Source organism: Manihot esculenta, chromosome 15, assembly GCF_001659605.2.
Source record: "Manihot esculenta cultivar AM560-2 chromosome 15, M.esculenta_v8, whole genome shotgun sequence".
Lineage (NCBI taxonomy): Eukaryota > Viridiplantae > Streptophyta > Magnoliopsida > Malpighiales > Euphorbiaceae > Manihot > Manihot esculenta.
The window spans coordinates 2591224-2660144 of NC_035175.2; the positions used below are offsets into that span (position 1 = coordinate 2591224).

Genomic DNA, 68921 nt, shown 5'->3' on the forward strand with positions numbered 1-68921 from the left:
CTCAGAGGTCGTGGGGGGAACTTCCCTAGCTATTGTGGAGCAGACCCAAGCTACTGAACAAGTGGGGCAGGGTGCCGTCCATTCTACTGAGGGGGTGTTAGGGGGGAAATTTAAGTCCCCTGTTGAAGACAAGGAGACCTCTGGAACAGGGATGGAGATCATCCTCCTAGAGGATCAAAGCCCAGAGGTTTCTGGTGAAGGTGCCCCTGCCCCTGTGGGGACTGAGCCTGAGGGATCTGAGGGTGTCCTCTCAAAGACCGGGGGCAAGCGTCCGACCCCTTCTGGAACGCCTGTCCTATCTCCTGCTCGGAAGAAATCCAAGACTGCTGCGGGTCCTTCCCCACCTCTTTCTACCATTGGGAAGGGGAAGGGTGTTTCTTTTGTTCCTTCGTCGTCCCCCACTGACAGCATTCTGGACCTGTCAAGCATTTCCTCTGAGTCTCCGGCCTCTGCTGTTGCCGCACTTCTCCGAGAGCGGATGTTCGGCGGGATAACAGAGGCTTCAGATCCTCGTCTTCTGGCCCTGACTAGTCACTTGGCCAGTTCTACCAAGGAGCAGGTGTCCTTCCAATCTCGCTCTCGTGAGGAGCTCGGATCTACGATTGGAGAAATGCTTCTGATGGTAAGTTATTTTTTCTTTTCACTTCTCTTTGAGTTTGCTTCGTTTCTTTTCTTGACAATTGTTCTTCCGTACTAGATGTTAGGCCTGGTTATGGAGGTGGATGCCCGTGACCTCTCTCTCCGGGAGTCCGTGGACCGCCGGATCGAAGAAGCGCGCCGCGATGAAAACCTGACTGCCACCAGCGACGCGAGGGGCCACCTGGCAGCTGCCCGGGAGCAGATCCAGTCTCTCCAGGTGGAGTTACATTCTGCGCTGGAGGCCTCTAAAAAAGCTGAGGACAGAGCGGTTGAGGCGGCAGGGCATAGCAAATCCCTGGAATCAGAGCTGTCTCGTACTCGCAGGGTTCTCCAGGAGGCTGATGAGAGGGCAGCTGAAGTGGAAGCTCGTTGTGTAGAGGTTGTAAAACAGCTGTCCTCTATGACAACGGCCCTTCAGGAGAGGGATGAGGCTGTTGGCCAAAAAGCCGAGGTCCAGCGCCAACATGAGGCCTTAAAGGCTGATTTTGAGGGGCTTCAAGCTCACCTGAATGAGGTGAAGGCTCAGAGGGAAAGTGCCCTAGCCCGGGTGGAGGTCCTTGAGCAGGAATTAGGCACAAGTTCTGAACGTATCAAAGATCTGTCTTCATCGGCTGAAGAGTTCAACCTTCGCCAACAACAGCTGAAAAATGAAGTAAGGGCTTTGGAACGTAAATGTTTAGCCCTGCTTGAGGTGGTAAAGTATGTCGAAGGGAAGGCTCAGCTGAAGCGTGAACAGTATATAGTGGAGTATCAGGAGTCTGATGAGCTGAAGGTTAAAATTGATCAGGCCTGTGAAGCTCATCTTCAGGACTACAAAGACTCTTCTGAGTTTGAGGAATTTGTAGCCGAGGCTTGTGAAGAACATCTTGATGAGTATAAAGCTTCTAGTGAAATGAAACAGGCTATCATTGATAAGGCCTACCGCATGTATGTAACTGGCTACAATCGCGGTTTAAGAGAAGCTAGACAGGCTCCTGATATTCCTTTGGCCAAGCTTCGTAGGCGCGAAGTGGACTCAGATGGCGAGTCAGTGCTATACGGGGAGGATGATTTCCCTTTGCCCCGAGGAGATTCTCGGAGGAACATAGACCGGCCAGCTGAGTCTTCATCAGGGGAATCCGAGATAGGGTCGGAGGAGGATGATCCTGATTCTGAGAAAGACGGCCTCCACCTTGGGTCAGAAGTTGCCCCTACTATTAATGTTGAGAGCTCTGGCCCAAGGGACACCGAGCTTCCTTCGGAGGTGGTTGTAAATAGAGATAATGCAGGCGAGGGTGTTCTTACTGATGTAAGTCCTTTAAGGACTATTTATCCGCCTGCCTCGCCGGAGAGATAAATTATAATAGCTATTAATGAAATATTAGTTTCCTTCTTGTTTTTCATATTTCTTGACATTTATCTCTACTTTTCGTATTCGTGATGTAAACTACATATTTTCATTCATAAGCTCTGAATTAATCTTAAGTTGTGAGCTTAGCTCTCAGCTGATAGTCTGAGAGATCAAATCTCATACCGTTTTAATGGCAACTATCATGTCAGTTTTTGGTTTTTAGTCCTTCGTTCTTGGTTGTGACTTCGTATATTTGTTCCGGATAAACTGATTTAGGCTTTGATTATAGCCTTTTTATCCTCCTAAGGATTTTACGAGTCTTTCTATGGAGGGAGCTCGGCCTTTCTCTTTGGCCTTCGTATCTTGATCCTTTAAGGATATGAGTCTATCCGAGCTGAGAGCTCGGTCTTGGGCCTTTGTGAATACTGGTCTGAGCTGAGAGCTCAACCTTGAGTTTTGTAAGAATATAAGTCTATCCGAGCTGGGAGCTCGACCCCCTTTTTTTTTTTGTTTTTTGTTTTTTTTTTTACAGCTCTGGGCTCTTCTCTTTCCGAGGTCGGAATTGGATTTTATAAGTTGTTCCTGTGGAGAAATTTTTCCTTTCGGGAGGCTCTTAAGTCCTTCACCGACCTAGGAGATCTTACGGGATTCTGGTTTTCTTTGAATTTCCGGGACGACCTCGGGGCCTCGCCGGTTGTTTTTGACTTCAGGAGATCTTACGGGATCCTGTTTTTCTTTGAATTTCCGGGACGACCTCGGGGCCTCGCCGGTTGTTTTTGACTTCAGGAGATCTTACGGGATCCTGTTTTTCTTTGAATTTCCGGGACGACCTCGGGGCCTCGCCGGTTGTTTTTGACTTCAGGAGATCTTACGGGATCCTGTTTTTCTTTGAATTTTCGGGACGACCTCGGGGCCTCGCCGGTTGTTTTTGACTTCAGGAGATCTTACGGGATCCTGTTTTTCTTTGAATTTCCGGGACGACCTCGGGGCCTCGCCGGTTGTTTTTGACTTCAGGAGATCTTACGGGATCCTGTTTTTCTTTGAATTTCCGGGACGACCTCGGGGCCTCGCCGGTTGTTTTTGACTTCAGGAGATCTTACGGGATCCTGTTTTTCTTTGAATTTCCGGGACGACCTCGGGGCCTCGCCGGTTGTTTTTGACTTCAGGAGATCTTACGGGATCCTGTTTTTCTTTGAATTTCCGGGACGACCTCGGGGCCTCGCCGGTTGTTTTTGACTTCAGGAGATCTTACGGGATCCTGTTTTTCTTTGAATTTCCGGGACGACCTCGGGGCCTCGCCGGTTGTTTGTACAAAATTCAGGCTCATTGGCCTTACTGTCGCTTCGTCCTCTCAGCTGGTTTTGTGCCTAGCTGAGGCCTTGTTTCATGTAGAACGTTATTCATAAAGATAATCACATTGTATAAACAATTTTTATTTTCTCATGTCTGTCAAAATACAACGTTTTTCTTTACGAATATTTCAAGGAAAATACCTTTTTAGGTGCTGGATGTTCCAAGCGTGGGGCTCGGGGTTTCCTTGCATATCTTCGATTCGGTATACCCCGGGTTTAACCTCTTTTGTCACCTTGAATGGACCTTCCCAGGTCGGTGCTAGCTTGCCTGCGGCTGCTCTTTTTCCTGTAGCTTCCAGGTTTCTTAAAGTCAGGTCTCCCACCTTCAAGCTTCTTTCTCTGACCTTTTGATTGTAATATCTTGTCGCTAGTTGTTGATAAGCAGCAGTTCGGACTTGGGCTTCTTCCCTAACTTCTTCAAGAGCATCTAGGTTGCTTCTTAATTTGTCCCCATTAGCGTTCTCACTAACAAATTGAACTCGATGAGTGGGGATCTGCAACTCAACTGGGACTACAGCTTCTGTGCCATAAGCAAGTGCAAACGGGGTTTCTTGAGTGGGCACTCTGGGAGTAGTTCGGAGTGCCCATAGAGTGCTATTGAGTTCTTCTGCCCAATTCTCCTTTGCGCCATCCAGCCGTTTCTTTAATCCTTGAAGGATAGCTCTATTAGTGACTTCCGTTTGGCCATTAGTCTGGGGATGAGTCACGGAGGAGAACTTATGCCATATGCCCATGTTCGTCGTAAAGGCTCTGAAAGTGCTGCAGTCAAATTGTCTGCCGTTGTCTGAGATAAGTACTATTGGTATGCCAAATCTGCAGATGATATGTCCCCATACGAAATCTATCATCTTGCGAGCTGTGATTGTGGCTATTGTTTCTGCCTCTAGCCATTTCGAGAAATATTCCACAGCCACCACTACGAATTTCCTTTGCCCCGTAGTCTTGGGGAAAGGTCCCAGGATGTCAATTCCCCATTGTGAGAAAGGCCATGGACTGGATATGCTTGCTTGAGGAGTGGCAGGGGTCCTGATGGCATTAGCAAATCTCTGACATACGTCACACCTCCGGACAAACTCCTCTGCTTCTTTTTTAACAGTGGGCCAGTAGTATCCTTGCCTGAATATTTTGTTAGCTAATGTCCCTGCTCCCTCGTGAGCCCCACATAGGCCTCTATGTATTTCCTCCATTACCTTTGCAGCTTCTTCCGGACTCACACACCGGAGCCATGGGCTGGACTTCCCTTTTCTGTATAAAGTTCCCCTTATTACTTGGTAATTGGCAGCTCGAGCTGCTATCTTTTTGGCTTCAACTGTATCTTCGGGGAGTTCACCCTTTTCCAAGTATCTCAGGTATGGAGTCATCCAAGTTGGGCCCTGCTCCACCTGCAGTACTGTGTTTGTCTTCTTGAAAGCAGGTGTGCTGACATGCTGTATGTATACTTCATCAGGGAGCTGCTCTAACTCTTCTTTGGTCAGTCGACTAAGCAGGTCTGCCTCCTCATTTTCATCTCGAGGTATCCTCTGAAATCTCGTAATAACTCCTCGGCTCGTGAGGTCGGCTTCCACCGTTTTTACTTTATCAAGATAACTCTGCATGATGGGATCTCTGGCCTGATATACTCCCGTCACCTGGTTGATTACCAGCTGAGAGTCACTATTTACTTCGAGGTCGGTTACCCCTATTTCCAAAGCTACCAACATTCCGTTCACCAAGGCTTCATATTCGGCCACATTATTAGAAGCTTTGAATTCTAGCCGTAAGGCATAACAGACTTTAAAGCCCTCTGGCCCCTTAAGTATTATCCCAGCGCCACTGCCCTCAGAGCCTGATGCTCCGTCTACATATAGCTTCCAGCTGGACTCTTGGGAAAGCTCTCCCTCTCCTTCTTTTCTTGGTATCTCCGAGGATGATCCTTCCTTCTCCTCGTTGAATGAGCATTCTGCTATGAAGTCAGCCAGCGCTTGAGATTTTATAGCTGTCCGAGGTCGGTACTCCAGACAGTAAGGGCTGATTTCCACGAACCATGCTAACATCCGTCCTGAATTTTCCGGCCTACGTATGATCTTCTTTAAAGGTTGGTCCGTCATCACAACTCCTTGGTGGCCTTCCAGATAAACTTTGAATTTTCGGACTGCTAACAACAAGGCATACGCCAATTTTTCAATGTTTGAGTATCTGACCTCAGTGTCTCTGAGTACCTTGCTGACGTAGAAAACAGGTTTCTGCTCCCCTTCTTCCACTCTTACTAGTACTGCGCTGACTGCTTGCTCTGAGGCTGCCAAGTATATCAGGAGTTCTTCCCCTTTTATGGGGCTGCTGAGCACGTGAGGCGAGCTGAGGTATTCCTTAAGCTCTGTGAAGGCTTTTTGGCAGTCTTCTGTCCATTCAAAATTCGGGACCTTCCTCAATTTTTTGAAGAATGGCAAACACTTTTCTGCCGACCTTGACATAAATCGGTGAAGCGCCACCACTCTCCCGATTAATCTCTGGACGTCCCTTACACAGGTCGGCTCTGGCATATTTAATATGGCTTCCACCTTCTCCGGATTGGGCTCAATGCCTTTTCCACTCACCATGTATCCCAAGAACTTTCCTCCCCGGATGAAGAAAGCACACTTTGCTGGATTCAACTTCATCCTGTATTGATCTAATACCCCAAATATCTCCTTTAAATCCGTTATGTGTTGTTGAAAAGTTGAACTTTTAACCACCATGTCATCCACATACACTTCTACATTCCTACCGATCTGGTTCTTAAAGATTTTATTCATTAATCGTTGGTAAGTTGCCCCGGCGTTTCTTAATCCGAAGGGCATAGCTCTGTAGTAGTAAGTCCCGTCTTCAGTTATAAATGAGGTCTTCTCCTCATCCGTCTTTTCCATTGGGATTTGGTGGTAACCAGACATAGCATCCAAAGAAGACATATAATCAAAGCCGGCCGTCGAGTCGACCATCTTATTAATATCGGGGAGGGGGTAACAATCTTTAGGGCAGGCCTTATTCAGGTCGGTAAAATCTATACACATCCTGTATTTGCCATTGGCTTTTTTGACTAACACAGGATTGGCCAACCACTGTGGGTACATAACTTCCCTAATAAAACCTGCCTCTTCTAGCTTCTGCACTTCCTCCCGGGTGGCTTGCTGCTTTTCTCTTCCCACTACTCTCTTCTTCTGCTTTACAGGCTTGGCCTCGGGGAGGACATTCAATCGGTGTGTCATCACTTTGGGGTCAATTCCCGGCATGTCTGAGGGCTTCCATGCGAAGGTCGGCGAGTGACTTCGGATCAGGGCCATGGCTTCACCTTTTTGTTCTTTGGTGAGGCCGGCATTGAGACTGAAGACCTTACTCGCTTCTTCTTCTGATAGAGAGAAGGTCTCCAGCTCTCCTACGGGTTCTGTCCGGGCTTCCTTTGTCTCATCCCTGACCTCCAAAACTTCCAAATCAAGCGCTTCTCCGGTTGAGTTCGGTTCCGTCACTGTGGCCAAGTATACTGCCCTTGCTTCTTCCTGGCTGCCCCGGACCATTCCCACTCCTCCTTCCGTTGGGAACTTGAGTGCCAGATACCTGATGCTAGTGACAGCTTCGAAGTTGAACAACGCCAGCCTCCCCAAAATCGCATTGTAGCTTAGTGGGAGTTTGACCACCAAAAACACCTCATGATGGGTGCGAGCTCTGGGTGCTTCTCCCAAGGTAAGGGCCAACTTCACCTTCCCTTCCACAAGTACCGGTGCTCCTCCTATCCCTTTGATGGGTGACTGGTCCCGAACCAGCTGTTCCTCTGGGATTCCCATCTGCTGGAAAACCCGATATGGCAATAAATTGACCTTACTCCCATCATCCACCAAAACCTTCTTCACCCGAAAATTATGAATGACTGCTTCAATGACAAGCGCGTCATCATGGGGCATCTGAATGCCCTGTGCATCCTCCGAAGAGAAAGCGATGGTCATGGGAGAGTGTTCAACGATCTGCATAACCTCGCCATTGCTGGTCTCCCCTTCCCGGTTTCTCTTCTTTCCTCGACGGTTCATCCGTCCTCCAATTCCTCCAACAATCATATTAATAGTCCCACTGGACCCATCATTCACTGGTCCAGCTCCAGTTCTCCTGGGCATCTGGGCTGCCGGACCGGGTTGAGGCCTCTGCCCCTCCGGTTTCTTCACAAAATTTTTGAGATGCCCCCTTTTTATCAATCTTTCAATCTCCGCGATTAACTGAAAACAGTTATTTGTATCGTGGCCATGCGTCCGGTGGTATTGACAATACTTATCAGGATTCCTCTGATCTGCTTCCGACTTCAAAGGTGTGGGCCACTGGAGAAACTCCTTATCCTGGACAGCCATGAGCACCTCGGCTCTGGACGCATTTAATGGAGTCGGTTTCTCCGGGACCCAAGGAGGGAGCACTCTTGGTTCGAGAACCCGAGGAGGAGGAGGCCTTTGATCCCTTCTTTCCTAGGCCTGCTTGTACGGCTCAGGCCTCTTTCCACGCTTCTTCTCGTGTTTCTCCGACCTCCCTTCCTCCGGGGCTTTCTCTTTTCCTTCCACCCCTTTGGCAAATCTACTCGTTACTAAGGCGTCATCCTGCCTTATATACTTTTCCGCCCTCATCATCAACTCGGCCAGTGAGGTCGGAGGTTTCCTGCTCAGAGAGCCAAAGAACTCGGCAGAGGTTGTTCCCTTTTGCATGGCCTCTACCGCCCTTCCTTCGTTAAGCTCAGGAATCTGCAGGGCCTCCGTATTGAAACGGGCGACATACTCTCTGAGGGATTCACCAACTTTTTGTCTCACTGTTTCCAGATAGCTCGTCTTCCTATCTGCTGGCACCCCGGCTACAAACCGGCTAATGAAGCGGGTGGCCAGATCTCCGAAACTTTGAATGCTTCCGGCCTCCAGGCTGTTGAACCATGCCCTCGCTGGTCCCGAGAGCGTTGTTGGGAACACCTTGCACATCAGAGCATCTGACAGAGTTTGCAACTCCATGAAGGTCTTATAGTTCATGACATGCTCTCTCGGGTTACCAGCCCCATTATAGGCCGCCATCGGCGGCATCATAAACTTTTTGGGAACGGTCTCCTGCTGCATTAACTTTGAGAAGGGAGAAGAAGTAGGCAAGGAGGTTTGACTCTGATCTTTCTTACCTAGCTCGGCTAGGAGCTGCTCCTTCAACCTTTTCAGCTTTTGGTTCATTTTCTCGTCTTCCGGGCTGGATCTTTTGCCCAAACTACATTCTTCCTCCTCTGTTTCAGTTCCCGTTTCCTTGGTTGTTTCAGCAGAATAGTCATTCACCTCTTCATTTTCTATCCACTCTCTTGCCCTTCTCCCATGGATTCGGGCCTCCGGTTCTTCCCCTTCTCCGGCATTGTGGTTGTTAGTTTGGAGGCGGGCAGAGGTAGGTTGGGGTTCATCGGTTCTGGGTTCCTCCACTACTGGGAGTGCGTTTACTGGGGTGCTAAGTCCCCTTTGTTGCATTATCTGCCCCAACCAGTGAGCAGTGGTTTGTAGCTGGAGAGCCATGGTTTGAATGTCTTGGTTAGACAGGGTCATGGTGGGAGTATTCCCTGCCAGGCTTGGCGAGGGATTAAGAGAGATAGGTGTTTGGTTATTCAACGTTGTAGGGCTAGAAAAGGAGAACTGCTGCCCATCTTGGGCAGAGCTCAGGTCATTTGGAATATTAAGGTTACTGTCTTGGTGGTTTGCTATCGTGGATCTCAGTGGGTTGTGAAAGTGAAAACTCCGGTGATGAAAAGATCTCCTTCGTCCAATGCATCTATATGAATTTCATGTATTTTATTCCTAGAATTGAAGTTGAGCATATATCTCTCTGACATTTCCCCCATGACAATCTCCTTCTGTTGGTAGCTTTCATGCACTACGTAGATGCTTCTTATATTACTAACTTTAAAATTTGGGTACAATTGTTAATGTCTTTGATGCTTACATTAACATTGTACGTTTGACTTGCAGCTACTTTTATGTTCCTGCCAGTGCCACTCAATTATTTAGTCAGCTCAAATGTTGTAGGCAAAAGAAATCCATTGGCTGACTGCAGTCTTCAAGTCTTGCTTATACTTAATTATTACCATAAATGCATGGTTGGTGACGACCCTATAACAGACACAAGTGATGACAGTGCTGCGTCAGATTCTCTTCCCAAAGCAAATACATATTTCTCTGACCTTCCTTACTCCAAAGCATTAGAAAATGCAAGGAATATTGAACGTGAGATCCTCTCCCCTCTTCTATCTTTCTAAATTCTTTTGTTAAGAGTTTTTGCCGGCATGTTAAGCTTTGTTTCTATTGAAGTACCTTCTTTGCAGTCGATTGTGTAGATATTGAGGGGAAAACACACAATGGGTGGCTTGTGAGATTACCATTTGCATCTCTATTTGATACTCTTGGCATGTATGTATCATCAGCATCAGCATCTCCTTCTTTCTCCTTTTTTTCTTTTTTAATTTTGAATTGAAGTATCATCTTTGTATAGTTTTACATTTAGTTATAGCATGATAGTATATATGCTTCTCTATATCTTCATGGATCCTGGATGGTAATACACACACACACAAACGTGGCGGAATTAGAAGAAATAAGTTGATTTCTACTATCTGCTTAGCTTTTTTTTCCCATTTGTGTGTGTGAGAGAGAGAGAGAGAGAAGTGGAAGAAATAAATTAATTAACATTTATTTAGCTGCTTCTACTACTATATTTGCATTTTTCTTGGATTCCTAGCTACTAAACTTGTTTCTTGTTCTTATTTTTGTTGGTTGCCTCACAAATATGTTTTGAACTTTCTGTTCCGTCTCTTATAATGTTGCATGGAAAATTTTCCTATGCAGGTGCTTGTGTGATGAAACTAGAGTCCTATTACTTCACACATTGATGCATGGAAATTCTGACTGTTTGGAGTATGTTTTAGTGCGAACAGATATGGATATATTGGTATGAAAAACCAACAGAATATTTCCCTGATTTTCCTCTTTTTTTTTCTTAAAATTTCAAATTTAGATTAGTGTGGAAAAGGATGCCTCTTCGGGAGGAGGCTGTTAAGTGAAGCTTAGATATTTGTGGTTCTGTTATGTAACTGAGATCAGCAAAATTCTTTGATTTGTTGATCATGTGGAATATCTTAGTTACTTTTGCGATTGCTTTAGTGAAGTGTAGCCTGATAATGGCTTATTTACCTACAGCTGATGCCCATTCCAGAGACAATATACAGTACTTCAAAGAGAACGTTGAATCATATATACATCTCGTTGATTATACTAATTATACTGAGTCAAGATTCTTCTTTTAATGCAAGCATTCACAAGATGGTAAGGATAAATTCTGTTGCTCAATGTTTGACTTATTGTCAAGGATTGTATTATATTTCTTTATTTTCTGCCAATTCCTCCAGATACTGCCTTGTGTTCCATGGTATCAAGAGCACCTTCTTCATTAGACATCTCTTGGTTCCCTAATGGTCATAATTCTTATAAGGATTATGAAATATAACCTGTCTAAGCTGAGGGTATGACAATTTATATCTTGATATGGTGGATGTCGATCATGTTCTCATATAAGAAGTACATAAGTTTCAGAGGTTGAATTCTTGTTAGGTAAATTTACATAGCTCTTTGAAACTCTAAATTTTATGACAGGATCTCTATCTACATTCAACTTGTCTAGCAACTTTGGCAAACGTGGCTCCTCATGTCCACTGTTTGAGTGCTTATGCATCACAGAGACTAGTTAGCCTTTTCTAGATGCTGTCTCGCAAGCATGTTACTTCTGTTTGGCTTCTTTTTCTGCACTTTTACCAATCATGATGACTTCTTCACTCTGTTGTTGCTTTTCATTTTCTGGCACTATCCTTTCACTGTTTCTTCAAAGTGATGTTGCATTTTCAGGTACAACAAGCTTGCAGAAAGGATAGATGACAAGATAGGAAAGAGTGGTTTAGTTGATGGCAGCGTTGCTGAAGATCTTGTAGTCATTTTGATCATTTATGTGATTTGGTATTATCAAAGTAGTTTTAATATGCTACTTGGATCTCCCCTTATGTTCTTTCCTATTAAACTTGCTGGATTATTTTTTCTCGTAGTCTGCTGAGTTGCACATTTACATTGACTCCCTGAGAATCGTCCTTGAAATATTAAATGCAATTTTGGCTTACGCACTGCCATGCAATCTGAGGTATCGTTTCATGGGTAGACTCCGCATTTTGTATTTGTTTTCCTTGTAAGCTCAAAATCATGTTAAATATTCCAACATTTCTTATTTTATGTTTTGTGGCAGGTTGTTTATGCTATAATGCACAGGCAGGAGGTTTTTCAGCCATTCAAGAACCACCCACGCTTCAATGAATTGACTGAAAATATTTGCATGGTATGTTCTCTTGCCCGCTCTCTATCTCTTTTTTTTCCAAATAAATTTTTTTCATCTCCTTTTAATGTAATTATTCAGGCAAAACTGAAGTAGATATTGTTATAGCTGTTTTCTTAGCTTTTCCAATACCTCAATAATGCTATTTTATTGTGTTTTTAATTATCTTTGAAACTTGTGACTTTACAGGTTTTAGATTTTTTCAATAGTCGCATAGATGGACACGCTGAAGATGGGGAATGGTCAGTAGAGAAAGTCCTCCAGCTTGTAATTATTAATTGTCGACTATGGCGAGGTGAAGGAATGAAGTTGAAAGCAAAATCATTTTGGAAATTAGCAGTTTTGCCTGACTTGAGAATCTGGATGTATTATATTTAGGGATTACATTTGTCATTTTTATGAAATTCAGATGATTTTATTTGGACGGATGTTAACTCAATTACATTTCTCATATGAAGAAGAGACTCATCCAGAGGAGTTCTTCACTCCATACATTTGGCGGTTGGCTTTGACCTACTGGTAATTTTTCCTGCATCTCCTTCCTTCCTTCTCTTTCACCCCAAACCCAAAACAGGAAAATAAATAAATAAATAAAGGAGAAAACAAAATTCAGATATTTTGTGTGCTTATGACTCAAACTTTATTTGATTGTAATCTGCCATTTTCCCTATATGCTTGTTGGCAATAGTTGTTGCAATTACTATTTTGCTTAGTACGTATGGTTCCTATTACATCACTAATGCCGATGTTTTGCTGTGTGCTTGTTCTTCAGTGGATTCAGCTTTTATCCCGGTACCATAAATTTGTTTCCTGCTGACTTATCAGTGGAAGTAAGTGTCTAGATCTGCTTTATATTCTTTAGAAGGAAGAAATCTTGAAGTTCTAGTTCACTTTTTGTTGCATTGCCACAACTTGTATACTTACTGCACTTAGTTTCAGTCATTGAGCCACTATAAAAAAGATGTGAATCCTTGTGGAAGCAGCAAATGTGAGTCCTTATTTTTGTCCCATTACTGAATTGTTGTTGCAGCAAATGTCCAAATTTGTGCAGGATTTTTGGATTGCATTAATAAAAAATGGGCTGGATGTGGTTCCCAATTCTGTTGATTCTTTCTTCCAATCATTTGAAAACCAGCTTTAATCCATTGAAAGAATAAACTAAAATTTGTGAAATCAACACCTGCTCGCAGAGACAAATCATGAGATCTTGACAGGTGCTCGGTGAAATTGTACAAGATAGCAGGTGGAGCAGCTGGAACCCCTAGTTATTGAATTAGGTGTCAAACAGAAAAGGGACTTGTCCTGGGTAAGTTCAAGAATGATAATAGTGTAATTTTCTAAACTTGACATCAGAGTGAAGGGTACATGAGGCGTTATTATATTTGTGGTCAAGTAATTTTCATTTTCTTTTTGGTGAAGTAATTCCTCGCTGCTATGTGTAGACCATGTTGCCATCTCAGGCACTTGTGCTCAATTCGCCTCAGCTGCTTCACTATAGAAATTTAGAATACCGAAAAATATAAGAGTATAAACTCATAGCAGCACTGTGCAATGAACTAAAATTTCTCAAGCGACTAATGGAAGATGGGTTGCTAAAAGAATAGAGCTGCCTCCCCAGCATGGGCCACCGGAAACAACTAGGATGGTTTTGTGTATATCTGTTTACTTATGAAATCCGTTTCTTGGCAGCTGTAAGCCAAGTAGTCATTGTGGGCCTAATCATATTATCGTTAATTTTTTTAACACCAAGGGAATGGTGTAATTGTGAACCTATAATCCGAACCAGGAATTACCTCCAGAAGCTAAGCAGACCTCAATTATTTTGATTTGTGTGTGTTAATTGTTCCTGTCGTCACTCGTCTGTGATGTTATTTCTTTACAGTGAGCTATTTTGCTGCAGAACTAAATGACTTTGGGCGGTGGGGTTGTCCGGGGGAGTTTGACAAGCATCAAAATGGAAAGTTGGATCAACATGCGTTGCTTGACGTGTATTGTTGCAGTGAAATGCATCCGGCCAAAGATACGTTTCATACTCCATTGTTCTGTATAAGTGGAAAAGGGTATTTGTCTCATTCTTTCCTGTTTATATGCTTGGAAAATTGTAGAGGACTCAAAAATGTATTAATAAGAATGCAATTCCAGTTTACAGATTCTACATTTCTTTTGCTCAGTCTGGCACGGTTCTTCTTTACCTTGGTAGATTAAGCCTTCAACCCTGATGCAAAGCGGATGCATTTCGAGGTTTGTTATCCTTGTACTTTTATCCTTAATGATTGCTGAATGTTGAGAAATGTCTGCTTTGGGTACTTCCGTATTTTGCCGACAGACAGGCCAAAATATTTCGTTGTAAACTTTTATGGACTTGAGTTAGAGTCGTAGTTGAAAAAAAAAATGGATGTCGTAACTGATTTATTGAAAAACCAGTTATCTACACTCGAGAATATAATTATGTTTCAAGTATACTTCACCTTCTCAGTTGTATCATACATTAACTTTCCTGGACTGGTGTGGAAATTTAGGATGCATATCGTTTCAATTAAAAGTTAACATAACAATAAGTGAATTTTTAAAATCAATTTTGAATACTGTGTTTTTTGTAATTAGTGTTGTTAAATTCAAAAATTGGGTATGCCATATCTTTTAAAACTTAAAAAGAATTTAGCCTCTTTTCTTGAATTTGTCTTGTGTGGATGCAAATGAATAGGCTAGTAGGTTCTGAATATTTGAATAGATTAAATAGAAAATTTATTTTTGTATTGAAAATTTTAAACTTAGGTTTCTATTGAAGTTATGTAATCTGATTCAAAAAAAAAAAAAAACAAATTTCAGTGTATGGAGATTGGCTACAGCGAACATACGGTAAATTGAAGATTAATATTCATTTGTATATCATTTTTCAGAATTCTGATGTTATAGAACAATTTAAACTATTTTTACAAAAATTTGGAGATTATTTGCATAAAATAATTTCTATTTAAAAAATATTTTTAAAAAATTTATTTTATGTTACTTAATTTTAACTTGAAAAATAAAATTTATCAAAAAATTTATATATAAAATTTGTAATAAAAATTTCAAAAACTTAAAAATAAAAACAATATATTTTAAAAATATTTTTTTAAAAATATTTTTTATTAACTAAAATTTTTTAATATTTTAATTATTAAAAAATATAAAAAAAATTATTTTAATATATAATACTGACTGTACTGTAATATTTAAAAATTTCTTGTTATGTCGACTTTTTATTTTACAAATATTACTAAAAAGAATAATACATCAAAAGTTATTTTATTATACTATTAATTAATTTAATTAATGTAGTTAAAAATATAAATAATAAAATAAAAATTATTTTATTATATCTTTAATCAATTAATATAATTAAAAATATAAATGCTCAATCAATTTCAATTTAAAGCCACATAAAATTTTTTTAATAAATAAATTAAATATAAAAAATTATATTTTTAAAAAAAATAAAAAAATTATATTAAAATATTAAAAATTAATTTTTAATAAATTATTAAATAATAAAAAAATAAAATATTATTCATAATATCATCTTTAATTATAAAAACCACCTTAAAAATATTTTTATAATTTCTAAACTTTAATTTTAAAATAAAAAATATAATTACAATATAAAAATATATATAATCAAATAATGGAATTTAAATCACATTAAACAAAATTTTTAATTATTTTGAAGAATTTTAAATGTATTATACGAATTTAACTTTTAATATAAATTAAATTAATTTAAAATAAATTTTATAAAATATTAAAATATTAAAATTAATCTAAATATAATTTAACTATATATACGTTACGCTATCTGAAAATTTATTGCGCATCAACACACGCTACACTTACAAAATGAAAGCCAAATTAAAAAAGAACAGAAAAAGGAAAGGAAACAGACAAAATAACGTCTCCTAGTTGATTGATTTTGCTATCTATACATGCTAGATGAAGAATTATACAAGAGCCCCACCCTTGACATATTCTGTGAAGGCCAATGCAACCAAACCCAACATAGCGAACCTCCCATTCCACAGCTCCGCATCTGATGTCATGAATCCATCTGATTTCGACTCTACACTCACGCCTTTGAACAAGGGGATGAGTGATGCGAGAGAGAGCACGATACTAGTTCCCAAGAACCATGTGATTCCACCGTTGGATATCTGGTCCAGCACATCCTGGCCATTGGATAACTCCACTGCCAAGGCAGCAACAAACCCAATCATGGCCAGTCTCCCGTTAATCCTCTCTGGAGCTGGCCCACTGAATGCCAACACGTCCGAGAATTTCGTGCTCACCTGCCAAATGATCATTAGCATACAATCACTACAGTAATCTTCTCCATTTACTCAATTAATTAAAATAAGAAAAACATATTAATTTTAGGGTATATCCATTCAATTAAAATGAAATCCTGTCTGTACCTTTGCAGCAGCAGCAGAGGCAGGGGGTGTGGTTACAGGTTCAGGTTGAGTTTGCTGTATCTTCTGCTTCTCTTGCAACTTCTCATCTCCCTGTAATGGAGTTAAATTAACATATGAGGCGGTTGATAAACTCTCAAACTATATCACCTATACGAAGCGTAAAAGTTTAAAGCTTACCTCTGCCATGCACTTTATTGAAGTGTTGATCCTGTAGGAGCTTCGTCGCAGTTGAGGCACGTATGGTGTTGGAAAGAAGTGGCTCACCCTGGCTCGATTAGAAATACGGAATGCTGGGCTTGCCAGGACTGCGGCTTGCAATGCTGTTGCTCCGGCCATGATGTTAACAAATTATAGACAGTGGAAAGAGAGCTTTTGTTAGAAGAAAGTGTATAATTTACAATTCTCCGATGAGTAGTGATCGAAGCTGGTGAGGGGATGCAGGTATATATAGACCAAGAGGACAAGAGAAGTAGAGGATATTTTTGATCCACGTCATCTATATTTAGTTCAAGAATGCTAATGGGCCACATGGGTTTGATTGTCCCAGTGTCTACTGATTTAAGGAAGTTGGTGACGTGGGTAGATGCGGATCCACTAGTTGATGCCAAATCCATTAAAGAAGATGAGGCCAAGTGTACTTTTACTTACTAGTGTTCTTCGCGTTGAGCAGAGCCAGGATTTTCTACTTAGCGATCTCAAATTTTGCCACGATTTTACAACATCATTTCGACACGTTTCAACTGCAAGGTACAATAACATTAACAAATTTCATAATCTGTATAGAGAAAGAGAAATCTAGAATCTTCCGGGGGGTGAAGAGAGAAATCTAGAATCTCTAAAATTTTACTTTTAGAGGAAGAGAGAAATCTAGAATCTCTATTTTTTTTTTTGGAAGGTGAAAGTATTTTCATTTATAAAAGAGAAAGGAATGGAAACGGATCCAAGGCCCAAAATAATATATCAAACAGAAAGAACAAACTCTAGCCCAGCAAAAGAAAAAAAATGCCAAACAGAAATTTAGCAAAGTCCAAAAGTCCTACTCGATAGCATATTCAATTTGAATAAAGAGATCTGATGGACACAAGTAGAAGCATCGCTCCTTTTCTATGGATATACTCTCCGCCTGAGAAACAAGGCTATGAACTATTAAGAAATCTCCTTTATTCGTAATCGGTACGGCCATATTTAGCAAATTAAAGCCTAAGAGTGTTAACAATTAAAAAAAAAATCACGTTTATGCGATTCAAGAAAAAATCAGAAAAGCCTATATGCATTTACTAAAACAAAAAAAAATAATGATTGAGGTGATTCAATATAATAATATTACGTTAAATCACAGTCAATTGAATTTAAAATAAAAACTATACAGATTGCCAATTAAATTGAACAAATTAACTCTAAAATTTTACTTTATAAAACTTTAATCTCCTTTAAATTTAAGGGCACTAAATTTTTAAATCTTAAATTTTTTTTATTATTTTAAAAATTATATAAGTTCTAATAAAATGAAGCATCTAACATGATTTTTTTTTTAATGTTACATCAACAACCGAGTGGATAAGAAAAATTCTCTATTTATCCATTATATAAATTAAGAAAATATAATAATAACAATTCACACAGGAGTGTATTTTTAAAAGCTAAACAGTAGTGATTTTTATAATGAATAAAGTTCATTGAAATGTTTCATATAAGATAGAAGGAGAGATTAATCAGTAATCAAAGTGAAAAGACAGGAAGCAATTCTTTCTGCTCTTATGTGAGAAAAGTATACATTTTAGGTAATTAATTTGGGTGGAACCTTTGCAGACCTCCAGGCATATTTAGCTAGAACAAGCACTTCTCTTGAGCCATTAACGAGCACAACACCTGTAATTTCTTTTCAATCCTCTTCTGCAAGTGTTATATAATTTCAAGGATCCAACATTATTATCAAGGTTCTCAACTTTGGTTGTTCCTGCATAGTTTCGACAATTACAAAAATTTCGATCACTACAATTCTTGAATCATGTTCAAAACTAGTCGCAGTTATCAATTCTCTTACTGCTATTTTATTTTTTCTTCATCTACCAACTTGATCCGCAGACAGAGAACTGTGCAACTTCTCCAAACTTATGAATTCTTAAATATACTAAAGTACAAACAAGAACCTACACAGCAAGAATCCGTTGTCGTCCAGCGGTTAGGATATCTGGCTTTCACCCAGGAGACCCGGGTTCGATTCCCGGCAACGGAACATTTTTACTCCCTTCGCTCGAAGTTTTTTATGATTGTAAAATGAAAAATGATTATAGAAAGTGTGACTGATTTATCACTCCAACATCAGCTTTCATTTTAGTAAATGATTATTGAAACTTGGAGGCTGGAGCCTCCACGTGTTCAATTGAAAACAAAGTTTTGTAACCAATAGTGCAAAAGCACATTCCTAGATAGAAAAGATTATATTCCAGTGCCTTCCTTTCAACAATGGTGGTCGACAACAATTGTACCTCGAAGTTGTAAAAATTGAAATTCCTTCTAAAAGAAAATGAAATTCAAAGGTAAGAAGAGTCGAATTAGGCAAATCGTGTGAATTTGTAGAAATTGAAAGGGCAATATTGGAAGTAAAAATTTGGAATGCCCCAAGCTCGTATAACTACCTCAAAACTTCCTCCCTCTCGGGTTGTACAGATTCCATAGCACCAATTATTTACCAAACAATAACTGAAAAATGTTGGCAATTTTTTATAAAACGATCGCCAAGTGCCCGGAGGCGCTACAGAGCCCGCATTCTGGCTCTAAGTCCGCTTTAAAAGATGGGTTCTTGGCCAAGCATTTTGCATCGGTCCACCCCGCTTCTGTCACTGTCAATCTAGGCTCTGCTGGTGTTATAGCTTACTCCCTTGACAAGCAAAACCCTCTCCTTCCTAGGTACTTTTGTTTTTGCCCTAAACAATGATACCCATCTTTTTTTTCCCTTCTTCTTGACTGTGGATTTAATATTGATCGCTTGGCTGCTATTTCGTTTTGGGATTTGGGCTTTTGGGGTGTTTGGTTGCTGAGAGAATCACAAGAGATGGAAGTTGAGAACCGCTTATTTGTATTATTTATGGTACCGCTCATTGACCGTCAACTTTACTTTTATAGTGATCAAGGTAAAAAAAAAATGGTTGATGGGATCTTTTACCTGTAATAATTGCTTTTATGTTTGGAGGGATTTGTTATGATCTCGTGCTATTTTCTTTTGCGGAAACTTCCAGTCGTGTTCGTTCCTTCCGTGGTTAATTCATTGTCATTTTTTGTTAAAGTTATTCCTTCATATTTTATTAGCCTCTTAATATAATTTCCAGCTGCCTGTAAAGGATGAGTTTATCTAATCATTGATTCCTGGTGATTGGGCTTAGTACAGAATAATTTGTATCTGATGATTTTATGATTTCCTCTCAATTTCCATTGTTTCAATTTAGACAAAGTATAAATCTAATCTAGTTCAGTGGCTAATTACGTCATTTCAGTGTTTTTCTTTTTGGAAGTATTTGGATGTTTCATTTATTGGAGTGATCGTGTTCTGTTCTGAATATCATTTGTATCATTTGCAATGTTCTTACCATAATCAAATAGTCAATGTATCCCATGTATAGGATCTTCTTTTTTTGGGGTATTTTTTAGTGTCTGTATTTTCTTTTCGTTGTATGACAATATTGTTGGCTAATTATGAATTGCGGTGCCACAAAATATAACATGCTTCTCCCTTGTTGAAATTAAGAAATCAGGGCGTGCGTGCTTCAACCTGAAATCCAACCTTTTGGAGGAAACTGAAAAGCGAAAACCACTTTTTCCTTCTTTGCTGAATTTTATTGAAGATTATTTAACACTGCCATCAGATTCATCCTAAATAAATCTTCAGTCTTTTCTAGTCTCATCTGTCTTCTTGTCCCTTGCTAGATTATTTGCAGTTGTAGATGACATTTTCTGCTTGTTCCAAGGGCACATTGAGAATGTTGCAGTTCTCAAGCAGCAATATGGCTTAAGTAAAACTGCCAATGAGGCGATCATTGTTATTGAAGCTTATAGAACCCTCCGAGATCGAGGACCTTATCCTGCTGATCAGGTTGTCAGAGATATCCAAGGGAAATTTGCTTTTATGCTCTATGATAAGACTTCAAATTCCACGTTTATAGCTGCTGTAAGTAAAGCCTTATGCTTAGTCTGTTTACTTTTATCTCATCAGCTGCTTGATCAATATTAACTTTATTTCCTTTGCAGGATGCTGATGGAAGTGTACCTTTCTTCTGGGGAGCTGATTCTGAAGATAATCTTGTCCTTTCAGATGATGTTCAGATTTTGCAGCAGGCCTGTGGGAAATCATTTGCACCATTCCCCAAAGGTGACTTTCTTTTTTGGTATATTGGAAAAGCAAAGGTGACAGTCAACTGCCATCTATGTGATATATAGAAATCTTTTTCGTGGTGCTCTTTTTGAAGCAAATAAAATACAAAATAAAAAACCTTAAGGGGCACATGGATAAGGATAAAAATCTACTTTAAGTTGGTCAGGGATAAGTGATAATTGAAAACCCCAGAAATGGGGATAATCAGGTGCCCTAAATTTCAACACAATATATGCACTCTGTATCTCTTAAACATATTCATTTTGCATGTTAAGTTTTGAGTTTAAAGTTAGGTCTTGTTTGCAATGGAACCCTTGAACTTTTAGATAGTCATTTAAGCTGCAAAAGAGGAATTGGCAAGTGTAAGGTAAATGATGATCTGCAAGGATTAGATTGCTCAATCTATGAGCTTCTGTTGTTACCTCAGGATGCTTCCATACAACTTCTGGAGGCTTGAGGAGCTTTGAGCACCCTTTGAATGAGTTGAAGCCAATTCCAAGAGTGGACAGTTCAGGTCAGATATGTGGTGCAAATTTCAAGGTCGATGCAGAGATTAAGAAGGAAGGTGGTGGCATGCCAAGAGTTGGGAGTGCTTATGACTGGTCCTCAAGCTACTAAAGAGCTTCAAAGTTTTTCTCACCAGGGCTCTGGTTATTACTAGGCTGTCTGTTAGTTTTGCAATATCTTTTCCTGAGCTGATTGGGATCTTTGATGATTTTGCCGCAAAAATATACCAACCATATATTGTTGTTACTTGTTAGCATTTCCCAAAAACAAGACATCAGTTTGCAGTGCTGTAAATGTTAGCTTACTATGCAGCTGAGCCCGAACTTTTTTGGGGCATAACATAAAATAAGATTTACCTCGCATATATTCTCTCATGCATGGATGTTTTGCATATGACTTGTTGATTTATATTTTAGCTCTTATTAGTGGGAGGTTGTGATTGCTATTTTTAAGCTAAGGAACACGTAAATAACCGGTTTACTTCAGGAGAAGGATACAACTGCAGTTGGATGGGCCCCTTGTTTGTTTTATTAGCTTTATCGTAAACAAAAATTAACTTCTCTCCGACCAAAGCAAAGCGTATTGGAGCAGTTGGCTTCAGTGAATCAGTAAGAATGCGTACAGCATGTGATAAAGAAGCACAAGCAGGTTAGTGCCCGACATCCATGTCTGTTGTCTGAGCGCAATCCATTCAGCACTGAAGTTGACTCTGATTAGCGCATACGGTCTATTGTTCCCCAGGTTGCCTATGGATAATAAATCCATCAGTATTTTTACTCCCTGTCCTATTGACCTTTTCAATTTTGGTTATTTCAAAATATTTTTTCACATTATGATTAATTTATATTATTAATAATAATTTTATTATTTTAAATAAGACTTAATATTTTAATTTTATATTAAAGACAAGTGTAGTTGAAAATTAATGGAAAATTTTGTTTTTTTTTTTTTTTTTATAAAAAATGAAGTGAAAAATTTTATGAAACGAAATTAGACATGATTATTAATATTTCTGTTTAAAACGTAAAGACAATTGTGTTGTCGTTATATATTTACTTATCGTTGCATAATTTTGGATGTAATAGAAACTAATGTTTGTTACATTTTATATATATTATGTCTATTTATTTGAAATTTCTATATGATATCATTTAGTTTTTTGAACTCAATATTAAAATTTTCTATATATGTATATGAAAGCAAATAAAAAACTAATGCCTCAATTTATGTAGTTTCACATTTTTTTATGAATTTTTATATTTTATATCCGTTGCTCAGTTCAATTAATATATTTTTTAAAATTTAAAAAATTAATAGACTAATATGTTTAAAATTTCAAAATTAGTAGATATTTATAATCAATTGTGATTTGGTGATCTAATCATATTTATTATTATTATATCATTAGATATGAAAATCTCACGCTAGCTTGCTATTTATTATTATCTTTTTATAGGGCTACCTGGAAAAAAAAAATTTATAAAGTAGAAAATGAAAATTATTCACACATACAATATTTACTTGCTTCGATAGGCCTTAAGCCTCTTCAGCTTGGCTCTTTCTCTTCAGTTTGTAAAGTGTTAAATTTTGAAAATCTGTCTCACTCAGATCACTCTCCTATCCTAATGATCACTCAGCCTATTCAAAATAGAAAAGAAATATGGCCCTTTCGCTTCGAGAATATTTGGTTGAGAGAAATTCATTGTCATTGTATAGTGGACATTTTTTGAAACTCTAACCAACTGCCTACGATTGCAAAATTCACAACATGTGGAGAAGTTTTTTCGAATTGGGGAGGTAGCTTTCTTAAAGAAACTCTTCAGAAATTACAAACCTACCAGAGAAGAATGGAGTCCTTTGGAAGAAGGAAATATGTCACTAATTCTAATATCTCTCAACAAGAATTTATGGAATTGCTACATGTTTAAGAAGCTTACTGGAAAAAAAAAAAAAAAAAAAAAAAGGCAAAGCACTTTTGGCTTTGAGAGGGAGACAAAAATTCCAAGTATTTTCATGCACAAGCCACGATCAGACACCACACAAATTCCTTATCCAGAGTTTTGAATGGAAGAGGAGTATGGATTGATTGAAGCTCATGTTTTCTGGCCCTTTTCTAATCGAAGAGTACTGTAAGAAGTGATTTTTTTAGATACATCTCTCTGAAAGTGACATCAAAACAAAATTCTTCTCTCACGGCCCCTTTTTAAGTAAATGAGATTCGTGCGGCTATTTTCTTTATGCACCTAGATAAATCACCAGGTTCGGACGACATGAATCCAATCTTCTATCAACACTTCTAGAGCACTATTGGACTCGAGATTACAGAACTTTACCTCGATTGTTTGAACAACAACTATCTGCCTCATGATTTAAACAAAATGCTGCTCATTCTCATCCTTAAGAAGAAAATTATTCGGTTTTTATCTTACCTCCGACTTATCTCACTTTGCAATGTAAGAGGAGCACCTGCCAAGTATTATCACTACAATTTTCTTAGTATATAGAGGTTGCTGTTGGAGGTTGGTAATAGACGATCCATATCAGCATGGAAGGATGCATGGCTACCGGACGTGAGTTAGCCTTTTGTTAGCTCTCTTACTTAATTGTAGTGATTATAAATAAAAAAAATTATTTTAAAATAAATAATTTTCTCTTAAAAAAATATTTTTTTATATTTTGAAATCTATATTAAAACACGCATGTATAAATTTATTAATAAATTTTAATTATTAAATTAAAATTAAATAATAAAAAATAAATAATCTCAGTATTTTTCATGAAAAATATTTTTTAAAATATAAATTAGTCTTAAAATTTAATTACTTGCGTCCTACTATTTTTTTTAGTAGTTATAAGCTGCTAATTTCAAATGCTTAGAAATTTAAATAAATTCCAATGAACTTATAAATTATAAAATAATTTTTGAAGTTAGGCCAAATGAGCTCAAAGTCTTCTCTCTATAATCACTACAATCTACAATCTTTTGTCCGCTGCAGGGGCCATTCAATTTTTGCCCCTCATATAAATTAGTCCCCCCCGCCTCTTTAAATTATAGCTTGCACTGATTTTCTGCATTCTAGGGTTTTCTCTTCTTTTAACTTAAAAAGGGAGCGGTTCTCGTCTCTATCTTCTCCGTCGACCGCTCCTGTCCATTTTTCTCCTCACCTTCCTTCTCATTTCATGCAATCTCATGCTCGCATTACACCACTGAGAACATCTCTTTCTATCTTCACTATCACAACATATCCCCAAGCCTTTTTCTAGAGAAAATTTTAAAAAAATCCACAAGTATTTCCCTCCCGACAAACACCCAAGTAAGTTTCACGATTATCCAATGCAACTCTCTGTCCGCACCGAAACCAATTCAAATGCCATCCAAAACCTCGAAGACCCTGGATCCCCAAAATCTACTTTGGCAGAGGCTAATTCTTCCTCCGCAACTGCAGCTTTGGTGGCGGCGGATGATGAGGACAACAATAAAACGGATGATAATCTAGCTGACGAATTGGTTCTCGATGTTAGAGGGAAAACCCTGGAATTTGATTTATTAGAGAAGGTCGACGATTCCGTGGAGGGGTTGTATTTGTACAAGAACGCATTTAGTTTGGTTCCGAGATCTGTGGGAAGGCTGGGGAAATTGAGAACGTTGAAGTTCTTTGGTAATGAGTTGAATTTGTTTCCACTGGAATTTGGAAATTTAGTGGGATTGGAGCGCTTGCAAGTAAAAGTTTCATCGCCGGAGCTGAATGGGTTAAGCTTGAATAAGTTGAGAGGGTTGAAGGAGCTTGAGCTGTCAAAAGCTCCCCCGAGACCCTCCGTTTTCACGATTTTGAGCGAGATTGCTGGGCTGAAGTGCTTGACCAAGCTTTCTGTTTGTCATTTCTCCATAAGGTAAGCATGTAAGTGTTTTTGAATAGAGTTTACTTAGGAATGCGAAAAATTGAATTTTTGAACGCTGGGCTGTGATTTGCTTTTGACCTTGCTGAGGGTTTTTACTAGGTAGGCAAACAGAATGCTATCGTGGAACAATTGTTTTGTTTGGGGGGGGGGGGGGAGGAGTATTTTCGCTGGCATTACAAAAGAAGCGAAAGTTTTTTCTTTCTTTCTTTCTTTCTTTCTTTTGGTTCAAGGTCTAATATATACAGTACATAGGAATTTTATTGACGCTAAGTAATATGAGAGACCATTTAATATGCATCATGTGGTTTGAAGAAGCAGAAAGCAATTCATTTATGATATTTGTGTGACTATGTTTGTCTATTGCATGAAAACTGTGAAAGATTGAGGAAAATGCGTGCCCTTTGCGTTACCGTTTGACAAATTTTCAAACTATCCATCCCGTTGGCCATACAATAACTACAGAATACATTTTCTCCTATTTCATTTGCTTGTTCAAGACAATATCAATCTCGTAAGGCACACTCTGTTTTAGGCTGTAAGCATTCCAACTGCAATGATGTTTACATGATTTAAGTTTAGAGCTTTAAATGGCTAAGCATTAGTTTGCAAACAAAAATTTTGATGCTGATGCTATTTTTCCTGCAGATACCTTCCTCCAGAAATTGGATGCTTAAATGGCCTGGAGTATTTGGACCTTTCATTCAACAAAATAAAGACTTTGCCTATTGAAATTAGTAATTTAAATGCATTGATATCATTGATAGTTGCAAATAATAAATTGGTTGAACTGCCCTCTCGGTTGTCCTTATTGCAAAGATTGGAGAACTTGGACCTGTCAAGTAATAGGTTGACGTCATTGGGGTCTCTTCAGCTGGACTTAATGCATAACCTTCAGAATTTAAATCTTCAGGTACTTTTTTTCTCTGAATAAACAAGGATTCATCTATTTTCCCTAATCTTTAAGGGGAGATTTTATGCACTGTCCCATTTTTCATCATTATTGTCTCCTGTGCGTCTGAGTTCTGACTGATTTTGAAAGTTGTGTTGTCTATTGATATTTCCTAAAATAATTTAGTTTTAGTTGTTTTTGTATATATATATATATATTGCCTCTTCTATTCTAACTTGTCATCCAAACATTTTTATGCCGGGCATCTATGATTTTTAACTTCTTGTCATTTGAAATGGATTCTATTGTTCATCTTTTTAAATTACTTTACTTGCATATTTATGTCTGCCTCTATAAATCTAATTCTTTTTTTTTTTTAATTAATGTTCACTGTTCAAGTACAACAAGCTTCTCAGTTGTTCTCAAATACCAGCATGGATATGTTGCAATTTGGAAGGGAATGGCAAGGATTTGTCTAATGATGATTTCATCAGTTCTTCAGTTGAAATGGATGTATATGAAACCTCCATTCAATCTGATGATAGAACCTTTAAGTGTAATGGTTAGTTTTTTAACGTCACTCTTTCTAAATGCTTTCTGCAGGTGACATTTTTATTTTTATTTGTTGTTTTCCATTGGCTCTTTAACTTGTAACCAACTTTAGTCATTGTAAAATGTTGCAGGTTCTGTTAATCCTACATCAAGCATATTAACTGGATCTTTGTCGAGCAGCAGATGCTTTGCAACTAGGAGATCATGTAAGCGGTGGAGACGTCGGCATTTTTTGCAACAAAGAGCTCGTCAGGGACGTTTGAACAACAGCAGGAAATGGAAGGGTGATTCGTGTGCTGAACTATTGACTCAAAAGGAAAGTGATAATTGCAATCCAAATAACCTGAATTTGCTGCCTTCTGAAAATTGTGAAGAAGGTACCTCAGATGTCATAGGTCTGGATGATGACAATGAAGATAAAGTGGTAAATTCTGGTGAAATTGAAGCTGCAAATTCACATCTTAGTGGTGATAGTGATAGAATCTGTTCTAAAAGGGGGTTTCACATTGAAAATTGCTCAAGTGACCTTAAAACCATAGGTAAAGGTGGGGAAGATGAATCTTGCGTGCATGAAAATTCTTTATCCTTGACACGGAATGGGGCTGGTGGGGAAGATGAGGGGTCATCTTCAGAAAAGCCCAACTTCAATTTCAAGTCAAAGAGGCATTCTGATAGGGATCTTGATAATCCAAAACCATGCAAGTGTCAAAGACCAACAGGAGATGGGGCATGTTTATCCCGCAAGTATAGTAACTTATCATTTTGTAGCATTGAGGACCATATCCCAGATGGCTTTTATGATGCGGGACGTGACCGGCCTTTCATGTCACTAGGGAGCTATGAACAAATTTTGCATCTTGATTCTCGCGAGGTCATTCTTCTGGACAGGTTGTTTTGTATGTCAATTTACGTCAATATCAGCTTAATCATAATGCTAGAATTTTTAAAATTTATCTTATTGCTTTTTCAGTGTAAAAGATTTATTGCTTCTTGTTTTTTGCCTACAGGGAGAAGGATGAAAAGTTAGATGCAACAGTTCTATCTGCCCAAGCTTTGGTCTGCCGCTTGAAGAGATTAAATGGTTTTGTCAAGGAGAGGAATAAGGTTGCTGTTGATAACTTGCAGATTGCATCACTGCTTGCACTTTTTGTGTCTGATCATTTTGGAGGCAGTGACAGAACTTCTACTGTTGAAAGGACACGAAAAGATGTGTCTGGTTCAAACTATAGGAAACCATTTGTTTGCACGTGTTCAACTGGAAACAATGACGATATGAATGCAACAACAAAACATATTCTGGGCATTTCAGAAGATATTATTTTCTCTGATCTCTGTGAGAAATCTTTACATTCTGTTAAAGCAAGAAGAAATTCCATTGTTGTACCTCTAGGGAATTTGCAGTTTGGTGTTTGTAGGCACAGAGCCTTGCTAATGAAGGTAATTTTTCTTTCATTCTATTATGTTCTTTGGATGTTCATGTATACATGAATTGAAAATCTAATGAAACTTAAATTGCTCCAGTATCTATGTGACCGAATGGAGCCACCAGTACCCTGTGAACTTGTTAGAGGTTATCTGGACTTTGTGCCGCATGCCTGGAATACCATTCTCATAAAGAAGGGGGATTCATGGGTCCGCATGTTGGTGGATGCATGCCGTCCTCTTGACATAAGGGAAGAGACTGATCCAGAGTATATTTGCAGGTCAGTTAGATGATAGTTTGGTACACAGAAGTGTGAGAAATTCAAGTACTCTTCTCTCACAATCATCATCCAAGATTATTTAATTGGTCATGCCTTTTTTTTTTTTTTTTTTTTTTGGCTTGTCTTGCCTGAGTTTAAGATCATCTATCTGATGGATTTTTTTGTCAGGTACATTCCACTCAGTCGGATTAAAATTTCTCTTTCAACTGAGGACAAGCCTGGACCTGGTTGTTCCATAACTTCTTTCTCCACGTGCGATGAGTTAGAAAAAACAGCTTCTAGTACCATCATTGAATGCAAGCTTGGATCAGTTGAAGCTGCAGCAAAGGCATGTTTTACTAATTCTTTTTCCAGTCTTCCATTGTGACCAAGTATAAGATGCGCTTATTATTTCTGCCTACTAAATCTAGTGATTTCTGGCATTTGCATTTGATTGTGGTGAATATTTTGTGCTTTTTCTCATGATATTTTTACTGATGCAAAATATTTAAGTACTGATTTTTATTTTTATGGCTTTTTATTAAAAGCTTATATACTCTCTTGCACCTGGAGAATGCACTCAGAGATTTTTTTTTTTTTTGGTAGAAGGCATCTATTCCTTTTTGTTGTATTTTATTTGATTAAATTTTTTTGTTTTATCATTTGGAGTATGTCGACACTATTCTTATTTCTTTTTAAGCTTTTACTTCTATTCTTATTTATTTATTAAATCACAGCTTAGAAATGCCTAGCGAACTGTTGATAAGGTTTTCTTATTTGTTGGTGTAGGTGCGATCTTTAGAGATATGTGGGACTTCAGCAGATGAAATTAGGAGTTTTGAGTACAACTGCATCGGGGAAGTAAGAATTTTAGGTGCCTTGAAACATCCCTGCATAGTTGAATTGTATGGACACCAGATATCTTCGAAGTGGGTTCAGTCAGAAGATGGGAAACCAGAGCGCCAGATATTACGGTCTGTGATTCTTATGGAGCATGTTAAAGGGGGATCTTTAAAGGTATTTATAATTCAACTTTTTTAGTGGGTAAACAAGCATAAGTAACTAGCTGTATCAATATCTATAATTTCATATTTTATTTAATAATTTTAAATTCTAATACTATTAGCATAAAAATTTATGTAAATAAATTTTTATTCAATGCCCTTTGAAATAAATTCTGAATGTCTATGATTTTGATATTTTTTTAATTAATAAATATTACTATTATGCTTCATTATGTTTTCTTATTTCTTTTTATGATAATATTTTCAATAAATTGCGATATTATTAATAAAAAATATTTCAGATAGTTTATTTACTTCAAAAAAAAAATATTAGAAATCTCAAAGATATTTTATCAAAGTTAATATGCTAATTTAATTATTGAATGAACTCGCTTGTTAAATATGTTATTAAGATAATCTATTTAATTATGTCAGTTAGATAATTAGATATTGAATTTCAAAAAACAGTGAAAGAATGTGAAATGGTAAAAAAGTAATTAAGGAGGCTATCATCTCTGGTATTAGTAAATTGAAATGTAATGGAGTTAAAATTGTAAACAGTAACAGTTCTCTCTCTTTTGATATATGTCTGTCACACTTAAAAATTTGAAGGGAACTCCAAGGTTCTTTCTTACTCAAATAATCTAATAATATGTCATAAAAATTAAAATGGAAGTTATTTCTATTTTCTAGTAATAAAATAAACAATAATAAAAAATAAACACATTAAATATAAAAATTACAACAGGATAACATGATCACAAGAACAGTGATTTGAACTTTATAACGAATAAAATTATTCTAAAGTCAGTTTAATGAAAGTAATACCAATTAAATAGGTTAAACTGTTAAAGTAATTGAAATTAAAGTTTAAAAAAAAATGAAATGAGAAAAATAATATGTGCTGTATGTGTGTTTGAGGAAAGAGGGGGGCAGGTGTTTGTTAAGCTAGTTGTTCACATAAGAGTAATTAAAAGGAAAGGAAAGAATGTGCAGGCTGCGAGGTGGTTGTGATGGTAAGGCATTGTGAGAAATTAAAAAGAGGGGGAAAATGAAAGAACAATGGGCAAGGATGTAAGAGGTCTTTATTTAGATGCAATGATAATGTTATCATGTGGTTGATCTTTTCATGCATTCCTTTCTAATTATTATTCACTTCGTGCAACAGAGTTACGTAGAGAAGATGTCAAAAGCTGGTGAGAAGCATGTACCAGTTGATTTAGCATTGTGTATTGCTCGAGATGTTGCATGTGCATTGGCAGAGCTGCACTCGAAACACATAATTCATCGTGATGTGAAAAGTGAAAATATTCTGATTGATCTGGACAGTACAAGAGCTGATGCAATGCCTCTGGTGAAGCTCTGCGATTTTGATAGAGCGGTACCTCTCAGGTCATTCTTGCATACATGTTGTATTGCTCATAAAGGAATACCGCCACCTGATGTTTGTGTTGGAACACCTCGCTGGATGGCTCCAGAGGTTCTGCATGCAATGCATAAACGTAACTTATATGGTCTGGTATGATGTTTCTTCCATTATATGACAAAAAACTTGCATTTCTATTACTATCTATGTAACTATTGTAAGGTTCCGTAAAGCTAGTATAAGACTGAAATCAGTTGGGTTATACTATGCAATTCTGAACAGCAGGCAAATACATACTTGAACTCGCATATGAGTGTCAGAAATGGGTATATATCCTTGTATCTGACTTATTAACTTTCTAAATGGAAAATACGGGGATATGGATTTAAATTTAGACACATGTACAATATGTTATATAAATTAAAACAGAACAAAAAAATGTAAAATTATGTAAAATAATAATTAGTCTATATAGATCATCAAGTACAACCAAATAACCATTTTCTACCTAAAGAAGAAAAAAAAATATATTGTTATCCATGCTCTTCATCATGAGGGAAAAAGTGCTCTATAATTTTGGATGTGTGAATTATTTAGTGTTATAATTTTGTTTACTTGAAAGCGACAGACTAATTCGTATCAGATGTTCTTTTGATATCTTTTGCAAACTAGTTTATAAAATCTTCAGGATGACTGTGTTGGTGGATGATGACGTATATTTATTCGTTTATTGGAAGATTCTCCATCGTAGCAGAAACAGGCTATTTCAACGGCATGCCTTGAGTAATGAATTAAGTGATTCTGTTGTCTGATTGTAGGAAGTGGATATTTGGTCATATGGATGCCTGCTTTTGGAATTATTGACTCTGCGAGTTCCATATTCTGGCTTATCTGAATTCCACATCAATGACCTCCTTCAGGTGCTTATCTTCCTGGAAAAAAAATGCTAAAATTAGTTACAGTTGTCACAAGGTTCAAGATGTAGAAACAGTTCTTTTTTTTTTTATCATTTCATTTTATTCTGTAATAAGTATTTTTTATGCCTTGGTTTAAGTGCTTTGCTTTTTACTTCCTGAACTGAACAGATGGGGAAACGACCACCACTAACTGATGAACTGGAGACATTAGTATCAATGAACGAGTCCGGAGGCACTCACTCTGACTCAGATGTGGCAGGACCTGAGGCTGATTTGGAAAAACTGAAATTCCTTGTTGATTTGTTCCTTCGATGCACAGAAGGAAATCCATCTAACCGGCCAGCAGCAACTGAAATCTATGAATTGTTGATGGTGCATACAAATACTTGAAGGAGCTAGCTGCATGTGTAATTAACCTTTAGGTAACAACTCACTCCCAGTCTAAAATTTTTGTAGCCCTAGAATGTTGTATTACTATATTTAATATGTATTTCCTTCTAGTATCTAGTACTCGTGCTCATCCTTTTAACTTTTTTTTTTTTTTTTCTTAATAGCATGATTGTAGTTTTAGGTATAGAAGTTAGCATTTTCTTTAAGCTTTCTTCAGGATCAATTTTTCCCGTTGGGCACTTTCTGCCTCTGTAATCTAATTGTTATCTGTAAATTTTGTATGGGTTGTGCAATGCTAGGCGTCGTCATTCTTGTGCATTTGTAAGTTGACCTATTTAAATTTCTAAATTCCCCAAATTTTATTTGTTTTGAAGCTGTGGATAATGATCGTGCGTAATTATTTGGTTATATGATAATTGTAGTCGAGGATATTTTATTTAGGGGAGTTCCTGATATCTTTCCCCTCTCTCTATACATTAGTCTTTATCTTTTTTGTATATAAAATTCCAACATAGAAGTGAATTAATTTTTCGTATATGGCTGCTGGACCATATAAAAGCTATATATATATATATATATATTTTGTTGTTGGTGGGTGGGGGACGATGAGAGGAACAGAATACTGAAGGTTAAGTGGAAGCAGTTGACAAAATTGGAAGGGGCTGAAACCGTGTCGGCTGGAATGAACGGCTGAGAGAGGCCGAAGTATCACCTTTATTTTTGTCTGTTTTGACGAGGACAAATATTTATTAAGAGGCGGGGGAAGCAACGGGAGGGTCACGCGTGCATTCGACCTCTGCAAATTTGCTATGCTGGTTCCATCTGAGTCGGGGGCCATGGCTCTTGAGCAGCGAAGTTGTTTACCTATTCGCATCCCCCAAGCCACACGGGCGATTATAACTGCTACAGACTGTCCTTATCTAGAAAAGCAAAACCTTTAGGCATTTCTAATTTATCATTTGAAATTATAATTTTTACTTGAATACATGGAGGCTAAATGACTTCTATGATATAAATTTATATTTTTGTTTAGCCTTTAACTGAGATTGATTAAATTTCAGATATTCATGGTTTTATGATATTTTAATAAAATATGTTTATAATTAAAAAATTAAAGAAATATTTTCCATATTTTGTATTTATACTACCAAGAGATGAGCAAGTTTAGGCATAGTGATTCGCAATTATTTGATTGTAGTAATTGGAATCCTGTTGATATTCAGATTCGCTTCCCTATCTCTGTCTCTCGTCCTCTCCTCCATCGCTCTCTTTTCTATACTTATCTTGGCCAGTCGTTACCACCTGCAAGCCATTTTCCTGTGCGATAACAAAAATTGTTGCTGCTTACTACTAAAACTTTCACCAGCTGCATGTTAATGGGATTTTTATCTGGCTCTGCTGCCCAATTGACCCCCTCTCTTCCTGAATGAAACCCAAGAAAATCAAAACAAGAATGTGAATGACGTATTTATATAAATTAAATAAAACGAGAGAGAAAAATAAAATACTCAATGAAGGGAGAAATTTGCAATTGAATCAATCTATTCCATCATCTTCAACGCGATTTCATTGGGAGAATAGGCATGCTTTTATTTTCATCCCAGCATCCGCTGCTCTTAATTCATTCTCCTCCTTTTCCTTTCCCTTCATCGCCGATAATAACAGACTCGCATTACCCAAGAAACAAGTCTTTTATTGTCAATAGGTTGTTATTGCTTGCTTTCCATCATGGTCTAAGAGGAAGATATAGATTTAGAAAACTGCAATCATGTTTTATAATATTAGCATACTACATGTCTGAAAATAAATTGAGAATCAAATTTAAAAGTGTTAAAAAAATCTTATATTCTTGCTTTTATATTTTCCCTCTCTGTGATAAAATGCGTCCTCTCTTTCTTCTTTTTCTTAATTCTTCTATTTGTTTTTCTTAAGGATAGAAGTTCGCGTTAACAACAAAGCCCGAGGCCTCATTGATGAAGGTCCAGCAACAATAAAAGAACAGGCCCATGGTTCTGAAAAACTCGATTGCGGGCGGAAAAATCAACAAGGAGAGCATCGCTCGCTGCATCTGCTGCCGCCCTCCCAGTCTGCTTTATAGACATCAGAAAGGAGACGGACAAGGAGCCAAAATTAAAACTGATCCAAGCTCCACTATAGGAAATCGACCAACGGAAACAGAGAAAAATCTTAGAACTATGAGGAGGCCGCCTCATATCGTCCTAGTACTAGTAAAGACGGACTGTTGTATGTAACAACCATTGTACATACGATCATTTTATTATAAAATTTCTCATGTGTTCTTGCTAGGACTAACGATCCGATTCTTTCTCGACCTGCACAGAACGTAGCCACAAACATGGCAACAACAAACACAAATACAAAGATCGAATAGCATAGAAGTCCTTCATACCCATAAAACTCAGTTGCGAAGATTGATAAAAATATATCTACACTCGACTTAGCTAGGGAAGTCTTAAGAAGAAAATTGAGAGGAAAGAAAAAGACAAGTTGTCCTCTGACTTGTTGCAATCCAGTGTTCGAAATCATTAAACCTTCTAAAAAAGATTGTCTATCTTTTTCCCTTTTCAATTTTTTTTCTTTCATTTATATGTTAGTGTTTTTGGGAGGAGAAGATCTAATGATTTTATAAATCTGTTAACATTTATGCATTAAAAAATAATTGAAAATTTAAATAAAATCATAAATAATTTAAATGTAAAATCTTAACCATATAATTTTAAAATTTAATAATATAACTTAATCTAACAAATTTTTTTTTTGAAATGAGAATTAGGAATTGAAAAGTAGAATATGAGACTTTTTCAAATTTATTTAAATGCATTAACCATCAAACTAAATCTGTGAGTGCAACTTAATCTAACAATTATAATTTAAAATTTTAAAATTAAGTTAATTATTTTAATACTCCTCCTTAGCTTTTAAAAATTGTAAATTTTGAATATTGTGTATTATACTTTCACCCGCTTTTGAACATGAATGTGAGCTTAATGTGAGCGAAAAAAATTTTCTCTTGTCCTTGGATGTGAGAGAATTTCCTTCTCAGACATTGTTGGCTTGTATTGTATTTTTAGGCTTGTATTATATTTTTAGATTTGGCTTGGTTTTCCTCATGTTCCATAATCTCTTTTTTTTTTTTCTTTTTTATCTTGAATTTATGTCTTTTTGTTTTTTTCATCTAACGTATAGATCTCGATAAAATTACTTTAATATTAATTATTAATTTTTTTTTTAAAAAAATAAGAATATAAATGAGACCGAAAATAATTTAATAATTTTATTAATATGTTGGCATCTGTATATTAAAATGTAACTGAAAATTCAAATAAAAACTATAAATAATCATTTAAACTTAAAATCTTAACAATATAATTTTAAAATTTAATAATTTAATCTAGCCTAATAACCATAATTTAAAATTTAAAGACTAAGTTAATTATTCTAAGTTAATATGTGTACGAGATGCAATGCTGACTTGTTACTGCAAAACGTTTTATTTGAAAGGAACTATCACTAATTTTTGTTGGTTTGTAGCTTGGCTTTTATGGAACATGGGGTTGGGTTACTGAGTCGCTGTTTGCCTGCAATCCATGCGATATCCCTTGAAAGACATTGACTGGTTGATGAGATAAAGAGAGCTACCAGCTGTTTGTATGTCCTCTCTGCACCCTGGTGCGTTTGTTACATTTTCGGTGATCATAAGATGTTGCCTGCGTGTTGATGTGTTAAGTTTGCTAAAAATAGAAGGAGAGAGGTAAATGTTTCCTCTACACTAGAGTTACACTGGTTTACAGTGCAAGGGGACCAACCTAGCCCACCTCCAGTGGCTACCGTCAACCCAATTTCCCGAGTTTTTAATAGGCTATGCTTCGTAGGGGGTGCTTATTAGGGAACATGTTCAACAAAGGCACCTCTCTCTCTCTCTCTCTCTCTCTCTCGGTCCCAGCAGGGGACCATCTGTCCCTTGTGTAGCTGGTCACACGCGTGTTTTGACATATCTTGTGGTATCATATGCTGCATGGCCCCGCTAGATTTATGTGCCATTTGGTTTCATAATTCTATCATGCAAATTACAATCTTTTTTGGGTATCCATATAACTTCCCATATGACTTTAATGATCCATCTTTAATGGAAATCCCATAAAGAGACTCACAGCTCTATTCACCAAATTCTGTTGACCAAGTATTTCATGTGCTGCTTGATTATGAATTAAACCATTTCTCCTACTTTATCCGTACGTACAAGAGTCTTAGGAGACTAGGAGAGGATATGCTAGCTCCAACTATCTGCTTTAAAAAATTATAAGAGCTATGGTTCATATGTTTTGAGGGCTAAATTGATAAGTGGCCTAATCTACACTAGAAAACTACAAACTTCAGCACGCCTAAGCTGGTGGCAGAAGTAACCGGGTGGTAGCCCAGCGCTGGCTTCTCATTAAAGGGATACTTTTAAGGAGTTGAACTTGCAGATTAAAAGCTAAAATTAAATGATAGATTTTATGGGTGAATCCAAGATTGTAGTTCTCAGAGGAAAAAATGTTAGACTTGAATTATTCGACCTGCGATCCTGTGGCTTTGCAATTACGTGATAGCATTGCTCGTTGGAACAGTACTCACAACTTTAAAGATACCATTATATTAAAACTAGCTAGGCTACGGCTCCTTCTCAAAAAAGCTACTTCTGTACCAGCAGAAGAACATTAGTTACATAAATACTTGGTAATAATTCATAAAAAATAGGATGTGTTACGTAATAAAATACCCATAATCTTGGTGAATACGTTCCAGATCTTTATTAATTAATTGATTCCCAGGTAATTAAAATCCCAAAATGGGAATATAGGAAATTTTTATATAATATCATACTGAGAAAGAATACTAGGAAGAGAAGATATGGGCATTGCATATTGCATCAAATCAAATAAGAAACTCTTGAATCCATGCTTGATATCTTAAAATTCTGCGAGGAAATCATTTTACTTTGGAATAGATTCTGCTTGATTTTTATACTTGTCAACTATAGTGATATAATTCCCATTAAACAGCCCTATCAAAAAAAAAAACCCATTGAACGATGGATTAGTTCAAGCGTGAGTTCTATATAATAAAATTTTGCAAAAATAATGGTGGTGATCGGTAGGAGTTAAGTATTCGGTTCAAACTAAAAAAATTGACCGAATTGAATTAATTTTAAAATTTAGTTTGATTTTTTTATTTAATTCGGTTCGATTCGATTTTTAATTTCAGAAATTTCGGTTAGTTCGATTTTGATGAGAAAAAATTGAAAAAATCAAATTGAATTGATTAGTAATAATAATATGTTATTTTCAATAATATAGAGAAATTAAATCATATTAAAATTAAAATATTTTAATTAAATTTTAAAATATTAAAAGTAAAGTCTAAAAAATAAAAAATTTATTTAAAATCGAAATCGATCAAATTGAATCGAATCAAACTGGTTCGGTTCGATTCGGTTTCGACTAAAATCGGTTCGGTTTAATTTTCATAAATACTAAAATTTCGGTTTTCGGTCTATTTAATTCGATTCGATCAAAACCGAACCGACCGAATTCTCAGCCCTATGGATCGGCACCTGGCAAATTACAGATACAAATGTGCTAGTAAATTACTTTGGAAAAGATAATAATATGAATATGAAATCAGTATGATAAAAGATAAATAATAATGTAACATATATATATATATATATATAGCATATAAATTAAATTTTAAAAGTAATATAGGTATCTCAAATATGCATGTTTTTTTTTAATTTTGAATTTTAGGAAAGGTTATGCAGCTTTAAGCCATAAGAATAACATATTTAGAAAACATGGGTAGTTATATTTTCATTTTCAATGTACCTTTAAAAGCTTGGAAAATCACCACAACTCGTTGATTATTATATAGGTAATTAGTAATTAAAGCAAGTAAACAATCTGCAATTGGCAAATACTATCAGGATAAGTATATATATATATATTATATGCTGAGCATATTAGCTATAAAACCTATATAACCTATGTCTGCATAAGATGTAAGGTATTAGAAATATATAATTAGGGTGTTTAAGTGTCCAATGACCCACGGCACTACTCATACAAATTTATAATTGAAGTGTTAGGTGTTCATTGGCCCACTTCATCCCGGATAGAGAGAACTCAATTTCCAATGATACGAAGAAAAGAGTAATTGCATAATTTGATTCCATCATCACAGCTAGTGCAAAGGACCAATGCTTAATTGAAAGGAGCAAGAAAAGTTTCTAAATAACAAACTAGTCATTTTCTTCATTGTCCATATCAATTGTAACTAATAACTACTGATGGGCAGCTGGCACTAATCAGATGTGGGATTGTCAAGAAATCAAGATATGGCAAGTTTGCAAAGAAAAGGCTATCGTCTGTGGGCAAAGCAAAGATGCTTATATGGAATTGGATTAAATGCACATCACACACACACAGATCCAAATCCATTTTCTTTTCTCTGGGCGAGATGCTTTTTATCCTTTTATAGTTTTATTTGTGAACCTTATGCAACACCTATGAAACCATGCAAAATGGTCCCCTCATATAAGCTACTGTTACTATATAGTGTTTAAGCTCATCTCTGGCTGATGTGTTGGTGCCCTCTACACTTCTTCTCAGTCACAGTGGGAGAGAATTGAAGCGTATGAAGGGTCCCCCACTCTCTTAGGGTCCAACCTAAAAAGGTTATTAATGCTCTTACAATATTTATATATAAAAACATTTGCTAACTTGTCTGCAAAACTGCATGTTGCCAAGCCTTGGCGTGACAATATTCAATTTGCATCACTAGGGACCACTCCTTACATCTTGCAGTTTATTTTATATTCATAGCTTTTTCAGAGTCTTCATATATTCCATCTCCAACTAAAATAAAAATTTCGTAAAATCCCCTTTAAATCTCCTCCTTTCCTCTTCTATTTATACTCCTTTATCCTCTCTTCTCTATATCCCATAACCACCAGATGAAGGACTACTTCAAGTACTGATACTGAAATAGGCCTTTCTCATTAATCTATGGGATACACTCTGAACTAAGTGTATTATGCGTCTTATCATCGTGCACCACTATCAGTTGAAGCTGCCAGCATGATCTTAGCTTCTCTTCCTCGTTGAGAAAAGATCAGATCATGTGGCAGTTTCACCCGTTGTTGGTCGTACGAGAAACCCTAATTCCACTCATAACCCTTATTTCCACTGTTATACTTACAAGGGCTATTAGGGTTTTCCTTGTTCAATCCCTAGAAAAGGTATGTGATCTTCTTGTACATGATATAGCCGCAACTGGGTTTTTTGGGTTTGCCTTTTCATGTATGTTTGTACAATTTATTGCTTCTTTTGTGTATTTGGTGCATTGATTTTAATGTTTCTTCATTTTTATTTTGTCAAGTACTCTAACTTACGCAGAAAAGTGTTTGCTCCTTGGCTTGTTAGGACTGTCAGTGACAGGATTTTTGCGTCTCGGTGCAGTTTAATGATTTCAAGATCTCCCATGATGCTTCGGTGATTGAGCCTTGACATTCTTTTAAATTGCCGTACATATTAATTTTGTTAATAAATTGGGTATGCATCTTCTATTTTCCTGGGTAGGATTCTAGCAAAGAATTTTCCTCCTGTTTACGATCTTCCAATCTTATATCTTTTAGTTTAGGGTTTTTATAATACTCTGTACGGTTTGGACCTATAAATTCTGCTCCAGGTTTCCAAATAATACTAGCGACTACTTGTATCGATAATCATACCTATAAATCCTGTTACATGATGCATCTGACAACTTATCATTTTTCAGTTGAGTTGGACTAAAGCCTAGGGTTCTGTGTGTGTGTGTGTGTGTTTGTGTGTGTGAGAGAGAGAGAGAGAGAGAGGTGAAGGCTATAAGAGAAGGGATGAGATTTACATGTGGGTTTATGGTTCACAGTGAATTAAATTAGCCCTAAAATTTCATGAGATAAGGGAAGTAAACGAATGAAGTATAATTCCAAAAATCTTTTGCACCCCTTAAAATTATGATCTAACATCACTTAATTGATCAACAATATTTCCAGCCAATTCAACTCATAAATTGGGAAATTAGAAAGCAGGTAGTTTCCTCCCCCTTAGGTTTTTGAGTCTTGCATTTCAGGATCTTATGGGGAAGATTCGTTCGGGCTCTAATTATAGTGAGCTGGATCTTGCTTGCTCAATGTCCAAGGTATATATATATATAATCTTTAAATTTCCTGATATAGTAATTGAGATGTATAACCAGCTGTCATAACTAATATGTCAATTAGAAAAAAGCGAAAAAAAAAAAAAAACGTTTTCGAAAACAATAAGGTGGAGGAACTCCATGACATATGGAGATGTTAAGTTACTATGACAATAGAACAGTAAGATATAAAATATATATTGTCCCATTTTAGAAGTTTACTCCGTGAAGAATCTATCAGACAAGAATCTCACTATTCTTTGTGTCATTTTTGCTTTTCCTGTTCACCTTCTTTTGTTTCTTCAGGTTTGAACTTTGAAGAAGATGGCGATGGTGAAACCAGTTAAAAATGAGAAGGTAAAAACATTTCAGTCTTTTTTTTTTTTTTTTGCTAATGGTTATTTTACTGTCACAAACTAAGAGAAATGCTGACTTGGAGCCCTTGAGATGAGCACAATTGCTGCATGTGAATAAAAGGAAAGCTTTGTTCGGAACTTCCAGGGTGAAGTTAAATATTTGAAATCTCTATAAATTTCTATTTTCATAATAACTATAATCCTAATTCTCTTAAGATTTTAGACCTCACATCTTACTATAAAACAACTTGCTTAAGTCTCCTTTGTTTGATGAACTTTGCCATAAGATGCCCAAATGTGCTGCTTCTTCACCGAGAACTTGGCACATACCCTGCTGTGAAGAAGGTTTTGGAAAATCAGTTGTAAAAAGGAAATAAATAGCCATAAGAACCTGCAAGTCCTTACATATGTAACTCTGTTTTTCATAAGAAACTTAAGATTACATATTCTTCTTTATGACAAGGACATATACATATATGCACATGGATTGTAGAGTGTAGAGAGAAAAATATTACATGATTATGCAAATTTGAAGTCTGATTTTCCATCAAGCTTGGTTGTTGGGGTTTGGCCCCTCTCTTTTGGCAGGAAGCTCTGAATGGAGAAGATTCCATATAGCTTTCTTTTTTGCTTGGCACCCAAATAAGCAAAAACGTCATTTGTTTGATTCTCCCAACTCTTTCCAGGGATTGCATTTGTCAGTTATCATCAATGAAAGACGTGATGTAGAGAATCCATTGACAAGGGCTTGTTACGTTCCATTTATGGGAGACCCATTATGCTTGACAATGGCAATGCAATTAATTGGTTTTCTGCAAGGAACCCGGGAATCGCTCGCGTTCAATTGTTGAAACTTGAAAGTGAGATTTCAGTGAAAAAGTTAAAAATTTGTGTGTATTAGAGAGAAAGGACAAGGAGATTATATGGTTTTGGAGATATATTTTACATATTGCGGTGCACAAATTTACATGCTTCCTCATTAATTTAATTCCAGGTAGACAAGTTAAGAAATTGATACAAGATATATAATATCAGTTAATTATTTTAGATCAAATAAAAATGAATTAAAAAATTAATTTTAGCCGATTTATTAATTATATAAAATAAAAAATTTTATTTATTTAATAAAAAAAACTTAAAATTCATAAATTAAATAACGTCAATTTACTTATACATATATAGTAATTAATAAAATATTAATTTTCATGTGAATTCTATCGTAACTAATAATTAATATATATTTATTAGACTGAAATTTTTGGGAGTATAAAGGGGCAAAATGATTTTAATCTCTAAGTAAATTGGTATAAAGCTTCTCTTACTGTCTACAGAATGGTGACATCACACAAGTTCATCTTGATATTCATAATTGAAAATTGTCTTGTTCATCAAGTCAAGTAGACTTGAATCGCAAAAGTGCACTTTGAGATTTATGGTTGCTTGAGAAAATCTTTTTGTCCATCGGATAAGCTAAGGTAAATGTCTTGAAAAAGCTGTAGAGGTTTATATTTTAAGCTCCTAAAAAAAAAAAAACCAACAGGTTGGGTGCTTCTAGTTGTTTAAATTTTATCATTTCAATATATCTACAAGCTAACTCAAAGCTACTATATTTAAATTGTTTTCTTAAACAATTAAATTCTAAATAAAGAGATTTAAGGAAGTGTTTTGATAGAAAAAATAGTTTATTAAAAAAATATAATGAAAGAGGGTAAAATACATATATTTACATATTTTTTAATAAGACATTAAAAATATATCATATTTTTTTAAAAAAAATTAAAATTTGTGTATTTTCTCTTCTTTATGTACTTCTACGTTTCTTATTTATTTACTAGTAATTATATTAAAAAAACTTTGCTTTGATATGATAGATTTGGAGGTTTTAATTTTACTACCTTTGCTTATAAAAACATAATCACATTTTATTAGACATTGTAAAATATGAGAAGATTAACATATAACATCTGCTCGTTGCATTTCTTTTTCAATTTTGATTTTGGTTGAATTTTTTTATAGTAATAATAACATTAAAATTATCATTATAATCGGATCTGATCTCTTGCTGATACAGAATGAGGTAAAATTTCCTACATATATAAGATTGATCAGAAATAAACATTAATTTACATGGCTTAACTTTGACATTCTTCCAAGATGAATGGTTACTCGAGACGACTACAACTATGACCTATATATTTCGGGTGTTTCTCCCACTTCTGATAAGCTTTTTCTAGGAACCATTGTACTCACTGATCTAAAATGGAACATCTGCACTCATGCATTCCGTGTATCCTTTCACATATACAAGGGAAATTTTTGTAATTGCTTCTCCTGCTACCCTCCTTGCTCTTCAACAATAAAACATTACTCTCTTCACGTTTTCCTTCAAGGCAGGCAATGGCCGTACTCCAGATTCTCCTACCCGTGTTCCCTTGCTACCATGCCCAGAACCAACTCCTGACGAACCATTTTCCTGCATTTCTGGCTCCATGTAAAATCGAGCGCGAAAAGCAGCCAAATGTGCATAATATGCTGGAGGAACTGCATGGAAAACCGCCAATCACCCACCAAAAGAAAAATTGAAGCTACAATCATGATTTTCTGTACTTGAATTAGACACAGACACAGTTAGGTGGGGGGGACACTTTCTAAAAGCTCCATATAATTTCAAACCTACGATCTTAAAAGAACGCATTCTGCTGTTTCATTAAACTAAAGCTCAGATAAATTCTCAAAGTGAACATAGATACTGTGCGATAAAAGACATACCGACAGAAACAGAGCGAGTGCATCTTGCATATGTATAGCATAGATTGTTTGTCAATGACTGGATTCCATCAGCAGTGAAGTTGTTTTCATCCCACAAAACATGGTAGTGAGCAGGCCGACTTGTTCCCTGTCACATTAGAATGAAGAACAAATTTATTAACTTGTAAAGCAGCAACACCACAATACCGTCTCTATATTTGTAAACGTAATAACATTTTGTATATGCCAGCTAAATCCTCGTCAATTTATCCCCTATTTCATTTCAAATAATTCCTCAACTAAGAAATAATCTAAAACCTAATACCATAGTGCAGCATCATGCAATCGCAATAAACAAAATATTAATAGAAGTTATAGGCTTACTCAAATCTCAAATTTTACATCCATTCCTATGACCAAAAGGCTTTCCTAGATTGGATTATGTTGGATTTAGATGGAGTATTTGTTTTGTCCATTGGTCTACTTCTATTGACAGAGAGAGGTTTACCTGAATACCAGCATGGCTACAGAGATAAAAATCAAATTCTGTAGGGTGACAGATTTTAGAGTCAACCACAGTACCTGAAAATTTAAAACAAAAGTAATCAGAAAAGAAAACAAAAATATTTCAAATTACAGAAATAAAAGAAGTAGAATGGTAACAGTAAGAAACTATAAAACTTACCAGGTAATATGTTCCCACTTTTGTCCGTGCTACTCCTATCCCTGTGGTTGTTAGCAAATAATCGAGTATGATGCCGTTTCTGTACAACTATGAAAGTCACAGGTGGTTGATAGTTTGGTTCTAAAGAGGCACAAGCCTGCAAGAAAAAATATTTATTAGAACCACAATCTTTCCATTTGTTGCACATAGTTTACTGGGAATATTACACATAAAATTATATTCTCACCTTCCGGATTGCATCTAATTCATAAAGCAGAACTTGATAGAATTGCCCTTCGCTAACACCATCCCTGTTCAAATTAAATGGCATGAGCATCACCATAAAAACTGAAGTGCAAAAAGTCTTAAGATGAGTAAAACAGTGCTGAAACCACAGGATATTATAGATCTGTGCAAGTTCTGTGTCAACATGGAAATTTCTGCCTTTGCGTTGGGAGTATTAACCTGTAGAATATAATCCTCAGCGGCTTCTGTCCTGTTGCCTTCCTAAAGGAAACCAGAAGATCTCTGTAGGAGAAATATATTATGGATCAAATAGCGACACTAGAAAAAATGATAGAAGAAATAAAAATAAAAAATAAGAACTCAGATGCCAACTCCAGAGATAAAATTCCTATACCTGATCATGCCCCCACTAACAGTTCCACGAACTGGATCTTGCCATGTTTTATACAAGTCTTGTATGAGTTCTTGTCTGTGAGCTTGAGCACAAACTAATCCAGCATATTTTGTCACTTCAGGCCAGTCTTGAGAAGCTACTACCTAGTAAGAAGACAAATATAAGCAACTGGGACCTCCACAATTACTAGGGCAAGAGTGATAAATGTCAATTTGAGAGAAATCATACTGCTGCAATTGAAGGGCTTGAGTCCTCCCCATTCTCTGGGTGAGTCACATCTGCTCCAAATATAATGGTTGGTATGTCACTAACTAATGGTATCCTGCAGCTAATGGCGTCTAAAAGGACAGTGTTTCTACCACCCATCTGCATAAGGAGGTGGAGGAAATTCAAAACATTAAACACTTTGAGGGTATGAATGATTCAGAAATAAAAATGATTAAGGATTAATTTTAGACAAAGGAAAACAAGCTCAAGATGCCCACAATTATGGTGTATATTCCTGGAATAACCAAATAGATGAATGTGTTAACATGGTAGTTCTAGCAACTTTATGAAGCAAGTAGAAGTATGTATTCATACCAAATGACAATCACTTATAGAATACTTCTTCAATCATTGTATAAAGAGTATTATCCCAAAGATCAAGAGAGGTAATCTAACCTTAACATTAATCTTCAGTGACACATTAGCCAAATACTGCTTGCTGATCTTGAAGACATGTTTTGTAAGACAGCATTGTGATATTAAACCAAGATCAGTTTCACATATCCGCTTAAGGTCACCTGAAAAGGAAGAATCATGTTGAATAAAAATGTCTGCTCTAGATCTCTTCATTTCTTCACCTCACTTGAAGTAAATTGGGCCCAAACTGAATTAAAAACTTAAATAAGCATAAATAACAATGACCACCAATTTGCGAAAACATATGGCATACCATAAAGGGATCCGTTGTTGTCGGGCAGAATAGCTAATAAAAGCTCTAGTTCTTTTCCTTTGGTTTTGCTCATAGAAGAATGATATACATGCTTCAAGGCTTTCTCTACTTGATCTGGCCTGGCATTGTAGATTGGAATAACAGGCTCTGGATTGAATTCCTACATAACAGGAACAAATCAACAATATCATAAAATGTAGGAAAGGGAAGAAAGAACGTTTTGATATAGCCCAGTGCACATAATTGCAACTTGGTAGAAAAATTACCATGCCAGATACTTGGCACATCTGAGCAAGTTCATTGCAAAATCCACGAGCAACACTTTCTTGAACACTCCTTGAAAAGTTTATACAAGCCCATCGGCTTACGGTCATCCCATTGATCATTTTCTGCATATACAGTTAGGGGTAAATAGAAATGAAGCTGAGAAAATTTCGAAACTGAGAAAATTTCTGATTTACAGGACCATCATATCGGACCAAAATATGATATAGTAATTCTAGAATTCTGAATTCTACAACGAGAAGTCATAGAACTTCCTAAGACATGCCCTGGTTAGTTTATCCAACAAAAGAAAACAATTAGAAAAAGCAGGTTGTTTCTAATTGCTAAATACATAGACGAAACAGTAAAGATTTAGCTAAAGTTGATTAGTACCAGTTATTCACATGAATCCAACATATGCAGTCTACTAGAATTTTAGGGAGATTGCAATTTGTGAGTACAATACCTTGTTCATCATGTTCCATTGCCCAACTTGTGGCAAACAGTCCTTTTCCCTTCCTGTTTCATGATATTTCAGCTGCAGAAAGAGTGCAATGAGGGATGAAAATGAATATGCTAATTATCCTTTCCTAAATTAGTATAGACACTAGGTAGAGAATAAATGCAGCATTACCCAAGGAGCAGGTAGAATTCGAGCTTCAACAGAAGCTAGCTTTTCACTGATTTTGATCCCAAACTCCTTTGCATAAGGATCTTGATCATAAGCATTATGCTGAACTGTCTGCTTGTGTTTCAACATGCATTAGAGATAAAAGGTCATGAAACAAATAAAAACCAAAAGAGCACAACATGCAAGATATAGGAACATAAATTACTCATCAGGGAAAAAAAAAAAGCAACCAGTTTAAGGAGGCAATTTTCCATTGTTTCCATTAACTATAGTGATGGTTTAATTAAATTAGATTCTTCAACATAATGAGATTCCAATGTTCCTTTTTTTTTTTGTCATTTGCTCCATGATCCATGATTTTACAAAGCTTCACCTAAACAGTTTGCATAGCATACTAGGTTCACAGATCTACCACGTCAAGTTCACGAAATTACCAATCTGAGAAAGAGAAATTATCAGAAATCACCAGTACCTGCAAAATGTCATTTTCTCGATCCCTCGGTCTTTGGCATGTAACTTTCAACAGTGCAGTAATTTGTCTCTCATTCAACCTTTTAGTGTATCGTTGACCTTCTACAATTTTGCATGCCTAGCAAAGCAATGTATATTCATAGAGGATTATCTAAAGAATGCGGAAAGTGAACTAAAACTAAAATAACAAGAAGAAACCAAAAATAAATGGTTCAGTAACCTTCACCTACCTCCATCGGGAGATAGTTTGCCTTCTTCTGGTTTCCTACTTGAAGGCAAGGGAGATGAGAATGCTGAATGGTGAAGCCATACATCTCTTGGAAGTACTCAACTACTGACTTCATAGTGGAGTTATCATCAACAGGAAATCTAAACAAGACAGCCTTTTACAATCAGACCACCAAGGAAGGTTTAAAGTTTTCATTGTTCCTTATTAAGAAGAGCCCGTATCTTCAAGGATTAGATATAATTAAGAGAGAATTAAACTTACACAAGTTCTCTTGTAGGTTGAGATGTCAATCCTGAGACACGATACTTTCTCCGTACATGTCCTCTATGAGTTACTTCAACTTTCACTCCCCTGAGGGCCTTTTTAATCTGGTAATTTATCACCAGTAACATACCATGTTATATTAAATAACAAGAAAATGATAAGATTGTTCAGGATTATAAACTGAAGTACCTTGATTCTATCAGAATCAGACAATGGTCTGGATAACACATCCTTGCCTAGAAGCTGGGCAACAAACTCAATTACAGGGAGAGGCTCGATGAATGCAGCAGAAGCCATATCTACATTACAACAAAGTAAAAAAGTGGGAAAAAGTAAAAGAAAATGAAAGATTATTTACGGATACTGTAAAAAAGTTCATTAGATATTTTAATATCTATTCATTCGTTTACCAATATTTAAAGAGAGGCCCATTTGTGTAGGCCTTATACTCTGGTAAAACCCACACCAAGACTCCAAGCCATCACCAAGCCGTTGTGGTGCTCTAATATCTGGTGAAAAGAAGGATCTTCCTATGGGACAGTACCTTTACAGAAAGTAGAAAAGCTTTAAATTTTAGCTTATGCTTTGCTTATTAAGAACTTATACAGTTCCAACACAATCATAGAACTTCATGAGAAATCATACCTCTTTGTTGAGAGCTCTCTCAATACAATGTCAAGAATTTGTAAAGCTTCCTGTGGAGCATCAGCACGTTTACCAGCTAAAAATTGACCCAAATGATGCATATTGGCCCTTGCTACAAACTTGATCACCACTTTGTACTCTCTCTCTCTCCTGAAAATTTGAATGTTGGTCCAGTAGAATTACTTATTATATGAGGAGATAAAATCAAAGCAAAAAATTGGCATGCATTATATACAGTACAGAGAATTTATCCCTTCTGTCTCTTTTTTCTTTTTGTTACTGTTTTCCATTAGATCTTAATTATATACTGAAACCGAACTTGCTCAATAGAGCATAGTGAAAGAAGCTTGCAAAATTAAAATTCAGAATGGGAATGAATGGAGCCAAAGCATAATTAATTAAAAAAAATTTTACTTAGGGCCATTGATTCCATCCTCCTCATCAACTAGCTTAATCGTGAATTCCTTCCAAGCAAAGGGAAGTTGCCCAGCTGTGTACAGACTCTTTCTGCCATCGTAAGCAGGAAGTCTCATTCCTAAGTCAGATTCTTTGTAAAGCCTCACAAGCTCTGCCATGATAGCTCTGTTTGTAGTTCTTGATGCCACTTCAGGAGTTATGGTAACCTGCAGGAATCAGAAGAGAACGAAAAAAGGGAAATAAACAATAAGAACAAAAACTACCGTCTATGAGATAAAACAGAACCCTATTTAATTCATTCTGCAATGTACAGCAAAAGTAAGACCAATGGCATGAACATGTCCACTGTCAGATTAATGGCCACAAATTTGCAAGGACATAAATTTTCTATACAAAGGAAAATAAGGGAAAAAAAAAAGGCCAAAGGATGAAACAAAGAAAACACAAGTTTAAAACTCTGCATCAGCGTATTAACAGCCGTATTTAATGCAAGAACCCTTGAGAGAGAGGGAGCAATAAGAAGTATTCATGTTCAATGTCAGATTAAGGGCCCCGATTGGTATACCAGAAAAACAAAATTAGAAAAATAAAGAAAAGCGAATCCTCTTCAGTATATTTACAGCCATGTTAATGTAAAAACTAAAACCCCATCGAGGACAGTAACTTACATCATATTGGTTCAAGTCCTTGTCTGGTAATTCTGCGAAGAAATGGTTGGCCTTAACAACACACTTTGTCCCCATTTGACCATAACCAGGCCTAGCAGCGTAACTCAAAGACTTGCTAGAAGTAGGGAACCCCAAACCCATCTCTATTTCACAAGTACTTCCAGCATTTCCAATAGAACCATTTGGAGCACTTGCCAAGAGATCACCTGCTGGATTCACAGGCTTATGTGCCAAAGTACACGGCCTTGAACTGGGTCTCATACCGGCATCTCCTTGGTCAGACTTTCTACCACCTCTGCCTCTTCTCCTTCCTCTGTTTTTTGCTGGAGGTAAGGTCTGGTTCTGAGTTTTGCTGTTGTGGGTTTCCTGAGGTGGAGGTCCCTTGCCATTTTGGGAAGTTTTAGGGTGTTTTTGAGGATGGTTCATAGTGTTCTGCAAGTGGGTTTTAATCACTAAGTGCTGCTCTGAGCTCTCTTTCATTTGCCTTATAGGCATTGCGGATTTCCCCCCCCCCCCCCTCCTTTCGCTCTTCGCTCGCTGAAACTTACACGCAAAGCCCAAAAGCTGGTGTTCAAAACAGTAAAGGTTCAGCAAATGGCAGAAATATACTTTCTTTCCCTTCTAGCCTTTCCACATTTGCCTCACAGATTTAAGATTTTAGGCTATTTTCTTCGCTGGAAAAAACATAAACACAGAAAAGGAAAATGCATGTCAGCCAAGAGACCAAAAACTGTAGGTGTAAAGAAATAGGAATAATAATGATGATGATGTAAAGAAATAGGAATCAACTAATGATGATGAAGCATAGTTGTTCACACCACAAGTAAAAGGGTATTGGAGATTGTCTAGGCCTTTGTTGCACATTACAAGCATTACTATTCCTTCGAAAATTTTGGAACCCAAAATGTTGACCTCTGTTTCAACAGATAAACCCACAGAAACAAATTAAAAACAAACCAAAACCCAAAAACAAAGAGTCCCAGTTCCCATCTGACTGGTCATATTGCAGAACCCTTGAGTGAAGATTTTCAAGTAGTGTAAAAAGAGTAGGCAAGTTTTAGTTTTGTATATTTTATTTTTGGAGAAACTTGGAAGTAAGTAATTCTTATCCTTGAATCTATGTTTCAAATTCTAAAAAACCAAGTGAAAGGAAATCAAAACTCGAAATCCCAACAAGACAATCAGCTCTGCAACTCGAGTAATAATAAAATGCAAAGAAATAACTCAACATCTCCAGCTACAAACCCAAAATCTTCCTTTAGATGATTCTATTAGCAAACGACTGACCATGAATCAGACAGACAAAGACAATCAATAAAGCAAAAAAAAAAAAATGAAAAATAAAAAAAATGCTGGTAGAAAGCCAAGAAATAGATATAACCAGTTGACGAAACCATATTCTTAAAATCTGTCCCTACCCAAACTGAAAATCTGTGAGGGGAAAAAATCACACAGAAGATGAATACAACCAAGCAGATAAAAACACAAGAAAGCACAAAAATAATAAAAAAAAAAGAGTTATTTTTTAATAGATTTTTGAAACCACAAGACTACACAGAAGAAAACAAAAGGCAACAAGAAGAAGGTATATGCAAAGAGAAGGAATAAACCTTGAAAAGGGAAGTAAAATCACTATCCCAAGGATATCCAAAAATTTATTGCCTGGATAGAAATGAAGCAACGACAAATACCAACTTCACAACTCGCAACAGTCGACCAACTCCTAACTCAGTAACCATGAAATGAAGGGAATCAAAGAGCTTGAGAGAGAGAGATAGAGAGAGAAACGCGCACTGAGATTTCAGAGATGGGTGGCAAAGAACGTGATTGGATTAAAAGAGACGCAAAAGTGGAGATAAAGTTGGTATTTTTTTTCTAAACAAAAAAATAATAATAATTCAAGAGTTAATTTCTCAGAGAGAGTAAAGAAAAGGAGAGAAGGAGAGACGATGATGATGAATCTTAATACACGCATGCAAGTGCCTTTGGTGTTTTCTTTATCACGTGTAAAAGGCTTGAGGCCACTGCCACCCCCCCTCCCCCTTCCCCTCCACTGCTTTTATAAATTAGCCTCTCTCTATCTCTACGGTGTTCTTGACTGATCGCGCAGCCTCGGGGAAGTACCATGACCAAGTATATAACGTAATTTAAAGAGTATATATATATATAGAGAGAGAGAGAGAAAGGGAAAGTGATGGTGGGGAAGGCGTCTTACTATGCTCCAAAACAGCCATCTCTCACTATTATAAAAACCAATCATGCACAGTAGAAGAATAATTCGAACTTGCAGTCCTCTCTCTCGCAGACTTCTCCATATGTTACATTTCCCTTCCTCTCGTGCTTTTATTTTCTTTTTCTTTTTATTTATAATGGTCTCTCTCTAGTCCCCATGTAATGCTAGCTAGCTTAGCTCCTCCTCCCATGTATCCTTTTTATGTATGCCTCCACCACCCACCTCACCCTTTGCCAAGTTCTTTAACGGTCCATTCAATGGGTCCTTTAGAACTCCGGGTCCACATTTTTTACAAAAAAAAAAAAAAATTCTCTCTTTATGGACCCATTTGGCTTTTTGTATTAATGGTCTGATGATGAATCAAGTAGGTTGGTACTTCACTTCATGACCCTGCCATACCATGTATATGATGCATTGCATGCACCCATTTAAACCTGATTTGCTTTGTTTTTTAATAATTGTTGAGTTCTTAGGTTGTAATACCAGCATTTTTTTCCCATTTGGTCTGGGAAACAAAACATTAAGAAGGTACGGAGATAAGTCATGATCATAGGCATAGGGTGGTTAAGTGGGTAGACAAGTACTTGATGCTAGCCTTGGATTTTTCTTTACTAAATTTTTAAAAATATATATTGAAATATAAAAAGAGAATAGTTGTGATGAATGAGGACAAGGAAAAAAAAGAGAAAGAAGCAATAGGGTGATGAAAGGAGTAGTCATTGCATATCATGACATCCTGGACTTAGGAGGAGGCGGAAATTGGGTCCCACTTAAGAGGACATATTATTCTTAGTGGGGAAATCAAACTAAAGCCGTTTCTCTTTATTTACAAAATTAAACCTTCAAATTAAATTACATGACTTAATATCTTCTGCACAGATAAAATTATATTGTGATTAATAAGAAAAACTAAACTTTTTTGGTAGTTTTGTGATTATTACTTTGTTGAACATAATTTGATGTGTTCTACCGAAACAATATCAAATTACCCTTCGCATTAAAAATATCTCTTTGTTAATTTTTTAAGTGTAATTGATTATTTTTATTTCATCATATGTTTTTAAAATCAACGAATATTGAAATAAATATATTTTTATTATCTACTCTTTAAAAGAAAAAAAAAAGACTATACTTGAAAATAAATTGAGCGAAAATCAATGATACTGGCTAGTACTCAAGCAGGGAAAAATCATATGCGGGAGATGAAAAGCTTAATAAGGATGATAGGACCACATGACATAGGATTCAATTGAGAAAGTCTAAAGATTAAGTGCCAGAAAATTGAGTAGAATCACAAGAAGATTTTGTAATGAGAATGGCATGGCGCCGATCCACGACATACAACAGCATAAATGAGAATGTACCCTTTTGTTGGACGGTTGTGGTTTAGAAGAATACACTAATCCGACATCACCATAAATGCACCCAAATCATTACTTCCACAGGCACAGGCACAGGCACAGGCACAGGCACAGGGGCAGGAGCCAGAAGGTGGTGAGTTTGGGAGTGGTGTATGGGCCTCTTTTGTTTTGACATGCAGGTGGGTTTTGGATAGTGCCTAACTACACCAAAAACCAGACTCATAGATTCATAGGTTGGGGACAAGCGATCCTATGATAGATGGACAGTGTTTGTTTTGTTTTGGTTGGTGTTTGCACTTAGGGATTTGTTTTATACCCAGGTAAAAATAGTGAAAGGGCATGTTTCACCGTGTTTAGTGTCATATAGTGGACAAATTATAGGCATATTTGAGAGAAGAGGTGGCCGAAGGAATGGGGTGGTGTTTCCCAAGTACATGTCCTCGCCTCGCCTCGCCTCGCCCATTAGCAGTAGAGATTGCCTGTGGGTGGGCCCATAATACTAATAAACAAAATAAAAAATACATATCTTGAAATTGTGCAAGCTTTGTTTGCAGTTGCACTGCACTATTTGCTTGTGGTGGTGGTGATTGTATTTCCATATTCCACCCCATTTGTATGTTCATGTGAAAAAGAAAATTTGTGGAGATCCAAACGCATCCTCGAAGTGCGTTTAGAGCACGACCAATCATTAATATCATGTCATGTGAGGCCCATGTACAGTAATAATTAAGTGGAAACATGAGATGTATGAAAACCAAAATCATCACCACTAGAATCCCTTTGATTCTTTTCTTCATATTTTTCCTTTTTACCTTAGAATATGCATATTGGGTGATCATACAACTCCTGATTAAACTACTAACAATTAGCAAAAGCAAGTGGTGGACATCAGTGAAGGGTATGGTAAAAGGAATAGAAAAAAATAATGTATAGAATATTGAATCTCTCCCCACCAAGAAACAAGCAGGCCATGCCCATGGCTATTATAACAAGGAATATAAGCATTCATGAGTTTTGAATTTCGTTTCCTGTTGAGATTTTCTTGCGTTGTTTATTAACTTTGTATAATTATCTTCTTGGAGTCTGCCAGTGCACGCGTGGCCGTCGCCTTCCCTTCTATGATGGCTTTTATTTTTTATTCTTTATATATTGTTGATGTTAGACTAATTAAAATAAAGCAGTTGGGAGATTAGTATGGCAAAAATTTAACTTTTTGTCTTTCTTTTTTTTTAAGTTGATGTTCACTCAATGTGGACACAACGAATATCATAGCTGCATAAAATTATTTTTTTTCTGCACTTTATTCTCAAACTAACTAGAGTTGGCTATATAATAATTTTTTCACCATACCCATTTTAAATTTCTTATTTATTTCTATTATATTGAACATATATTTTATTATCATAGACATTAATATTTTTATATTAAAGAGATTATAAAATAAATTAAGTAAAATATAATTGTTTTGTGCTAAAAATTCAAGTGCTTGTTGGCATATATATATATACATGCATGCATATTCCATATATTGACCTAACAAGAAAGGTGCCATGAAAGATTAGGGTTTTGTAGGTTTCTTTAGATTGGACTTTTTTGGTATTGTCAACTTTTAAGTTGCCTTGCCAAAATTTTATTCCCCAGCAGATATATTGCCCTACCTGACTTTGACTCCATAATCTAATGTTTTCCTATAAATGTGGAAACAATCTCTCCCCAGCTTATAAGCTGGTTTTTTTTTTTTTTTTTTTTTTTTTTGTATTTGTGTTAAATCCAGTTTATTTTATCAATATTTATTTTTTATAATTAAATGAAATCTTATCTTATTATGTGTATTTAATTATATATCAAAATAAATCAATTTTAAATTTAATTAAAATTAAAAAAATAATAATAATAAATCAAAAGTTAAAATTTTCAAAATTCGACTCTAAGTCGAGCTATGCATGTTCCATGCCACCAAGAAATATAGTGAAAGCTGCTGCTACCGCAGACAGGCATCTGCCATATTTAGGAAGTAAAGACTAAAGAGAACCAATATCTAATTTTTCGCTTCCATAAAGAGGGCTTAGGAATAAAGCCTAAAGGAGAGGCAAAAGTTGATGATATACACTTTCACATGAAAATAGTAATTACCATTTACCAACACTAAATTAAAGCTGCTGCGGCTACTAAAGCAAAGCTTTGATTTTTAGACTTGGGCAATTGTCAGTTGTTCCAAAACATCTGATAATCAGATCTGGTAGCCTGCAGACAAAAGAAGTCCTCAAAACTTGGGTCTCCATTTGATTGATCAGGATATAAGATATTTCCACGTGTAGTTTACCAAATGCTAAAGACTTGATGGCTTACAATTAGAGTAGAGGGTCTCATGCAGGATATAGTAGCCTAAAGGCCCAATACGGCAGCGGTCTAAATAAGGAATATTGGGCCAGAGGCACAGGTCAGGGGAGGTCCCACTCCCAGCTGATGTAAAAAGGAATGATAACTTCTAAAGGGCCTAATTATTAGTCGAGAACGGGGCCCATTTGGCTAGCAGCAGCATCGCCGGAAATTATTACCAAAAGTTTTTTTCGTTCCGCACTTTCTTTTACTTCTCAGTAATCAGTACTCCTTTCTATCGCTTGCTACAATAAGTTAACCTGGCCATGGTCCGATTTAGTTAAATTAATTTATTTAAAATTTATTTTGAATTAAATTAAAATTAATTAATTTAAATGATTTGCACAATAAAATTAGATTTTTTTTATTTGTTTACTCCAACAAATAAAAATATTTTTTTCTAAAAGAAACAAATAAAATTAAATTTTTTTCTCTATTTTTTTTGAAATATTTTTTATTGTATCGAGAAAGTTAAATAAATAATAATAATAATAATAATTTAAATAATATAATGTAAACAAAATTGATATAAAAGCAACATCGCTTTTTATTAAGCATATATAATTTGAATTTCTCAATTTATGTTAAAAAAGAAAAAAAAATTCACTAGTAACGAATAAACTACATGATGCTATGACTAAAAGAAATGGAACCACAAATCTTTGAAAATCAATAGTCTGCTCTCTGCCGGTTGAACCTAGATGGGCTATAGATAGAGGGGGATTAGGGTTTTGTGTCGTCCTTCTACAAAAATAATCAAAATACAAATACAAATACAAATAAAACGAAAGAAGCTTTAAGTAATTGTTTGTCGTTTAGCCATTATAACGTGGATGGCAAAATTTTAACTTTTTCAAACAACTTTTGTACTCATACGTCCGCATCAAAAGCCACCGATATACCTTTTACCCCATCTCAAAAAACCACCACGCCTCTTTAGTATCCTACTTTAATTTAATGATCACCCTTTTTTTAAAAAAAAATAATAATAATAATCTTTAGAAAGTAAAAATAGAACAACTCTTATGTTTAATTTAAAAAAAAAAAAAAGAAAAATAAAACATTTTGGCTTGTAGTTGTTTGATTGGGCCCCTCAGGAAATCAAAGAGTCTATGTTGCAATCGAGGCACAGAAGTCCGTACGGTTGTATGGGCTAGGTTAATAATGTGGGTTTCTTCCTGGTTGGCTAAGACTTAGAGAGAATACGTGGGATTCTTTTGTTCTACTTTTGACCAATATTTCGCATTCAATATGCAGCTTTGTTTGCCCATCTCCAGTGCTGCCCATTGATTCTCTTGACAGCGATGTATCCGATACTCGTAGCACCTCATAATTACTTTTTTTTTTTTAATTTGATTTGATTTTAAAAAATAAAAATCAAAGGCAAAGTAAAAATTGGTTACGTCATTTTCGTCAAATTAAGTGGGCTTTGCTTTGAGGTTCAAAAGCAATTAAAGTGTTTCTTACACACTTTCTTTCCTTCTTTCTTTTAAGAAAAAAAGGAAAAAAAATATATCATTGGAGATGAGAAAAGGGAAGGTTGGTTGTTTGTTTGGACCAAAAGACCAAAGTGAGAAATGATGTATCAAGGACAGGACATCATAGTTTTATAGCTTTATATTGACTGGTAATGGATAAAATGAACCGTGAACGTGTGCTATGACCTACACATCCATTATTATCTTTTTGATGGACCCACATTCTTTTCTTTTAATCTCCCATTGAGTTTTAAATTTCAAAGAGCGAAAACTTAAAAAGAGAAATAATTTAGATAATTTTTTTATAGCAGCGTTAAACCATATGCATTTTAGTGATAAATTATTATAAATTTATTGGATAAATAAATAACCATAAAATTAATAAGGTAAAAATACTTCTTGTGAAAAGATGGGGCCCAAGTAAAATCCAAATTTAAGACGGGCTCCTATTAGCCCAACTCAAAATCTAATCTGTAAAAAGGCCTAAACACAAGCCTGCCGAAACAAAGCCCGTTTGAACTGCATAAATGTGCTTTTGTGTCTTAGGCATAAAATGAATATCCTTCGTCAAGCTCCTTCCTATGCATGAGATCTCCGAGCCCAGTGTTACCATGCAACTCTTCAAAAATGCAAAAATCTACCCTACCAATAATGATCATGTTTTTAAAATTTAAAATTAAATATTTAAGATAAAATTTATAAAATAATTAATATCAAAATATTAAAATATCTTGATTTCATTTCCACTCGATTCAATTAATTTATTTATTTAATAATTTAATTTTAATTATTAAATTTAGAGCAAATAATTTTAAGATAATTTATTAAAATTATCATATATTAGGAAATAATTTTTTAATTAATTTCATAAAAATTATCATTCTTTTTATCTAAGACTCTATTATTAAATTTTCATTCTCATTCTTTATAATATTCAATTATCAATTTAGACCTAAAACATTCACTCCTAGCAATCGGAAATAAAATCATTCTGGCATTAATATCAATAATTGAATAATAAATGGCTAATAAAAATCAACTCAAATAAATTTAAAAAATTTAATAATTCAAACTACATTGAGATATTAAATCTCATAGTAAAAAAAATTAATTCTTCATGTTCAAAAATTCAATAATAAACACTATTGAAAAATTATTCAAACTCATCCTAAAATAATTATCAATAATGAAATAAAAAAAACTCTAAATATATATATATATATATTTAAACGTGGATAAAAAGTTATTAAATTTTTCAATAATAATATATTTATAATCTTTTAAGATTTTTAATTTATGAATTTTAAACAAAAATTAGAGAATTGTGATTTTTAATAAAAGTATAGGGCGGTACATATAGAAAAAAGCGAAACATAAAATATATTATGAAAATATGAATTTATCCAATATTTTTCACTGTTCATTTCAGTTTTAAATTTTCGTCAAGCGAATAACATGGGGTATAGAGGCAAAATACTATAATTTTTTTCTATTTCATTAGAAATTTTTTTAAATTTCTTTGAATTTCTCTCTAGAGTATTTCCTTGATTTATTTTGACCTATAAAAACATTAAAAATAAGTAAAAATATTAAATAATAATATAAAATTAAAAATTTTAAAATTAAACGTAAAAATTTAATAAGAATAAAAAAATTAATTAAATTAAATAGATGTGATTTAAAAAATATATGAATATTTTTGTAAAAATTTATTATATTATACGGCTTTTGTTAAATTATATTCAAAATGTGGATGTATAAATTTAGCATATCAATTATTTGATTAGTTGCTTTAAAGGGACACATTATGTTACAATTTGATAATTTGTGATTTGAATATACAGCGTTAGACTATTACGGTAAAATGAAATTTGAATGTCTAGTTTTTGATAAATTAAAATTATTGTAACGATGTTTGCTTGCTCGCATGTTGGCTTAGTAGATGAAGGCTGCAAGACGTTTATTTTTGGGAAAAAGGTTCATTATATTGAGCACTTTAGTAATTAATGTATGCTTAATTGATCTCCTAAGTCAGAGCCCGGCAACTCAGGGAAGCTGAAGAAAACATAAGGAAAATGCCGATGAAACCAAGTGATTACTTTGGAGATCTTTACTGGGGCAGCAAGAGTTTATCAGGATTTTGTGAGGGTGCAATCAAATCAAGCACCAAAGCCGCAACCATGTGCTTTTTGTCAAATATATACGCAAGCATTAATAATTGGAAAGATGTGAAGAAAGCAAGGAAATTGATGAACCATCATGGGATCATCAAAATGCCTAGATCAGAAGTATAATCATGCCAATCCTTTAGATATTCAAATCTTTTTTCCTCCATTCTCATAAATTAACATTATAAAGTTCAAGCAATAGGCTACATAAAAGTTTCCTTTACAGTCAGAAACATTCAATAACAAAATCAGAAATTGGCATTAAAAGAGATTAGATATTAAAAAGTGGATCCATTAAGTATGGAAGATGGGATCCAACAAGTAGACGCACTCATTACTGATAGTGAGCCTGCAACATCCACCAACTCAATTGTCTTTTCATTCATAAACATTCGGGCTTTTTTTTTTAATTTAGATTTATAAAAATATTTATTTATAAAATTGGAGATGGAAAAAAGAAAATCGGGTATTTGAGGTTGAGTTGTTAAGTGACGGCTGACGTCTCAGACTTTAATTTTTTTTTAAATAATTTTTTAATATCATAAATTTTTATTTTTTTAGTATTTTGTTAATATTTATTTTTTTAAATATTTTTTTAATATTGAAAATTTGTATTTTCAGTATTGAATTATTAAAATTCATTTTAGTATTGAATTTTTTTTTCAGTATTGAATTATTTTTTTCAGTAGCAGTCATTCAACATTAATTTTATAAATAAAATTAAAATATTTTTTATATAATTGTTATTTCAATATATTTAAAAATATTTTTTATATAATTATTACTTTAATATATTTAATTATTATTAAATATAAAATTTATTAAAATCTCACAAATTTTAATATAAATGACTCATAAATTTATATTATGAATCATTTATATGTATTAAAATTTATAAATATTTCATAATTTTATTAACGTTTAGATGAAGTTAATAATTTATAATAAATAAATAATAGTGAAAATAATAATATGAATAAATTTAATTTAATAAATAAGAATGATATTAATAACAATTAAATTCAATTATACAAAATTTATAATAATAATGTTTTTGATGATGTCTAACGACAACCATGTAGATGATTGTCTGTGTCACAATGTTGTGATCTCCTTTCTTGAAAACGCCTTGTGTTGTACCAATGCCTATCAAATGATGGTTCCTGTTGAGTCTCTTGAGAATTTTCAACATTATCATAAATAGATTTAAATTAGGAGGTGGAGGTTGAGATCAAGGTCTTGAACTCTTCCCAACAACTGGATCTTGAGTTGCAAAGCTGAAATCCCCTAAATAAGGGGTTGTAGAAAATAACTCAGGGAAATCTGAAGAAAATAAGCTAAGTCGGCTTGAGAGATCATCCAGTGATTGTCGGGGGAATACAGAAAAAACAGACTATGATGAAGCATGTATCTGCGTAGGGAAAAAGAAGTCGAATGACGTACTAGCCATGCATTTCCCTCCAGTCTGATCGTAATTGTAAGAAATTAGAATAAATGATTGAAAAGGTACAGAAGAAAGCCTTGGTGCCCATCCTATATACTGACTTTGATAATCATCTCCATAAGGAGACATGTGTAAAGATTGGCTCAATTCTGTGTATGAGCTGTATGAATGGAATGCAACAAGTGATGGTATCTACATAACAATAGGATCTGGCGTAGGTCGTGGAATTTTCGTCTCCCTTAATGGCCTGGTAGTTTGACGACGATGTCGTAGAGGATTTCTCAAGGAGGAGGGCACTTCATGTACCATCTAGAAGTGGTTGAGAAGGTGGGGATAGCTATGGAGGTGTTATTTGGGGAATGCGATCAATGCATGAAACATCAAATTAACTGCATTTTCAATTTTATCCATTGTCGGATGATGAACTTCACTCACTCATAAGCGGCAGTTCTCAAGACCATTCTCCTGTAAAATGTATTTATTAATATATAAATTCTAAAAGTTAAGTATTGTAATTATTTTTGTAATTAATAAAGAAATACAATGTTATCACAGCGCTAATTGATGCCTTTTGAGACACCCACCGACTTGCAATCCTTCTGTACCATCTCATATATTGTGAATGAAAATATAAAGGTTGGATCAATGTACTGTGAATGAAAATATAAAGATTGGGTCAGAGGATTACTGCCAACAATCCGTCGGTGTCTCGATTCAAAATATTAACAACTAATTACATAAATTATAAATTAACTATTTTTTTTTTACATCTCCCAAATATGCGCCCTTCACTAGATCGTTTAGCGAATTTAAATATTTTTCTCCTTTTTTGTTTCAAATAATCATACATATTCACTCATAATTTGTACGTTCGTCTCCTCCTAATACCAACATGTCAGTCAGTATACTCTTAAAATTATATAATAAATAATTCAATATGAAATTAAACTGTATATGTAACTCTTAATTTTCTATTTCTCTCTTATAGTATTTTTTGTGTGAAATGGAAAGACTATTTTGCAAGTGCATCCAAGGTGTATGATTTAATTTTTCATGAATACGAAAATAAAAATTTATTAAATTAGAATAATTTTCTACTTTGGATTTTGTTCAAATAGTACCTAAAATTTTAAAATAACACAATGAAACCGTTTCAATTAAAATATTAACAATTTTTATGTCCTGCATGTTATAACCATAACAAATTATTTATTGCAAACAATAGTTGAGCCATACAACGTGTTGGAATAAATTGCTCCGACAATCCATTTTTAATTTATAAATTTCTTCCCACATTTTCTTCGCTCTATCTTTAGCTCATTTATCTTGTAAAACTTTTGGAATAATGTAAATATGTGCAAAATAATTTGAGTAAATTTTTTAAGGAAATGGGAGAAGAGTATTAGATGAAAAGAAAGAGGGTAGGAGGGACTGCCCAGGACTTAAATAGCTAAGCGTGGTGCTTTTTTCTGCTACTTGTTAAAGAGGCGCTAGACAGCCTTTCGAACGACCACCTAGCATTCCAACTCCAAACATCTAATTTTCTTTCTCCCAATCCTAATTTTACATATAAATATTTTTATAAACCTAAATCTATAAAAAGAACCCTAAATATTCATTATCGATTTTGAAATATCACAGCTTTTGGCTTCATCTCCCAATAAAAATTACGTGAGAGTAAATAATTTTTAGATTTATATTTTTAGAGGAAAGATGAATGTAATAATAAAAAAAAAACGGTACTTAGACATTAGTATATAAGATAAGGTTGAAGGTGGACTGAGCTATTTCTTTGTTCAATTCAAGCTCAAAGGCATTTAACGGTCATTTTGGAAATTCTAACATATCCAGTACTGGCTAGACCAAGATTTGGAATAAATTATTTTAATAAGATTTCCAGAGAGGATTTCTGTTGTTTGAATTTAGAAATTTGAAAGTCTCTTGGGATTTAGTTTTTCGAGTATTAGGCATATTGAAGTTCGAAATGCGTGGAATTGAAATTTCCACATTTGATCCAGTAAACTATTAAAAGTTTAATCCAATAGTTTATTAAAAAATATGATACAATTGATTAGAATAATAAAAATAAACTAGTCTCCCCTGTTATAATAATGGTAGAAATGAATTTGGGTGCACAAGAGGCTGCGGAGACATATAAACAATTTGGAGGTCTCTTCTGCTGTTGGTTGCATAATTTTCTAAGAAAGTATAGTGAGCCATTGCCAGAGGGAAACTTGTTGCTTGAATTAGAAAAAATGTTATTGGCTAACATTATTTTCACTTTTTGGAACAAATTTTATTCTTCAATTTGCTGAAAATAGTGGGACTTGCTTTTTGAAAAGTTGTACGCAGATCTCCATCTCCTTTGATTATATTTACATTTTGTTGTGTAAGTGTAATGTAAATCTCTTGTTTGATGAAATATCTAAAAGATGTCGTGGTGGGCGGAGACATTAACTATTTTTCAATTTAATAAAGAGTATTTTTCATACTTATTATTATAAATTTTTATTTTTTTTTCAAAATATTGTTACTTTATTTTTTATATTACAATTAAAATATAAATAAGAAAAATAAATTATTTTATTTAAAAATATTTTTCGTAAAATATATATTTTCAGATAATAATTTTTAAATATAAATTATTTTTTAAAAAATAAACCTAAAATGAATATAATTAAAAAATTTTGTTGTTTAACTAAAATAACAATATTTACAGTATATTAAAATTTAAAAGTATAAATAATTTAAATAAACATTAGTAACCTTAACGACAAAAATCACAAGAATCTATTCCATTTCATTTGTCATCCGAATCATTGTTGTAATCAAGGGATAAAAAAAAATCGAAACCAATTGGGAATTTGCAAATGTTTACTTTTATATAGATTGTGAAAAGGAAAAAAAAAAAAACTATTATGAATCCCATTAAAATAAAGTAATTATTTATAGTTATAAAATTTAATACACTATTATTGTTCCCATTAGCATAAATTAATTGAAAAGGGATGTGACTTGCGTAAATGCCCATGTCAGATTAGCATTAAACATAAATTAATTATTCCAATTTAATCAAACTGTTTAAAAGGAATGAGACATTAATATCGTTTTGAAGTTAAAATTTCTCTAAACGACAACTGCTGTTCCTTGGAAAAACATAGTAGGAATAACATTTTGCTTTGAGTACGTCTCAAACGACCACTTTGAATTGAATCGAGACGGAAAAATGGGTCAGATTCAGTTGCAAAGTGGAGAGCTGGACTTTTTTTAAATAAAAACGTCAATTTTTATGGCCTTTTTTTTTTTCCATTTAAAATAGTAACTGGCTTACCAGTATCTTTGAATTCCAATAACGAAGATTCCTGGAACGCCTGAGTCAGGGTCAGGTCAGTGCGACCATCCTCATCCTTTCAGGGCCAAAATCCACAAACTCAATATTTTATCACTCTCTCGGTTTCACAAAATAATATTACTTTTTAAAAAAAATTACTTTAACATGTAATTTATTTTTTAACTTCAAATTATATCCCGTTTAATTTATATAAAAAAATAAATCAATTTAATTAATAAAATAATTATTTTATGGAAAGGAACTTTAATGACAGTCTCTTAAAAAGTAGACCTTTTAATACAAAATCAACCTTACACTTCGCTCAATATTACCCTATTCGGCATTATATATATTCTTTTTATTAGAAATATTTCAAAATTTTAAGCATCACAAATGGAAATTTGAAATAAAATTTTCTAATCTTCTGTTTATTTTGTGAAAAATATTTTATATTTAAAAAACATTTTAAAAAAAAATATTTTTTAATAAAATAATTTATTATTTTATTTTAAAAAATAAAATTTATTAAAAAATAATTGTGTTCTTCACTCTTATATCTAGCTCAAAGCCTCTTAAAATGTAATTTAATATGCATTTATCGAAAAAGAAAGCTTCGTCCGGCACAAGACCGGCTTTTTTCAATTAAAAACTAAAAAAACGTGGGCCTTCCGGAAATAATAATAATAATAATAATAATAATAATAATAAGGTGGAGGGCCACTTCGTAAATTCGTGTAAAAGGGCAGTTTTGGTTTTCTATTTAGGATGAAAATTTATTATAAAAATTAAAAACTTGTTATTATTTATTCTTTTTAACATTTTATTTAAACAATTATATGAAATAATTATTTTAAAATATATTAAATATTATTTTAAATTCAATAATAAATTAATATAATTATTTATAAACTATTTAAAATAATTATTTATAAATTATTTAAAATAATTATATATTATATTCATTCTATTATGTAGTTTATTTATTTTTAGTGATATTGCATTTATTTTGACGGAATTTCTTTATATATTATTTTTAAGATTAAAAAAGAATTTTAAAGTATGTATTTTTTTATTAAAAAATATTTATTAATATAAAATAATTTAAATTTTAAACATTAATACAAAAATAATGTTTATTTATTAATAAAATTTAAATTATTAAATTACACAAATAAAAAGTTAATTTCATGATATTTAAAATTAATTACTTAACAAAATATTAAAAAAAAAAAATATTATTTATTTATTATATCCGTGATGCTTGTATGGAATCTCTATTCCATCAGATAATTTATCCTATTTGCAGGCCATACGGACTTAATACAAAACAAAATGACAACAATTTTTTTATAAAAAAATATTATAGATTTAATTAAATTTATAATTTAATCTTTAATCATTTTAATGAAAATAATAATTTCATTTTATTAATAAAATAATTATTTTATTAAATTTTACAAGTTAAATTATAATAATTTAATCTTTTAAATTTATTTTTTTATAATAGTTCTTTTAATTTTAATAAATTATAATAATTTAGTTTTATAATTTTAATATTTACAACAATTTACTAAGTTGATTGATGTTAAATTTCATGAAATTATTATTCTATTAATCAAATAAAATTTAAAAAATAAAATTATTTATCATTAAAAAATAAAATTAAATTGTAGATTTAACATAATTTCATGTTTTGCTTTAAAAAAAAAACATAATTTCATGTTTAGACTATAAATTAAAAAAAGAAAAAGAAAAAGAAAAGGCGTCGCAATTTAAAATTTAATAAAAAAACAAAAGGAGCAAAGAGGTGTCCAGGTTCATCCTCCCAAATTACTGATTTATTCCTCTATATAAATTCCAGTTTATTATTTCTGTCACCGTCTTCAACTCCCACTCGCAGCCAGCAGATCAGTTTCTCGCTGTTTCGTTTGATAAACCTTACTGTCATTAATATCCCCAAAATACCCTTCTGTTTTCCATTATTAAACGCCTATTCTCCTCCCAGCCAAACGACCGCGTCAAAGCCAACAACTGGAGAGCCCCCCTCTGGTTCTCTCCAATATTCCATCAATGGCTTCCATGAGCAACCTCGTTACCAAAGCCCCTTTCACTCCTGCCTCCCTCTCCAAATCCTCCAATACCCATTTCGTCCTTCCTCTCAGACTCTCCTTCACTCCCAAACTTCAACCGAAAAGGGTGGCCCGAATTCGAGCCGGTTTGATCGAACCGGATGGTGGCAAACTGGTTGAGCTATTCGTTGACAAGTCCCAGAAGGATGTTAAGAGAAGGGAGGCAATTTCATTGCCTAGGATTAAGTTGACGAAGATTGATTTACAATGGGTTCATGTATTGAGCGAAGGGTGGGCCAGCCCACTTCACGGATTCATGAAGCAATCCGAGTTCCTCCAAACTCTTCATTTCAACTCTCTCCGTCTGGAAGACGGGTCAGTTGTTAATATGTCGGTGCCGATTGTGCTCGCCATCGACGATTTGCAGAAGCAGCGGATCGGGGAGTCCAATAGGGTGGCCCTTGTCGACTCCGATGATAATACCGTTGCAATTTTGAGCGAGTAAGTTAACACCATTAGTCCTGTCCCTTTTTTTCCGTAGTATAAGGTTTCTGTAAAATTTTGTTTAATTTGCATGTTGGAGCTTTGCTGATAGAAATATATGCAAAGTATAAAGTTGGTGATAAAAATTTTAGATTTTTATGGTGGCTGTGATGATGGGTATTGATGTTTTTATGTTACGTCTTCCATTCTATTTATTAATGCATATATTCCTGTAAAAATTAGTCTTCGGTCGTTTTCAGTTGAATAATATGAGTTTTACGCCTAGGTGAAGACGGGATCGTTGAAAATGTTCATTTTTAGAAGGAATTTGATCTTTTCTTTGTCCAGTGAGATCTAAGTTATGATTGGGTTTTACGCTAAAGACCATAGAGTTCAAGTGTTATGATGATGATATAGAGTATGTGAAACAAAAAGAGTTTTGGGTTGTTCTGTGCTGCATGCAGTCGAGCAACTAATTTCACCCTTATCCTGGAAATTTGGTGTTCTCTTTATTTTTTTTTTCTCCTTTTCTTTTTGCAATTGTTTATTGACTGTTGTTATTAGTATAATTGATTCATAGTCATGTGATTTGTTTCATTCTTCTGTTGACTCATGGTATAACTTGACGGTCTGACCCTTTTAGTATTTTGCAATAGAGTATGATCTTTTTAACATTTCTTATTTCTCGCCTGTTTGTATGATATATTAACATTTTAAGCAAGAAATCTTACAACATATATACTAACATATCATAAGTTACGATTCTGTGCGTGCCAATTTCAAACACCCTTCTGTTAAAGTTAAACATAATCTCATTAACCCCCCTCCTTGACATGACAATCAAACTTGAGGCTTGTCTATTTGTCCCTGTTCTTGGCCAAAGTTAGAAGGGGATTGGGGATGGGGGAGTTTAACATGAGGCCACCCAAGTTTGCTCCAATTATTCCATTGCACTTGCCACTAGGCTTACACCTGGCTAAGCCTATAAGTGCTTGTTTATTTAGCTTAGTAAGGTGTCTGTGTTTTTGTGCATTGTCATTTCCATTTTCATTTTTGTTTTTTCAATTGTCTTTCACAAAAAGAAACTCATTTCAGACTTCATTATGCATAGACTTGTGGTAAGAGAGCAGTAAAATTTTTGTGGAGCTTTTGGCCTCACAATAAAAATTTAAAGCTGGAGTTCTAGAAACTAGAAGGTTTAGTAGTTAAAAGAATTGTGATATGGTAGTAGCCATCTATTTAAAATTTTCCATCCATTTTCTTTTTTCAACTTGGAGTTCACTGCAATTTCTTTTGCTGGTATAGTGGTGCTGTAGTTTTGTTCGTCTCTTATTTGATGATCCTTATGCTTAAGTTTTGCTGCTTGAGTGTTGCCAATGTCACCATTCTTGTTCTTGTTGTTTCATGTTGGGAGTTTTTTGACAATGTACCAGCATCCTCCCTTTGGAAGAGATCCAAATCTTGTTACTTAATGGATTTGAAGAATCGGTGAATGAATGAACTCTAGTCCTGCCAACGTCCAATTTGTTGATAACAGCATTTATACATGCTGTTCTATTGTAGACATTTATTGTGGTATTTGTTCTAATGCTGTAGTTCCCATGTTAATACCTGGTCCAAAAGCCCAACATGTTGAGCAACTCTTTTAGAGTAGCAACATTTGACATTTTGACATGTAGCCAATATTATCATGTGATTTTATAGTTCCATTTCTCATCTGCCAATAAAATAGTTCATAGTTATGTGAAGTCATTTGCACTAATCAGTGAGTTCAAATTATAATGTTCTCAGTATCGAGATCTACAAGCATCCCAAAGAAGAACGGATTGCCAGAACATGGGGAACTACTGCCCCTGGTCTACCTTATGTTGAACAAGCTATAGCCAATTCGGGCAATTGGCTGATTGGAGGGGACTTGGAAGTTATAGAACCGATTAAGTACCACGATGGTCTGGATAGATTTCGATTGTCACCTGCAGAACTCCGTGAGGAATTCACTAAGCGCAATGCAGATGCTGTCTTTGCTTTTCAGCTTAGAAATCCTGTGCACAATGGCCATGCTTTACTGATGACAGATACTCGGAGGCGGCTTCTTGAGATGGGTTATAAGAACCCTGTTCTCTTGCTTCATCCATTGGGAGGCTACACAAAGGTAGATGATGTTCCACTCAGTTGGCGAATGAGGCAACATGAGAAGGTTGGTGACTTCAACCTTCATTTTTTTACTATGACTCTTTAAGACCTGTTTGCTGTTGGCTTGTAAAAACCATGCCAGGACATCTTGTCATATGATTTATATTTGTTTCTTTCACCTTTGTGATATCAAATTTTCCCTAGAAATCTGTGTTTTCCAAGAAGCAATGTGGAGAAATGTTTTGGGCTATTACTGATTTTGTTATGATAATACATTTCCAGGTGCTTGAAGATGGAGTTCTTGATCCAGAGACTACAGTGGTTTCTATCTTTCCATCTCCCATGCACTATGCTGGTCCAACTGAGGTGCAGTGGCATGCAAAAGCTCGGATTAATGCAGGAGCTAACTTTTACATTGTGGGTAGAGATCCAGCTGGAATGAGCCATCCTGTTGAGAAAAGAGATTTATATGATGCTGACCATGGGAAAAAAGTGTTGAGTATGGCTCCTGGATTGGAGCGGCTAAACATCCTTCCTTTCAAGGTACTTTTTGAATGCCATAAGTAAGAACTTTACAATGTTGCAGTCGTTTTCTTAATAGAACAGTGAAAATCAAGGTTATTACTGAACTGGATTTAATTGCAGGTCGCTGCATATGACAAGACTCAGGGTAAAATGGCATTCTTTGATCCCACAAGACCTCATGACTTCCTATTCATATCGGGTACCAAGGTATGCACTAACTAAAATTGATATGTGATAGTCCAAAATTAGGGGGGAAAATTCTAAAAAGAAACTACAGAGTCCAGAGATTGATAAGAGCAGGACAGACATAATAATTTAATTGTTTCATTTATATTCATGATTATTGCATACAAGTAAGGCTTGCTTGCATTTTACAGATGAGAACACTTGCAAAGAACAAAGAGAACCCTCCTGATGGATTTATGTGCCC

The 68921-nt window shown here is 35.0% G+C and overlaps 6 protein-coding genes, 2 long non-coding RNA genes and 1 other non-coding gene across 36 annotated transcripts in view; 6 read left to right on the top strand and 3 right to left on the bottom strand.

Annotated features, from left to right (window-relative positions):
• Positions 1-9084: 9084 nt before the first annotated feature.
• On the top strand, positions 9085-13847 carry LOC110601238 (dymeclin). Of its 23 annotated transcripts, XM_043951572.1 has the most exons (10): positions 9085-9545; positions 9644-9728; positions 10164-10266; positions 10515-11324; positions 11411-11502; positions 11605-11694; positions 11881-11986; positions 12150-12210; positions 12464-12521; positions 12882-13847. In XM_043951572.1, the coding sequence occupies exons 5-10, from the start codon at positions 11491-11493 to the stop codon at positions 12900-12902; spliced, it is 348 nt and encodes a 115-aa protein (XP_043807507.1). In that variant the 5' UTR covers positions 9085-9545; positions 9644-9728; positions 10164-10266; positions 10515-11324; positions 11411-11490; the 3' UTR covers positions 12903-13847. The 23 variants fall into 23 exon arrangements, 11 of the variants coding, with proteins under 11 accessions (XP_043807507.1, XP_043807515.1, XP_043807512.1 ...); XM_043951580.1 differs by having other exon boundaries at positions 10515-11502; positions 13592-13847; XR_006348851.1 differs by having other exon boundaries at positions 10515-10925; positions 11217-11324; positions 11881-13847.
• Positions 13848-15514: 1667 nt separating this feature from the next.
• On the bottom strand, positions 15515-16569 carry LOC110601083 (early light-induced protein, chloroplastic). The gene is made up of 3 exons (XM_021738094.2): positions 16320-16569; positions 16143-16232; positions 15515-16016 (listed from the first exon to the last, which is right to left on the bottom strand). The coding sequence occupies exons 1-3, from the start codon at positions 16476-16478 to the stop codon at positions 15672-15674; spliced, it is 594 nt and encodes a 197-aa protein (XP_021593786.1). The 5' UTR covers positions 16479-16569; the 3' UTR covers positions 15515-15671.
• Positions 16570-18306: 1737 nt separating this feature from the next.
• TRNAE-UUC lies at positions 18307-18378 on the top strand. Its single transcript has one exon. It is a non-coding gene; the product is annotated as a tRNA-Glu (tRNA).
• A 64-nt stretch (positions 18379-18442) lies between these two features.
• LOC122721867 lies at positions 18443-18906 on the bottom strand. The gene is made up of 2 exons (XR_006348648.1): positions 18782-18906; positions 18443-18656 (listed from the first exon to the last, which is right to left on the bottom strand). It is a non-coding gene; the product is annotated as an uncharacterized LOC122721867 (long non-coding RNA).
• LOC110601005 (stem-specific protein TSJT1) lies at positions 18640-21392 on the top strand. The gene is made up of 4 exons (XM_021737974.2): positions 18640-19052; positions 20067-20307; positions 20388-20508; positions 20939-21392. The coding sequence occupies exons 1-4, from the start codon at positions 18853-18855 to the stop codon at positions 21127-21129; spliced, it is 753 nt and encodes a 250-aa protein (XP_021593666.1). The 5' UTR covers positions 18640-18852; the 3' UTR covers positions 21130-21392.
• Positions 21393-24053: 2661 nt separating this feature from the next.
• On the top strand, positions 24054-34300 carry LOC110601483. Of its 4 annotated transcripts, none has more exons than XM_043951152.1 (12): positions 24054-24909; positions 25564-25828; positions 26207-26369; positions 26491-27247; positions 27367-27796; positions 27881-28062; positions 28231-28390; positions 28831-29058; positions 30214-30564; positions 31230-31331; positions 31497-31750; positions 33651-34300. In XM_043951152.1, exons 1-11 carry the CDS (start codon positions 24353-24355, stop codon positions 31716-31718), a joined length of 3417 nt encoding a protein of 1138 aa, XP_043807087.1. In that variant the 5' UTR covers positions 24054-24352; the 3' UTR covers positions 31719-31750; positions 33651-34300. The 4 variants fall into 4 exon arrangements, with proteins under 4 accessions (XP_043807087.1, XP_043807085.1, XP_043807086.1 ...); XM_043951150.1 differs by having other exon boundaries at positions 33656-34300; XM_043951151.1 differs by lacking the exon at positions 33651-34300 and adding an exon at positions 32018-32750.
• A 4091-nt stretch (positions 34301-38391) lies between these two features.
• On the top strand, positions 38392-41272 carry LOC110601224. The gene is made up of 2 exons (XR_002485789.2): positions 38392-39015; positions 39200-41272. It is a non-coding gene; the product is annotated as an uncharacterized LOC110601224 (long non-coding RNA).
• A 1110-nt stretch (positions 41273-42382) lies between these two features.
• Positions 42383-51286, bottom strand: LOC110601956 (protein argonaute 10). Of its 3 annotated transcripts, none has more exons than XM_021739371.2 (22): positions 51103-51286; positions 48888-49561; positions 48217-48425; positions 47803-47952; positions 47568-47701; positions 47347-47456; positions 47155-47261; positions 46895-47033; positions 46666-46782; positions 46197-46304; positions 46029-46100; positions 45565-45687; positions 45299-45458; positions 45025-45146; positions 44590-44727; positions 44362-44504; positions 44187-44249; positions 43969-44032; positions 43743-43878; positions 43566-43639; positions 43079-43205; positions 42383-42850 (listed from the first exon to the last, which is right to left on the bottom strand). In XM_021739371.2, the coding sequence occupies exons 2-22, from the start codon at positions 49380-49382 to the stop codon at positions 42660-42662; spliced, it is 2982 nt and encodes a 993-aa protein (XP_021595063.1). In that variant the 5' UTR covers positions 49383-49561; positions 51103-51286; the 3' UTR covers positions 42383-42659. The 3 variants fall into 3 exon arrangements, with proteins under 3 accessions (XP_021595063.1, XP_021595062.1, XP_021595064.1); XM_021739370.2 differs by lacking the exon at positions 51103-51286 and adding an exon at positions 50498-50993; XM_021739372.2 differs by lacking the exon at positions 51103-51286 and adding an exon at positions 49706-50360.
• Positions 51287-65174: 13888 nt separating this feature from the next.
• The window catches only part of LOC110601752 (ATP sulfurylase 1, chloroplastic), a 4105-nt gene continuing 358 nt past the window's right edge, over positions 65175-68921 (top strand). The window contains exons 1-5 of the mRNA XM_021739030.2: positions 65175-65851; positions 67625-68030; positions 68249-68509; positions 68612-68698; positions 68869-68921. The exon at positions 68869-68921 is cut by the window's right edge and continues 358 nt beyond it. Coding sequence (XP_021594722.1) covers positions 65352-65851; positions 67625-68030; positions 68249-68509; positions 68612-68698; positions 68869-68921 — 1307 coding nt within the window. The 5' untranslated portion in view covers positions 65175-65351. The remainder of the gene's footprint in view (positions 65852-67624; positions 68031-68248; positions 68510-68611; positions 68699-68868) is intronic.

Excerpts from the sequence above, each read along its gene's own strand:
- LOC110601083 (XM_021738094.2), bottom strand. The coding sequence starts at position 16,478 with ATGGCCGGAGCAACAGCATTGCAAGCCGCAGTCCTGGCAAGCCCAGCA. Across the intron at positions 16,233-16,319 it reads CAATAAAGTGCATGGCAGAG|GGAGATGAGAAGTTGCAAGA; the intron begins GTAAGCTTTAAA and ends ACTCCATTACAG. Across the intron at positions 16,017-16,142 it reads CCTCTGCTGCTGCTGCAAAG|GTGAGCACGAAATTCTCGGA; the intron begins GTACAGACAGGA and ends ATCATTTGGCAG.
- LOC110601005 (XM_021737974.2), top strand. The coding sequence starts at position 18,853 with ATGTTGGCAATTTTTTATAAAACGATCGCCAAGTGCCCGGAGGCGCTA. Across the intron at positions 20,308-20,387 it reads ATTCCACGTTTATAGCTGCT|GATGCTGATGGAAGTGTACC; the intron begins GTAAGTAAAGCC and ends TTTCCTTTGCAG. Across the intron at positions 20,509-20,938 it reads ATTTGCACCATTCCCCAAAG|GATGCTTCCATACAACTTCT; the intron begins GTGACTTTCTTT and ends TTGTTACCTCAG.
- LOC110601238 (XM_043951570.1), top strand. The coding sequence starts at position 9,299 with ATGTTCCTGCCAGTGCCACTCAATTATTTAGTCAGCTCAAATGTTGTA. Across the intron at positions 9,546-9,643 it reads AAATGCAAGGAATATTGAAC|TCGATTGTGTAGATATTGAG; the intron begins GTGAGATCCTCT and ends CCTTCTTTGCAG. Across the intron at positions 9,729-11,216 it reads CTATTTGATACTCTTGGCAT|GTACAACAAGCTTGCAGAAA; the intron begins GTATGTATCATC and ends TTGCATTTTCAG.
- LOC110601483 (XM_043951152.1), top strand. The coding sequence starts at position 24,353 with ATGCAACTCTCTGTCCGCACCGAAACCAATTCAAATGCCATCCAAAAC. Across the intron at positions 24,910-25,563 it reads GTTTGTCATTTCTCCATAAG|ATACCTTCCTCCAGAAATTG; the intron begins GTAAGCATGTAA and ends TTTTTCCTGCAG. Across the intron at positions 27,248-27,366 it reads GAGGTCATTCTTCTGGACAG|GGAGAAGGATGAAAAGTTAG; the intron begins GTTGTTTTGTAT and ends TTTTGCCTACAG.
- LOC110601956 (XM_021739371.2), bottom strand. The coding sequence starts at position 49,382 with ATGCCTATAAGGCAAATGAAAGAGAGCTCAGAGCAGCACTTAGTGATT. Across the intron at positions 47,034-47,154 it reads CAACCTACAAGAGAACTTGT|ATTTCCTGTTGATGATAACT; the intron begins GTAAGTTTAATT and ends TGTCTTGTTTAG. Across the intron at positions 43,206-43,565 it reads GTAGCCATGCTGGTATTCAG|GGAACAAGTCGGCCTGCTCA; the intron begins GTAAACCTCTCT and ends CTAATGTGACAG.